Here is a 72089-nt window from a genome sequence, read left to right on the forward strand (position 1 = left end):
ATTAAAACCGGGTCAGGCTTTAGCGTCCGTTACTTACTCCGAAAATCAACCTGATTAGTCAAACTAGTTGCCAAACGTCAGCTAATGAAGTCCAGGACCCGGCTACCCTGTGCGCTCACCCCCGCCTCTCCTCGACAGCGCCAAATAAGTTTCTTGCAGAAACCGGTGTGAGTGGCCCCTTCCCGCCCCGCTGTGGCACTGCCACCCGGGGGACAGCCGTCCCACGGCCGTGCTTCTTTCGCTGAGTAGGTTCAGGTCTCACCCCCCACGCCCACCTCCATCCCGCGTGGGGGGGTGCTGCCCCGGCCGTGGGGCGGGCGGCCCCCAGCGGGCTGCAGGGGGGTGCAGGGGGGGGGGGCCGGGGGGAGAAGGGGAGGCCGGGCGGTGGCACCGTGCGTGCGGGCGGGCGAGGAGCTCCACGTCCCCGGGGAGCCGCTCCGGGGTCAGGCTATCGCGTCGCAGCGGAGATAACCGCCTCTTGCCCCGGGAGGGGGGACGCGGGACAAAGCCGTGCCCCGGGCCGAGGTCAGGGAACCGGCGGCAGCCAGCCTGCGAGGGCCCTCCGCGTTGCCCTTTCCCGAGTGGGAGAAGTGGGTCTAGCCCCGGGGGTTGGATCAGGCCCCCGGGGTTCCCCGGCCGGGGAGCGCGGAGGTGGCTCATCCGCAGGCACCGACTGAACCTGGCAGCCCTAGACCCGGCCCTAGACCCAGCCTTGCCCCAGAGGCTGTCGTGCTCCGCAGACTTTCTTCTCTCCTGATTCCCTTAATTTTTGCCCACTCGTGACCAAATGGCAACTTCCATGACCTAAGTTGCAGCCTGTCTGCTTGCCTACCTTCTTTCTCTAACGATGTGTTTTGGGTCGTTTTGAGGGAAGCCAGCTACTTAGGGGAATTGGAAAAAGCACGACTGCTTTTAGAAACCTTTTTAGGAAATCTGTGAAAATGTTAAGCTTGGGACTGCAGTATGTTTGCCCATGCACAATACACAAAATATGAACCAATTTAAAGGAAAACTTCAGAGAGGGAGAGAAAAAAATCCAGAATCATTCAGCAGTAAAAGAAAAGGCCAGAAAAATTTCTCATCTTAAACGAGTAGTCACTGAAGAAATATCTTTCCTTATATCAAATGAGACATACTTTGAAGAGTTTCCCTAAATGAAGCGCCTCTAAGACGTGTATTTTCTGCTTCAGCAGCAGGGTTCTGTGTTTTGCTGAGTATCGTCGTGCCACCAACACAGGAAAAATACAGCTAGAGAAGCAAGGAGTGTTGACATACAATTTAATAGTTAGTGACTTTCTCAAACAACAGGTTATCTCCACCTGACAGTAAGATGCTAATAGAAAATAAAAGTAAGAATTTTGCCACTGTACCGAATACTTTCTGAACGTGTAAATAAACATAAACTCAACAAATATTATTCTCATTTTGGAAACTTTACAATACAATTACTGCAGACTACTAAGATCGCTCCACTGACCCTCAACCATACTACACAGATACTGCCAGACTGAATTCCCTTATTATTTCGCAGAGCCAACACTTGTTAAAAGGAGAATGCAGCATCCCTAATTTAAATGTTAGTTTTCCCGGGGAAAAAAAAAAAAAAGAAAAAGGAAAAAAGGAAAAAGAGAAAGCAAGAAAAAATGGTGGTAAGCTGTCTTTTAAAGTGAAAGAAATTTGAGAAGTCTGTAGGAAAGTGGTCTAAAGGTGACTGGACTAGTGTTGTCTCTTGTCCAACCTACAAGTCTTCTGCAGGTTATTTTTCTCTAGTACAAATGTAATTTAATAGCCGAGATGGCTATTGTTTCACTTTCAACTATCTGCTCTATACTCCGGTCTCATTCCACACTAGATGATTACCTTACTGTCCTATATGCACAATTTAAAGGGAATTACCTATTACTTCAATTATTTGTTTCTTATCAACTGATGTTACACTACAAGGATTTGCATTGAAAGGACACAAAGAAAGAGCAAGTCATGGCACATTGCCAAATAAAAGAGTAATGTTCTGGTGAATTTAGCCCAAATAATTTACTGCTATATAAAAGTGGAAAAGTGGAAGGTGAACCCTTTGACCAATAAATCTCTTCTGCATGTGAAACCCTTATCTTGTCCCCTCCAATATATTCCACACTAGGAAGCCATCATCATTGGCTCTGGTTTGTTATTTGTAAACCTTGATCTTCTGCACTCGGTGTCCTAAATATGGATAATTAGCATCAGTTTATCACGCCTCTGCATATTTTCTCTTCTCTCCAAACATGCATGCTTCTATTGGCTGCCATTCTGTCACAGAAGATTATGGAGACAGATTGCAGAGAATGAATGTGCTAAACGAGATTAGGAAGGAATAGAAATAGCAACTTGGCCAATAAATTCCTCGTGAGAGCCTTATCATACAATTACACGTTGACTTGTTTCACACTCTCCCAGCCTCTTAATCCAACGCCCCCACCAAGAATAAAATTTCACTAATTTCTGAATTACTGCATATCCTCATGACTTGTCACTGAGAATGGCTGGAAGAAGCAACACGGTCGAAAATAGCACATGAAACTTCCAAAAAGAAAAGAAACTTTACAGACAGAAAGAGATGTGGCTTTAAACAATTTGTGGCCATATACAGATGTTTTTGGGCTGCCGCAGTTGGAAGGGTCAAGACTTCAACAGCAGACGTGTTCCTCTACGCTTTTACTCTTTAACTCTTTACATTGGGTGTTACGTTATCCTTTAGAGGGACTTGGGGATCAGAATACGGTGCACTGATGCTGCTAAACTATCTTACGTGATCGTCTGCTGTGCAATCAACTCTCACCGCTGAGTCCTTACAAACTCGCCAGACAGCAATGGCGAAAACACCTACCCCCGTCATCGATTTCTGGGACATTCCTGAAAATGCGGTAATTGAGAAGACGCCAAAAGCATGGCAGCAAAGTGAGAAAAAATCCTGCTGAACTTACAAGAAACATCTACCAACTCTGTGGAGTTAGTTTTGTCCCTTCTGCCGTGGTTATTTCAATGTGGACGTGAAGAAAACATGATTTCCAGGACGTAATTAAGAGGCATGGCAAAACCCTTCAGGAGACATCTTCTCTGGAAATGCTGGAAGTCTCCATTTTCCCCCTTATAGTAGCCCAAGAGGAGGACTTGCAAAAAAATATTAATGTTGTGGTAATGTTGTTTTCATTGTTTTAGATACGTGTAGAAGAAGGACATAAATGGAATAAAAAGTCCCAAGATCTGAAGATAAAGCCTTGCTCAGTTGATCTATACTCATAGATTTGATGCCACAGTGTACTTGTCTTACAATTTTAGCAGAATTAAGGATATTTTATAGTGTTTATTACCGTGAAAGGACTGCTTTAGAAAGCAAGGTGTTTGTATAACTCGAGTAATTGTTTCTTCTAATAGACGTGAATCTTCGACCACATGCAGGCTTTACGAACCCGGACGAAAAGTATGACGAATTCGCGCTACGTACTGCGGAGTTGCTTAGCGTCACTCCTGCCTGTGCAATCAGATGCTGGGGAAGTTTTACCCTAGCAGTGAGGCGGTACATGTCGCAAGTGTTAAGGATGCTCAAAATAAGGGGATTCCCTCGAGTGGGACCTTCCCTGCCCGCTTTTCCCCGGGGTGGAAGCGATCTAGGCGGCAGCGGAGCATCCCCGCTCCCCCCGACCTGGGGACCGCGGGGCGGGGGGCGGCCGCGACCCTCGGGTATGGCAAACCCATCCTGCGAGTACCATAGAGCACGAAGTGCCCTGTGAAAACTTCACGCCTGGGCCCTCTGAGTTATCTTATCATGAAGCGGGTTTATTGGTGGTGGTGATGTTATTGATTTTTTTTTTTTTTTACCTGCCCATTGCTTTTTTCTTACCCTCCCATGGAGTTTTTGCTTGGTACTCAATCACCTCGAGATGGAAAAACCCGACTGCAGTTGAGAGTCACCTTCATCCAGAGCCTGAAAACCATACCGTTGCAGAAAAGATTGAGATGATATAAACGTGACCTTGTGAGATATCAGGACAGCCCGCAACCTGTTTGCTGCCACAAGAGCCTTTGCGGTCACATAAAGTAAAAAATTAACAACGCTCTGTTATTTCCTTCTTCCTTTTCTTGTTATACACGTATGCATGCATACATATTCATATGCACGTATATCTCTATATGTATAACACACACACACACATATATATATATGTACACACACATCTCCCGAATGAATTGGTTAGCTGCATCAGGGAGAGAGGCGTTTGCCATTAATCTGGGAACAAACCGCTAACCTCGGTGACTGGTATTTTAGCTTTTCTTTTCTCGCTTCTCTCAGTGCGGGGAGAGCAGTAAAGCTTGTGTGGACTGATTGTGAGGGGCTCTGCTGGAATTTGGCAGGCCAGGGGCTTGGAGAGAAGCCCCATGCTGACTCCTATTCAGCGGGCCAGTTTTCTGCGAGCTTTGGAAGTTTCACTCAGCCGTGCACTCAATGGCTTCACAAAGCTGATTACAAGCTTCAGCGCATTCCTGAAGGAGCCAAAAGCGACGCAGGTGCAAACGAGCCGAGGGAGCCCCTTATCCCGGTGACAGAATGGGACAAGCTGGGAAAGGCTTGGACCACACAAATCCAAGGCTCACCAGGCAGCAGCAAGCCTGCCTTGGGAACCGGGGATCATTATCCGCTCCATTCAGCGGGGACCCAGCGGCGGCAGCGGCACGTCCCGGGGTTTGGGGACGGCTCCCGGGGCTCTCCGTCCCCCGTGGGAGCAGCGCCGCTTCACCTGACATCCCCTCCCCGCTCCCTTCGCGGCTGCCTCACGCATGGACCTGAGGTGCCCCCGCTCCCCCGAGCTGATTTCTACCCCAGCATCTGTTAGGCTTCAGCCCGACGCCTGAAGTACCTCGCCGTTTTTTTCCCTATTGCCCCATCACACACGAAAAGCCCTCCTCCCCCCCCCCCCCGCCCCCGACCCCCGCGTCCCTCTTCCCTTCCCCATATAAACGTGATGCTTAAGGGTCTGTCTGGAAATCCAGCACAGAAAACGCACTGATCCGAAATGGCAGGTTTCCTCCCGACTGAAGTTCTCTAACAAACACCCTATTTTGAAGACTGCCTTTAATTCCAGAGAGAAACCAGCCGAGAGTGCACCCGCCTCCCCCCACCCCCCCCAATTACTCGAGCCACCCGATTCCCACAGAAACCTCCCGCAACACAAACGCCTGGTGAATGCTTTCTGACTTCGTGAAAGCAGCCCACGGTCCCTGCCCTTCCTGCCTCCCCGGGGAGCGAGGGGGTGGCGAGGTGTCGAAGGGGGTCTAGGTGCCGGAGAGAGTGAGGTGTGATTTCCTTTAATTGGGGATCCTGGGGGGGGGAGTTCCTCTCGCCTCTGTTCCCTCGCCCCCTTTCCTCTCTCCTAGCCCTTCCCCTCCAGCGGGGAGAAGAAGCTGCACTTTACTTCGCTGCGAAATTAATTACGGCCCTTCCCCGCTATCAATTACGGAGGAATCAGCCTTTCCTAGGGAGAGGAGAAATAATCAAAAGGCTTTTCAGTCTGGGGGAGACCTCGGACCGCCGAGCACATAATGCGGCAAGGGGACTGCCGCGCTTCTGGCCGCGGGTTTCATATGCAAATGGCGAGCTGCCTCCAAGTTATCATTATGGTTTTATTTTTTTTAATGTTATTATTGTGTCGGGGTTTTAATAGCCACATGCTCTCGCCTTCCCTTTCAGCGAGGTTTCCTTGGCGATCAGCCACGCCGCTTCTTCCCCGGGCGCGCTGCCTCCCGCCCCAGCGCCTGCCCCACGTCCATGTTAATTTCGCCCTATGGAAATGAAAGCGGCCCGGCCGGGCAGCTGATATTAAAGCGATCCCCCGGTCCCGGGGCTCGCCCTCCCCGCTCCTCGCCGCGGCCGTGCCTCCGCATGAGCGTGGCGTGTCGCTGCCGTGAAGCCCCGGCCCCCCCCGGCCCCCCCGGAGCCCCCGAGCCCGCCGCCCCTTTCATGCTTGCGAGATGCTGGGGAGGCAGCGGTGCGTTTGCTTGTGCGGAGCACACCGCCTGCAAGCGGTTGCCTTGGCAGAAAGGTGCAGCTTTCTGATGTTCTTTTGTCTGATAACTAATTCAAGTTAATGCGATCTTTATGTAAAGCTAACAGCGGATAATTGTCTATTTTCTCGCCAACAATCTCCATCACAATCACTTATCTGGAAACCTGCGGTTGTATTAATCGTTATATTCCCCGAGATAAGCGTCTCTCGAATTATCAGTAAACACTGGAGGGAAATTAAACAAACTCCAGAGCCACTTAAGTTTCCTCGGCAGCTTATAACCCCCTTCTCGGGGGGGTGGGGGGGGAACCCCAAACCAACCTGGGACCGGAGCACAAGATGAAAGGGGGGTGTGTGTGTATGTGTGTAACAGTGGAGAAGGGCCTGAACTTTGGGATAATTTTGAAGAGCCGAGTCCTGTTCAACGCGCCTTCCCTTCGAGGTGCCTGTGTTGCAGAGACAGCCTCGCACCTTACGCCCTGCTCGCCGGGCGGGGGTCGGTCTTTAGCAGCCCCTGGGACCTTGTTGGCAATTCTTGTAAATCATGTAATTAAGTGTATTAGTCGCTGCAGGGGAAAGACGAGCAGCTAGGAGAGAATAACACCGAGAGATTAAGCAGAAGTCGCATGGCTTTAGGTTTGCTATACGAGGAGGAGAGAGTTCTGCTTCCTTCTGAGAATCACCATATTAGCACAATTATTGGCAATATTTATACCAGAGAGTGATCTGAACCCCAGGAGGCTAACAGAGAGTGCGAGAGAGCGAAACTACTGTGGGAATATGTTTTACTGCTCAGATCCCATCAGTTCCGTTAGGTGTAAAGAAATTATAGCAAATTGTGCTGGAAACCCCTCCAGGGAAAACATACTTGTATGACAAAGATTTTGTCTTTTTGAGATGAAGTCAAAACATCGGTGTCAAATGAAACTCATTTTCGGGGCGCTGCCGTGTGTGTGTTTACTCGAGTACCTGGGTGGGGAAGGAAGGGGCGGGGGGGGGGAGAGAAAAAAGCCCAAACCATGACATTTCAGTCGAGAATCTGGGCCAGCACAGAGTTTGCAACTTCTCCGGGGAAAACGAGGCGTTCTCCAGCCTCTCCTCGTTCCCCGCCGCTCCCAGCCCGGCGCCCAGGCTGGAAAACCCCGCCGTCCCGCCCGCCTTGTGCGGTGCTGGCTAACAGCTCTCTTCGCGCTTTGCATTTCTAGGAGAGTTATTCCACGTCGAAAGCGCTTTATGAACATTAACTAATTAACCCTGGCACTTAGTTACGGAGCAGGCACCAAGGAATTTCAAAACTAGCCTCTATGATGAGCTTTCTTTATTGTCGTCTTATGATTTCTAGTAAGCAAACTTTGCTTCACAAAGGTTTCCAATGGCACGGCTCCCATTTTAGCCGGGGGAAGGTGAGGTCTGGGATGGAAGAAAAAAAAACCAAAAAACCCCCAGACAAACAAAACCCAAACCCCACATCACAACTAAACACAAACCAAAAAAAAATACCACGACAAAACACACAAAACTCCTGTTATTAGTTTGTGTGTCAAGGCAGCGTATTTCCAAATACGATCGGTTTCTTAAAAAAAGAAATAATAAAAAAAATCCTTTAACGGCTTCAATTCTCGAACTATTTCTCTTGCGCTAAAAGTTCCCAGGGCAGCTTTTTCTTATGGCATTTGAGAATCATCCCACTTCATCTCTCACCTGAATCTTGTCATCTGTGCCATCTTGAAGTGATCTGTGAACAATGCTGGTCCCTTGGACAGCCCAAGCTGGTCAATCAGGCAGAACAGACTATGCAAATGGAATGGAAAGGCGAAGCGATGGAGAACAGTGGCCCCCATTGTCTTGGGCATTTCAAAGCGAAGCCCAGCTGCAGCAGGCGTTGCTGTCTCGGACCCTTGGTTGCTACTCTAATGTCATCATTGCAAAACATCACATTTTGAAAACTCTACAGTCTGAATGCATGAGCAGCCCTCCGCAAAGATTTCACTTTGCCGTGGCATCTTTCGAAGTCACAAAAAACAAAACAAAAAAACCCACCCCAAAAAAGGGAAAAAAAGGAAAAAACCCAACCCACTACAACTGGGGACTGGGATCCCAGCCACATTGCCCGCTCACGTCCCTCAGTCCCTTTCCCTGCGCTCCTAATAACTGCGGTGCAGCTGACACTAAACGCCTTTTGCAACCTTTTGGTGAACGCCTTGCCTTTCTTGTTGTTTTTAGAGTCGAATCGGTCGATGATTTAAGTTGCATTTAACTTATTTTCTGTCGAGTCTCTTTCAGGCACTCTAATGAACTAACGCCGAGGAAACGTAGCTGTGAGCAGGCAGTGAAGTATTTATTCACAATCGCTTCCAAAACTTCAGATACGCGGGGTTTTAAAAGAGTCAGGCAGCGTCTTTGCGAGTGATTAAACCGGCAGCTAAGCCGGGTATTTACGGGTCCGTTAGGAGTTTTTTTGAATACTCGGTTTCTTAATACACTCATGCAGTTGCCGCTCCTAAATATTGCTGCCAGCCCTGCTCCAGCTCTGCTTCTCAGCAGTGGTCCCAAAGTTAGCCCCGCCATGAGAAATGAACTTTCACTGCAGTAAAGCTGAGGGCTGTCGGATGATTAATGTGACTTTTCAAGGGACTAAATCATTGCCCATGTTTCACTTATCGTTCCTTTTCATTTTCGTTTGTCTGTAGGTGACATTTGTGATCACCATGTGGTGAGCAGAGGAAACTGCCCTCTCTTCCACCCTCATGTCAGGAGCCTGCGCTCAAGGAGCAAAGGTCTGTGCCACCGGTATCTTAAAATGTTGGGGGTTACCTTTCCCTCCTCCCCATCTCTTATCTCGCAGGAATTAGTGAATCCAAAGCTTCTTCTCCAACAACAGCCTTACTACAGCGAGCCTACAGAGATGGATAATGCCATAGCCAGCCTCAGACGCTGCCTATCTCATAGACGGAGGGGTCACACATTTTAGTGGTCACCCTTGACTGCGGACTATGTTTAGTGTTCACACAGGAACAGAGAAGAAAGTTTGATCGGACTAAGAGTGCTGAGCTAAGAAACTCTTAATTACATTCTTTGCTGAACCAAGAATAATTCAGTGCTTCTTTCCCACTCCTTAAACTGGATCTTTTCCTTGGGTAATGCACTCTGTAATAACGTCATGTAAATTACAAAGGAAGCAAAGGATGGAATTATTTAAAACTAAATAATTATCCACTGTGATTTGATTAGCTTCCTAAATTTAAGTTTGCCCCTCAGAATGCAGTGTGTGGGTAACAGGGAAAAGATGAGAGTGTCAAACAAAAGCAAAGAGAGGTTGAAGTGAATGGGGCAAATAAATTACTGCAAAGGTGCCATTTCATCTTCTGGCTGAAAGTTTCTTTCCCCTCGCCAAAGAGAGTTTTCCAAAAGACAAGTACTGGGTTAAAAGAAAACCAGTTTCCAACTACATCAGCCTTGTGGTCAAATGAGTAACAGCAGGAACTCAGATTGCTACCTGCTTCATACAAATGTTTCGAAAGAGATGATATGCACTGTAAGCACCCTTCCCTGCCAGGTATTTGTTAGCAGATGTCCCCAAGACTCTTTCCCCTGTCAGTTCACCACCTTAAAACTTTACCTACTAGACAAAAGAGTCCCTCAAAATCTATGTCCTATGAGGTCTTGGGCATGCTTCAGGTACCCCCCGGGCCCCTTACTTGCTAACTTGAATGCAGAAACCCAGAGGAAAAGCAAAGTTGTGCAGCCAATGCCTACACAGAGGACAACAGCAATGCACATGGCCAGGGGCCAAATGCCCTGTTGCCGTAGGTGGGTGCATCTCCATCTGGATCTCTGCTAAAGTACTTCCAGTAAGAGGCTGTGAAGGAGGAGGATGCAGGAGCTTTCAAAGAGGAGCAGCTGCTCCTCACACCTCCCATGGAGGTGTTGCCATGAGGCTACGCAGAGGCAGGGGTCCCCTCTGTGGACACCGCAGCTCCCACTTGATGGTGGGATGGATGACGTCCTCAGGGCCCAGACCTGGGATGGGGGGGGACAGGGGCCCACATGGTGATCCCACCGCCCTTGACCCAGACATGTCCCTCTCCCCCAGCAACCCTATTCCCAGCCCATGTTGCCAGCCGGACCTCACCCCTTCTCAGCAGCCTCTTGGCCTCACACCTCAGGAGTGAAAGCCCAGAGGTGGGTAAGCCACCCCGCGCTCAGGCCCGCTGTCCCTCCGCAGCACCAAACAAGGTCCCATCAGCCCACTTTAATGGGCTCGGCTCTGCCAGGAGGAAAACGACCCCAAATCTGTCCCTTGGGGAGGGTGCTGGGATAACCAGGGACAACCTCCTTTCCCAGCGGCCCCACGTCCTCTGCCATGGGAGCTAATTGGAAACAAGAGCAGCTCCTCTCTTGAGGAGCTGAACTTTGCTTTTCTCTCACAGCTGCAACTTCTGCCCCTTCCCCCTACCAGCCCCAGCCCTGGTACATTCAGCCACAGTTATCTCTGCTCGTGCACTGACTGTATTTTTCATGTTTATTATCATCCAACCCAGTGTAGTGCCATCTGGCACATGCACACACGGGGGGAAGAAAACCATATATTCAGCAAATGGAGCATACAGGGTTTAGGTTTTGTCTTGTCTTGTTTTTCTTATTCTTCCAGTTTCCATTTAAAATTATGCGGAAGGGATAGCTGAGCAATTCACCCTAATGAAAAATGATCAAAAGCCCTGGTTATGAAATTAAAAATTACAAGAGAGCAGTGATGCCAGGAAGGGACAAGAACACCCCTTCCGCTGAAATACAGTTTCTTCTTTTCCTCTGTCTGTGTTTCATTTCACCTTGTGCTCAGATAAGGAACAGAATTACTTTAAAATGTTTGTGCTAACTCTTTTTACCCAGGATTTGTCCTAGTCTTTCAAATAATTATTTTACTGTAAGAAAGACATGTATTTTAAGCAAGTGATACGTAACAAACCACACTCCTCCGAAGCACTAGAGCACTGCAAGCCACCCTGCAGTCCTCGAAACCTTTGCTCTTTTCACTGCTACAATAAAAATGGATGTAGAAATACATCTGCAGAGTAGATGTAAAAAACACATGTAGTATTTTCAGTGAAAGCTAGCACCTATCTCATTGCCACCTTAATTCAAAGATAGTTTTGTAACAGTTGTATAATCAAAGCATTTTTCTTCCCTGATAATTCATGCACTGTAAGATTATCAGTGGAGTTGCTCATGGAAAAAGTACTACACAACGTATTGTATTACTTGATTCATTTTCTTTCAATTTTTACTTTAATTTTGTCTAATTACTGTATTGTGATCTAAGTCAGCAATCTTAAATTAACTATCAACTTAACTTTTGAAGAAACCCTACAAATGCATAATGATGAAATTTAAATTACTGTTGGTTATTGTGTAATGTCTACACCATGGAAAAGCAAACCTTCAGGTATTTTAATTGCGTTTGCATATACAGCATTGTGTTTTTCCTGTTTCATTTTTCAGAGTAGAATTCTCTGCCATTTCCAAACTATAAAAATACTATCAAAAAAACCTGTTTGAGGTAGGGTTTTTTTTCTAAATTGAATGATAGCTTTGATGAAAATGTGAAAGAAAATAGTTCTTGGGACTAAATTGTCAGCTAATCAGATTTCTTCAGAAAAGCAACTTCTTGTTTTACAGATTCAGATGCAGTGGTAAAACTGTTCTCTGATCCTGCTAAAACAGAGAAAGACATTTCAGTGCAATTGATACAGTATCTGTATATTGAGCTAGATTCTGGTCTCATATCTGTTTAAAATTCAATATATCCTTTGCTCAAGCCCTGATTCAAGGCTAAGTGATGTCACTGTAATAACTTCAAGTGGCCTGTGGATCAAGGCCTTTTACACCACTATGCCTCACGCCACTAGGCTGAGAAAGGCTATTTTTACTACATCTTTCTTTTTCTGTGAAATCAGATTAATTTGGAATGAATTAGAAATGCTTGAACAGAGATGCTTGGGGTTACTTTTTATGACAATACTTTTCATTTTAAATATTTCTTACAAATACAATTTGATAGCAAAATAAAAATTTGTACTTTCCAGTATATTTCCACTCATCTTTGATTTTTGGGTGAATCGCACTTTACTTTTACATGCATGTGTTCATTGCCTTATTTCTGGCAACAGAGCATTGCAATTTTTATGTAAATAACAAGCGAAAAGAGAATCTATTGTGAAATACAATGTATGACAAATTCATTGAAACAAGCAAAATAATTTAAATAATGGTTATTCAATAAATGTCAGGAAAGCAATCCCACACCTTTGCTGATGGAGACTGCTATGTAACTTGGAAGAAAGTGATCAAGGGAGACTTTTAATGCGGTAATATATGGAGCCTGTTCCAGTTGTTAAGCACATAATTAGAAATTCAGCAAGTCTTACCAAAGAGGGTCATAAACAACCACAATTAAAAACTCAAATCTCTCTCTGCTTTGTACGGTAACGTGTACGGGGGGGAAAAAAAAGTGTTTGTTATTTTTGGTGGTGACTCAGATTAGCTCCAATTAAGCTTAGCTTTAACTCTGAGAGCTGCAAAGCGAAGCAAGCAGAACTTTGCTGCTTACTGTTAGAGGTGGTTTTACTTACAAACTGGCAGAATTGCTTTTAAGCATCTCCAACAAAAGAGGTATAAAAAAGAAATCAAAGTGGAAGAAACAGTCAAAATGCTACAAGTATAATGGAAAATCCTTATGTGCCGGTAAGCATTAATAGGTAACAAAGCAAACTTGAATATACCCATCGCTTTTCTTCATCCTGTATGCACTGAACAGGTTGAATTATGACAAAATCTTGTCATATATGACCTTAGTTTTCAGACTTTACAGTGTTTCCATAAATATTATTAATTCAAATATCCAGAATCAATGTAGTTTGGTTAAATGATCTATAATCAGTAAAATTTTAGCAGGGATCAGACAGTGGCAGAATGATATTTCCATATGTTGAAACTATCTTGTGCCACTTATGTGAACTGAAATGGCAGAACAGACTTGCTTCATTCAACCATGTCTGGGAAGACAATATGTGGGGAAAGAAACGCCATCATAATTAAGCGTCCCACCTAGATTTTCACATTAGTGTTAGGTCATTATAAATGGTGGGGAAGTGAAGCAATGTTTCTTTTCAGCGGTAAGTGCTTTGAAAGTTTTAAGGAATTTAAATGTTCGAAAACGTTTTCCAGCTCACCTTCTTTCAACATCAAGTTCAGCTCCTGATTTCCCTATTTATTCCTCTAACTCTCCTGAAGTGGCCTTCAAAATACATAAGCGTGGATTTATTGTAAACTTCGCTGTTGCAGCTTCACTGTGGTTGTTCTGATCATTTCAGGACAAATGTGACAGTTTAAACTAATGACTGAACATCTATTGTGTTAGTGCTGTTTCCTGGTTATCTAGTTATTATTTATTTCCTGCTTGTTCTATTGTTTCTTGCCTTACGAAGACTCCTGTTCGCTCTGATAAAATTCCTTATAACATGGCTGCAACACCAAGGGTTGGGTAAAAGGGGTCCTCTGAACGATAACACAAAGAGCATATAAAGAATCCATCACAGCAGTCAGTAGTATAATGCAATTTATTTTCACTAGACATCCTCTTCACTACTGGATTAGTCACTTCACTAATGAGCAAATGACCCATAACTCACAGGAGTGGGAACTTAATGTGCAGGTCTTGCCTTCACCAGTGCAGATGAACTGCAGTGTGCTCACCATTATACAATCATTTAATATTTATGGCTCCTTCCCATCTTTCTTGGGCATTCCATACGCTGTGGGAGTTTCAGGTGGGTGAAAAATGCAGGACCCAATAGCAAAACAGATACCGGGCTTTATATTTTTTATTGTTCCAGAAAACATTAATAAAAGATGCCTCTTGCATCTAGATTCCACGAGGAGCCCATAAGCAGACAATGAACTGGTTTTAAAAAGCAATCTTTGTACCTGCTAATACATTCAAGATGCTATTTTCTACCACTATATGCTAGGCATCTTTCGAATTTATTGTCCAGATCTCACTTTAGCATGACTTTAAGTTTAAAGAGAATTTATCAGGTCATTCAATGTATGAATGCAGCTTGTCTCCCTGTGCTAGGAAAAGTTGACACTGTGAAATCTAAAAAATTCTGAGTTTGTCAGTAAAAGGAGAGTTTACAGTTCCAGTGGAATCAAAGAACTTGTGAGATCTTACTTTTAAATGTGGGTTTTTTTCCCCTTTCTTTAATTTCACATATTGATTGTATGTATTTACAGAGCCCAGAAATTTGAGTCTATGATTACTAATTATTAATAACTCAGATTTCAGAACAAAATTCAATCAAAAGTATAAAATATTTAGAATTTTGAAGTTAGTGGATCACCCTATGTGACCAGGAAAGCAGAAATGGAAGCAGAAGTACATTCTGTACCTCATTTGGTAAGAATGATGACAAGATTTCCATTCCTGGCATTATTTTTATCATTTTAAAGCAAATTCTAGGACTCGGTTTGTACACATAGCCCAGAAATAGTTTCCTAGAGACAAAATGACTTTTAGCTTTGATGATAGGGCTGAATCTCTTCTGCTGAAATCCCCAAGATAAGTTTATCCCTAACTTTATACCTGGCAGATCACAGAAAATTTACCTGCCTGACACAATAAAACCTGTGGTAATTTGAAGGATTCTAAGCCTTTATAAATATTCTAAGCCTTTACCCACTTACACACAAGGCCAGAAAACAAAATTGTTTCTATTTTCTCAAATCCTAAATAAGACCCTGGACCAAATCCCACTGAAGTCAGCTGTACTCTTTCGTATTGACTACCATAGATCTGAAATCAGGGTGTACCTGCAATTCTCTTCTGTTGTTCTGCATCAGTGATGGTTTTGTGCAAAACCTTGGATAAAGTGTTGCCAACGACTCTCAGGATAGAATTAGCTGAGCAGTAAAATGGAACGGTTAGCCTGCTGCTGTGTTATGTATTACATTTTATTGATGTAGCAAGTACTATAGGTGTTAGGTCTATGAATACCTCTGATCTTTCGTGAATTAATTCCTCTTTCAAATCAAAAGCCTGTGGTTAAACTGGAGTATACTTTAGAAACATGTTTTATTTGGAGAATTTTCAGGGATGAAAAATCCACCACAGTCTTCAGTAGACAATTTCAGTGGTTAGTTGCCATCACCATTAACCATTTAGGTCTTTTTTTTTAGTCAAAATTTGTCTAGCTTGAACTTCCAGGTGTGGTGTAACATGTATTCCTTTGTCTGCTAGACTGAAGAGTCCTCTACAGCCATCCTTCTGCCCCCATATAGGTACTTACGTGACCAAGTCACCCCTTAACCCAGGCTTTCATATGATTTATCTAGACTGAGTACCTTCCCTTTCTTCTACATGCACTGTCAATAATGCTTTCCAGTCTTTTAACCATGCTACTTGCTCTCCTCTGAAATCTTTCCAACATCCTCTAGGTTTATAGCAAGGTGTTCTCAAGCAGCTACGCAGAATTCAGACTATTTTAAACCTGGAGTAGTGGCTGTGTTAAGTTCTTATTAGAATTATATTAGTCATAAAGGCATTAGAAATAAATAGCAACAGCTGTAAAAAAAGGTGACATTTCAGCTGGTACTTCAGGGTTAGAGCTTTAGGGATGGGCCTTAATGGGAAAATAAGAGGTATTTGTGCCTTCAGCACTTAGAAACGTCAGCCTCTTTGTTTGGGTTTCTAAATATAGGTGTAGGAGCCTAACAAGAGGCGTCATTTCATAACCTAGAAAACTCCTCCTTTTATTTATTTGTAAATGTGGTTTAACATCCTAAAATTTTCCGTGTTGCTTTGGGTGAGGGCACCGTTCTTCATCTTGTTCTTGGAAGGTTGCCTAATATTTGTGTCCAATGTTAAGGTCAGTGCAGAAACACGGTCGGAGGACTGATGCTGTGCAAAGCAACGATCCCAGTAAAGTTTATGAAGCACTTTCCTTCGGGGCAAAAGTAACACATTAAACTTTATTGTAATTGCTTTTTCTTTGGAAAATTATGTTGTTATAATTCATACCTGCTATAAGATCTCCAGTGCAACTGCTTCGTGAAAATGTTGCTATATCATGTGAAGAGCCTTATAAAACTTATTTAAGGTATTTCAGCCAGTAATTGACAGTTGGTAGACTGGTCTATGACACAACTATTTCATGCAATGAGCATCTGGTATTTCTCACCCAATCACGCTGGTATTTTATGAAGTTGCTCTAACAAAAAGAAATCCTGTCAAATTTGGAGGAGTGAAATATTCTGCTTTTCTCTGTTTTGCTGAAATATGTCCTACCAGTAAAGCAAGCAATACCCCTGTAAAACTGTATCTCTGTTAAAACAAACAAACAAACAAACAAACAAACAAACAAACAAACATACAAACAAATAGTTCAATGTGTTATTTAAGCAAAAATGCTCAGTTGCTTAGTATTCCCATGATAGAGTTTTTCTTCTAGCCTTTTCTGTCAGGCTTTTTACTTCTGCTTCTGTTGGTTTTGTTCATGCTTTCAATCTGTCACTGTATCTTACACTCCTCCTGTTTTTCTCTCTCCTCTATTTCCTTCTGCCTTACCAAGTCCATGCGGGATGAGCAGAAACAGAGACTCCTCTGACCACCTTGGTTTTCGAACATGGGGGTTTTGTGCTCTAAAGAGAGGTAAGCTGGGGAACGGCTGAGATCAGAGCTACATTGTTCAGAGAATTAAAAATGAGACTACAGGGAGAAAGAAGGCAGGACTGAAAAATAAATCCCGACAAGAGAGGGTTTAAGAAAACCCTCTCTGTTGTGCAACTCTACAGTCAGTTTCAGAGGGAGGACTATATATCTGTGCGGTCCCCCTAAGACCTGGTCCTGTCAGGGTAATTTCTCCCATTTTACAACTTCAACGCCGCACTAAAATTGTGACACGGTTTCATAAGTCAGTTCAGTGCACAGCCATTTCACCTTCCCTCATCCCCCCTCACTCCTGCAAGATGCGTCTAGGGTGCAGCGCCAGCCACGAGTCAATCAAGGATGGTTCTGATTGTAAATGCCTGCAATGGTATAAATGACAGTGCTGAAGGAGATTATATTCAGAGCCACATACATGCTGCAGAGGTCCCACCTCGAGATTAGCCTAAAATACCACCCAGATCTCTAGGTCCCTCCCAATTAGCACAGCCAGGCAATCTTCCTGGCACTACAGAGGCAAAGACATATTTTTAGCTCAGTGCTGTGCTCTCTCCCCTGAACTCTTGGAGCCCCGCTGAGCCAATGGAGTCCCAATCAATGGGCTAGCTCTGATGCTGCCCCTTCACAAAATTGCCTGTAAAGCCAGTTCAGCGAAGGGATCTGTAATGAGCTCGGCAGCTTGGGGCTCTCAGTAAACTGCAGTGGTGAAGTGAGTTCATGGCTGAAATACCAGCCCTTTTATTCATCAGTACCACATCAATTAGTAGTTTAACAGGCAGAGGAAAGATACAGTGAGTGTTCATTTAATATTAGGCTGATCATAGTCTGTATTTGTGCTAATTCTGGCAAGTTTTCCACATTTTGGTACTTGAGGAGATCTATTTTCTTAATTGTATTTCTCCATATCCCACGCTACAAAGAACCTGCCAGCTAAGTTCAGTTGCAATGTGTAGAATCAAAATGTAGATATTAGTAGATAAGAAGTTAAAACAATTCTTCTTAGAGATTGAACAATTCGTGAAGAAAGAAGAATGTCCTAGGATCCTGTAGGATTCATATATGATTCATGATATTGTTGTTATACTTACGGTTCTGGTTTATTACTCTCAGAGAGCATTAAGCATTAATGATTTGCATTATACAGGAAACACTTGTGAGTTAATCAGTGCCTCAAGTTCTTCAGTGGTTCCACTCTTTCTTTCTTCCTGTCTTACAAAGAGCTGATTTTATTACTTAATTAGTTCCTCTGGTCAAGGACTATGGACCCAAGTGTTGTCAAAGTTAGCAGAAAGAAACATCTGTCCACTCAGCCGGAGTTCTCTCCCATCAGCGGGAGGGACGGACAAACAGTTGATGGCAAACAGTATGTTCACCAAATGATGGGCTATTATGATTTAACAAACTGATTGCAACAGTTTAGGGTTTTTTTTGTATTTTGTTGTTATTTATAAGTATTCAAGAAATACTTGCCGGAAACATATTTCAGCCAATTTCAGCCTCTTGCACGTTGGATCTGTGCCTTCACTATTCATGCTTGCCGCTCTCCCAGAGTAACTAGTCCCCCAAGTCGTACAGGGTTGTTTCTTGTCCATTACTGGTAAGAGGAACTAATAAATAGAAGGGTGGAATTATGAATTAATTTCTGCTTTCTCACTGGGAAATAGAATCCCCTTTTCTTTGTAGGCAAGCACAAGTCTACCCAGGTCAAGCTTAATATGTGACATTGGAAGTTCAAGATTCCTGGGCCCTTGATTCCCTCAGAAAAAGAGAAGATTTCTTTGAAAGTCAGCAGCTATAATGAGTATTTCAGATTTTAAGGTTTTTTCTGATGTGCTGTTCCTAGGACTCTATGATGTGAAGTCACTAGCTTGGGACAAATTTAATATTCATTCTCATTCATTAGTATTGCAAAAAAGTCTTATTCTCAAATATTTCTTTACTCTGTTCTCATGTAGAAAAAGAACAAAACAGTTCAGAACTTTCTGCTATCCCTATTCTTTAACATACCTGCATAATCACTGCTTTTTCTGTTATCTTAAAATGTATTCTGGGGATCAACTTCAGTTTTCCTGACATCTGCTGCATGACAGAACGCTGACACCTTTTTCTGCTAAGTACCCCCCATCCCCCCAGCAGTCTCTGTTATAGCCCATCAGTCAGTTTTGCTGGGCTATACAAGCATCTCTGTGTCTCTGCCACGTGCTGGGGCTCCCCAGAAATGCAGCTTGGTCTCTCCACCTCACTCACCTTTTAATGGCTCAGATTTTCAACAAACACTACTGTATTTCTCATCGTTCCACTTGTCTATGTTTTCTGTGACTAAAATAGTCCTTTCCAACAAGGCGATATTATATTCCATGCTATGATGTTTTCTTTTCATTTATTACATGCCTATTACTCTGATAGTTACGTATTTTGTGTTTTCTGAAACTCCTCTCTCACAGTTTCTTCACCTGTCTGACCCATTCTTAAGTCCACATGTCTCGCCCCATGATGTGTCTGTCGCCTATGAAGTAAAAGCTTTTCTCTCTGTGCCTTCAAGGATCTGCATCGCTCGGCTCCTGCCTTTTCCCTAACCTCCCTGCTAAGGCTGGTCAGAATGACTGTCACGCAAGGGGTTTTTCGTCAAAATATGTTCTTTTTTGGTGAAGATGGCTGAGTTATTGCCAGTGAGAACGAAACTGAATGTTATAACCTTGGAAACTGTCAGAACATAAAACTGTTGCCAATGGCCATGTCTGCTTCCACCCATGGTCCCTGTTGTCTCCTTCCTTCTCTGCTCCCCAGCAGACATCAGATCCAATATCCATTTTATCTTCCTTCTTCATAAACACCTCTCCTCAGTCTCCCAGACCAGCCTTTATACCAGGAATATTATTTCCCAGATGCTCTAAGTACTTCACTCTGTTTTTTCCTAATTCTCCTCCATTTTAAGAGGAACAAGTAAGGAGGAACAGCTGAGAAAGCCGTCGATGTCTCATTGATAGGACTCATCATATGGCTTTCTTATTAGATCCACGGTCCCAATGATCCTTTTCCCCTCTGCTTCAGTCTTCATACTATCCTAGGGAAGGAGCACATTGTGACTTCTTTGGGCTTTTTCTGGCACATCTTTCACATTTTTGAGTCGTTAAAATATTAATAAATGTTAATATAAAGTATAAAATATAATAATATAAACACACGACAATGGCATCTACTAAGGCAAGTAACTGCATGAGACATGTACATGTAAGTCCTCCTTCTGAATGGCATGACTAGATGTTTGTTTGCTCTTCAGGCCTCTTGGGAGGGGTTCTGAGGGAATTCATGGTTATGAGAATGATGCCCACACAGTTTTGTCGGTTTTGCATAAATGCAGAGCTACCAAGGCTTTGCTTGGTGCTTGGTAGGATCTTTGCTCCATGGTGCTTTTCCTCACTGCACTCCTTCCCAAACTAAAACCATATACTAATATATTCACAAACTGAGTTACATTGGGTCCTGTTTATGGACAGGCAATAGGAACAACTGCATGGAATCCCAGGCCACAGAAGGAAGAAGATATTGAGGTGACCACAGCAAAATTCACCCTATTTTGGAAGGACCCATGCCTTGCAACCCTCAGAAGCCTGATGCTGGCTGCACTGTTGAGGTTGCCACAAACATTTGTCACCCACTGTGGGTCCCTCTACATTTTCTGATCTGGGAAAGACACAGCTAGGTCCCTGAAAGCGCCTTCCCTTCACAGTTCCAGCTGCAGCCACGAGGAGCAACTCCACAAGGCTCTTCTGCTGTGACATTGACAAGTCAGCAAGAAGCAGCAACAAATTCAGAAGGCCACAGGGACAGGCACACAGTCCTCTCGCGGGTACTGTCAGCACAGATTTCTCTTTCTCTGCTGTCCAGAAATGAAGGCAATAGGTGAGCTTGTCTGAGGGAGGCAATGGTCAGGGAGAGAGGGAAGTTTCTTTAAGTAGTCAAGATACTGTATGATCTGTTGAGCTATTACAGGATGCTAGTGGAGATGAATTCAACATAACTGGGGGAAAAGTGGTCATGTGTAGAAGACACCTGTAATGTGCCTTTTTCTGAGGGAGCAAGAATAATGTCTACTCCTTCTGTGGAGATGGGAAAGGGAGAGATTTTAGGTCACGGTCCTCAAAATCGGGGCATGCACAGAAACAACAGGATATGGGCTACTAATAGCTGTATATCCCCATATATGTCGAAGGAAGAAAATCTACAAGTAATGGCCTTCATTAAAAAGTAGACTTGTGGTTGTTTTACTGGTGATAACCCTGCATCAATAAGTCAAATGAGTGCAGGGATGAGGATCCTTTGCAGAGCCCTCAAGAATTGAAGTGTCGGTGCCAGCCTGATGCCAAAAAGGGTGCACATGGTACGACCTAAGCCTGGCAGTCAGCTCCTTGTGACTGTCGTCCTCAGGGGCTGCAATTGGTATTCAAAAGTTGCATTCATGCACAACCTGGTGAGCATCCAGCAGATTCTGGAAGGCAGATGAAACATGGCTTCATTTTATAGCTTATTCATGATTTTAGAGGGGTCTTTAAATAGCATATGATACAAGAGAAGAAAACCTGATGCTATTCCTGAGACTTCTGTGGTTTAAAGATGAACAGGAGACTTCTTTGGCCCAGCACACTGGGTCTTACTGTGAAACTGGTTCTGGGAAAAACTGAGAGGATAAGCAGTCTTGCCATCTGAGATATACTACATCCATGAGCCTGAATTATATACAGGAAAAATAGAGAGTATTTTGCTCTCCTGAGTGTTTGTGAAAAATCAGCAGAAAAGGAGAGTTTAGATTTAAAATTAATCTAAATATTTAAAATCTGAGTTTAGATAAAAATTCAGTTTCTGCTTTCCTCAGTTGTTGCTCCTGGAGTCTTCCCATTATGTTTTCAATTTCTACTCAGCAGTCTAGTTTTCAGAGTTGTATAACTTTAAAGTTTCAAGGAAATATGTTAGCCAGTAGCCTCACCTTAGCGACTGCTTGTAATTTTTCTGGTATGCTGTCATGTAAATACGACCAGGTCTAATAATCTTCTGCATTACAGCTTGCGAAACTCCATTAACATCCAAAGGTCTGCATAGGTAGAAAATTTGACTCATGGTTATTTAAGAAATTTGTATATTCTTTCTAGGCCTTTATAGGGTCTTTGACATTATTGTACATGAGTAGCATAGCACAATATTAGTAGGAGCTACATATTTAGGAAAACTTCTTAACAACATTATAAAACACATTTAAAATTGTCAACACTTTTGAAATTATGATACCACTTACTTTGACCTTGATACAGAGTGCATTTATCTTCCCTTCTTTATTTGTATAAATGTCAACACCTTATCCGGGATAGAAAAAACTGCAATGCATCTTTTTTAGTTCATAAGTAGGAAACCTCTCTCTTTATACAGCAGTGAAAATGGAAACTGTACAGTATAATACTAATACAAATGGTATCATAAAATCCCACTTCAAGAAGATTTCAGTGAAAAATAAAAAGTAAATCTGTCTTAAATATATTTGGTTAACAGAAGTAAATAATACTTGACATCAGATTGTTATATATTAAGATAAGCAGCTGCTACCTCATTTGGACATAACCAGTGTTTCTTTACTCATCAGAGATCTGTTGCCAGTTTTCGGAACATATATTACAATGGCAACTGTTCTGTAATGGCATCATAAATACTGTGTGAATACAGCACAAGTACTGGTATGAATGCAATACCTGATGAAGTTCTTGAAGCCACAAAGTAATGGCAAGGGATATCTTTGTTTTAGACTGAGAAACAATCAGAGTTTAAACAACTGAGCACAGCACTGCTCTCCAGTGACTGTCACCTAATGATTTAGACAACAACCTGGGGTGTCCAAGGCTATTTTTTTGCTACTCCTCAGTAACTGCCCAAAACACTGGATGCCTTACTGTTCAGCCTGAGTTTGTTAGGTGCCCAAAGTTAGCTTTCAAACACCTTTAGAAACACTGAGTCTGGAAATTTTGGTGCCTAATCTCTTGCCTGAGATACTTTATGACCTAAATGCATTCAAAGGGATCTAAATGCCACCTAAGTCCTGGAAGAGGAATTCTTTTTCTCTCTCAAAAATAAACAAAAACATTTTTGCCAGGACTGTCTACTCTTCAATGAGAGCCTAATCGTGAAGCTGAAGTCCTTCACCTTCTTGTCTACCCTCTTGCTGGGAATCATGTAGTAGTACTCCTCTTCCAGCGTCAGCAAGACGGATGAAGAAAGTGCCCACCGAGGTGACCCAAGGATCTAATATTAGGGGGCTACCTTGTGGGTGCTATAGGTTCAAACCTGGTCCCTGTGGGAGCACTGCAGAGAAGGGAGAGAGAGCGCTTTCACCTGTGCTTCAGACTGAATGCTGTTTGAATCTGTTGTTTCATTTTTTGTTCATGCGGTGTGAGCCAAAGGAGGCCTCCTCATTGTCTTTTGGATACCACTCCACCAAAATTGACTGGGCACTCCTGAACCGAGCAGACTGAGGTGGTTCATGTGCAGTGCAGAGCTGGGCCCTGCTGCCTACAGAAGTGTTGAGGAGCTCAGACAGACCTCTGCTTCTGCGGCAGCTCTGGGCAGTTGCCTTTGCAGCACGCAGTCTTTGGAGATCAGCTTTCTTCCCTCCGCTGAATTCACAGGGATCTCACACAGCACTTAACTGGGTGGGTTCATGTCTCTTTTTTCAATGCCGAGTGCCTGCAATGGCAGTGCTCTGCAGTAGGATCTTGCCCCTTGTGTACCCACGGGACAATGTGTGAGTTTTCTTTGGTGATGTTTTTGTTGTTGTTGTTCTTCTTACACTTGTATTTATTTTCAATTAGAAAAATAGCATAAAATAAAATGCACAGATACAGAGGCTATGTTTCACACTACATCCACACCTTCTGGGGAGTGCACTGGGGAGAGACCTTGGGGCCCTTGCATGATGTGGGGCTGGCTAGTGTCCCCCCTGCCCTGGGATAAAGCTGCCTGCAATAGCCTAATCCAGGTGTCTGCCAAGCCCCTGTGGCTCTGAGACATCACTCTTTACAGATGTTCTGGGAGTAAAACTAGACTACTAGGGTGGACACAGCCTTTGTTGCAGAGTTAAACCCAGCTCCTACACTCTTAACAACCTCCCATCTATCCCAACAAGCTGTCACCTGAGTTTGACGGTGCTTTCAACCCAGGCTGACAATCCTGCCACAGTGTTTGGGTAGCAGCACTAGCAGTCACTTTCCCTTCTGATGCTCAGCCTGTTCTGCAGTTAGAGAAGATGACAGGGAGTACCATCCCCTGCGCACTGATGTTCTTCTAACACTTCATCAGAATTATCCCATGTGCTGCAGAAATCCAATGTGTTTTCCCAGAATTCAGTGGAAAAGAGTCGCAGTCAAATTTACCAGAACTGAATGTGGTAAGGGATGTCAAAGACAACAGAAGGACTTCTATAAGCATATAGGTGACAAAAGGAAGGCTAAGGAAAATGTGGGCCCACTGCTGAAGGAGATGGGGGGCCTGGTTACGCAGGACATGAGGTACTGCATGCCTTCTTTGCCTCAGTCTTTACTAGCAAGACCAGCCTTCAGGAATCCCAGATCCCAGAGACCAGGGGGAAAGGCTTTTGATGCTGTTTCCCATTAAATCCACATAGAGAAGCTGTTGAATTATGGGCTGGATGAGTAGACAGTGAGGTGGATTGAAAACTGGCTGAATGGCTGGGCCCAGAGGGTGGTGGTCAGTCTCATGAAGTCTAGTTGGAGGCCAGTAACTAGCCGTGTACACCAGGAGTCCAATCCTGTTTAACATCTTCATTAATGATCTGGATGATGGGGCAGAGTGCACCCTCAGCAAATTTGCAGTTGATGCAAAACTGGGAAGAGTTGCTAATATGCCAGAGGGTCGTGCTGCCATCCAGAGGGACCTTGACAGGCTGGAGAAACGGGCTGACAGGAACCTCATGAAGTTCAACAAGGAGAAGCGCAAAGTTCTGCACCTGGGGAAGAACAACCCCAGGCACCAGTACATGCTGGGGGCTGCCCAGCTGGAAAACAGCTCCACAGAAAAGGACCTGTGGGTCCTGGTGGACACCAATTTGAACTTGAGCCAGCAGTGTGTCCTTGTCACAAAGAAGGTTAATGTTATCTTGGGCTGCATTAGCAAGTATTGCCAGCAGGTTGAGGGAGGTGATCCTTCTCCTCTACTCAGCATTGGTGAGGCTACAGCTGGAGTACTGTTTCCAGTTCTGGGCTCCCCAGTACAAGAGAGACATGGACATACTGCAGGAACTCCAATGAAGGGCCATGAAGATGATTAAGGGACTGAAGCACCTCCCATATGAGGACAGACTGAGAGAGCTGGGACTGTCCAGCCTGGAGTAGAGAAGGCTCAGGGGGGATCTTATCAATGTATATAACTACCTGAAGGGAGGGTGCAAAGAGGATGGAGCCTGGCTCTTTTCAGTGGTGCCCAGTGACAGGAGAAAGGGCAATGGGCACAAACTGAAACACAGGAGGCTCCTTTTAAATGTAAGAAAAGACTTTACTGTGAGGAGGATTGAGCACTGGCACAGGTTGCCCCGGGAGGTTCTGGAGTCTCCGTCCTTGGAGATATGCCAGTTGCCCAGGCATGGTCCTGGGCAGCTGGCTCTAGGTGTCCCTGCTTGAGCAGGAGGGTTGGACCAGATGACCTCCGGAGGTCCCTTACAATCTCAGCCATTCTGTGATTCTGCAAAGTTTATGCAGCTAAAAGAACCACGTTCCCCCAGGAGTCCTAACGGTATGAGGGGCCCCGAGCCAATGAAGATGACATGCCACAAGTACATCTGTGCAGCACAGTTACGTACACGTTAGATCAGCTAGTCAGCTACACTGGCCTGGCGAGAGGAAGCTTTAAGAGAGCCATGGACCATCAAGTGAGGGCAAATCTCACAGCCAAGGCAGGTTGATGTTTGTCACAACAATGACAAAGAGCAGTGTTTTTGAGGACTATTAGCCAGAGTTAATGTTTACAGTAACATGCTTTTTCATAAAGAAAGGGGTCAAATTAGGAGCATGGGCTACTGTATTTTCTTTCTTCCGCAGTTGGGGATCACAACACGCTCTTACCATGTAAATGAGGGGTGAAATAACAGATCCTTTTACACTGTTTTTCGAGCAGACAGGATTACAGCGCAGATTGTGTTGTGAAACAAAGAATAGCTCCACAGGAGCCATGACTCTTCCTATGAATCATTCTGTCCCCCCTCTCCCCTTCCCATACACCCTTTCTTTTTGTAATTTTTCTTAAAGGCAAATATCTTCTAGATGGGAATGCCATACTAACTGAACGGCTGGACTTAAAAATGGCTAAAGTTGGCTGTTTACTAGCTACAATTTTATTTAATAAGTAGTGACTGATAATGGTTATTTGCCTTCCTACTCGGAGACAGAAAATACACTTTAAACATAAGCATATGCATTGTCAAAATTATAAACATACCCTTCCCCTAAAGTGCCAAATAGAAATAAAAGTCATAATAAACCTCCAATATCAGGAGAGAAATTGGGGTGGAGGGCCTGGAGAGATGGGGTGTATGTTTTTCTGTGTAATGTTATGTTAACAACAGCTATGAGTGAAGAGAAATTACATATGGAGCCATGCTGACATTTACAGCAACTGTTGTGGAGAACCCGAAATATATAATAGAGGAAATAAGAGAGTTGGAGTTAAAAGGTTACATCACATTTAGAAATCGAAGGAAACAAGCGTTGCAGTTCATGATTATACAGGTGGAGAAAGGATTACAGGTGCGTCTAAGGACTGCTTGGAGAGCATTAATGGACATTGTTTCCCTGTAACTTTCAATGGGTGATTCGTCAAATACTCCCTGATGTGTGTTTCGAAGTAAGTGCTTCTTTTTGTGCATCCAAGGTGCTCTGTTCATATTCCCAAGGGCTGGTTTTGCTCCCTGGAGCAAAGCAGGAGAAGTCATGGGTCTGCCCTGACTTGCACTGACTCGCGCTGACTCGAGAAGCTTTTTTGGTCTGAATCTAACATCCAGTGACTTACAACATAAAGTAATGACAAAATCTCATTTTTCCTGACCCTCTATCCTGGGAACAGGGGCACAGCAGCCAGATCAGCAGTATAGCACAGAAACATAATTTTAAGCCAGAAAAATGCTATCTAGCTGCTGAAGCCTGCTCTCTTCTGCAATGCTCAGCGGCTGGCCACAATCTGGCCCGAAGTATATTCACTTGCAGTAACACTGACAGACATTATGTGTCACTTATCACTTCACAGTAATTTCCTGGATTCAGCAATTATTTCACTAATGTTTTGTTTCAAGTCTTCAAAAGTGTCTAAGTGTCCAAATTTGATTTTTCATGCATATAAGCAGTCTTAAGAAGCTGTGGCACTTTTGTACAAAAGATGATGTTTCAGGAGCTCACTGCAGGATGAATATCTGCTATAAATATTATTTCTGTGAAGCAGTAACATTTGAATGCACACATATATTCCAGGCATTTTTCTGGGAAAGTATTTTTTCAAATTATTCTTAGTGACTTATCGAGATGCTGTTGATGTACGAATCAGTAACAAACAAATGCAAATTCCTATGAAAAAGGAAAAGGAAAAAGGAAAAAGGGAAAGAAGGAAGGAGAGGTGAGGGAAAGAAAAGGAAAAGGAGAAGAAAAAGAAGAAAAAGAGTTCTAACACACAGAGGAGTGAATATGAGCCTTGAAACAGCCTAAGGACGGGTCACAGGAAAAACACAAAGTAGATACGGCTTTATGTAGGAGATACAGTCACAAACAAGACATTCAACTTGTTAAAAGACATTTCTAAGCGCTTATGCTTCTAAAGCACCATCTCCAAAAGGAAACAAGATTTTCATTTTAGTAAGTACATAGCACATCAAGGCTGATCAATTTGTTGATGTGAACATTCGAGAGGAAAGATTACAGCAATAAAGGTTCTGACATGTAAATGAAAGTAGTTGGGTTAGACTAAAAGAATATTGTAAAATGTCACGTGTGCCCAACTTTGTAGACAAAATCCATATGATTTTGGAGGGGGCTTCGTGATCACGTAATTAAGGACTGTGAGGGTGTCAGCACACCTGGATTAGAATGAGTTTCGTCACTGGTTTTGTGAACACAGGTTTAACTGCACGCACAGCCCCAGGAACCACGTGTTCCTGGGCAGACTGGGGATGGAAGCTTTGCCATTATATAAGTTTTAAGTATTTCATTAAGAAAATCCAATGAGGGCTTTTGGACAGGAAAATTACAGGATTTAGCCCAAATGTGAGGAATCTTTGGGTTCCTAGTTAATTATGATCCGCTTTGTTACAGTAGCAGAAATAGTGCTAGACAAAAAGAGACAGTTCTTGTCTTGAACAGTATGCACTTACTATTATTTTATTTGTATTCTTCCTCCTTAAAATTAGCCACGGCTTATAAAGTATCCACAATAAATCCAAACAGTGGGATGGAGACAGAGATTGACTAAGTGAAACTTGCCCTAAGTGTGCACCCAAGAGATCAACAGAAATCAATTTGTCTTGCAGAGGTAGGTGGTTATACATAAAAGCTGAGAAAAATCATACTGGAAGCCACAGGAACACTTTCAAGTGGGAAAATTGGGGGTTGCCTACTGCATATGCCCTTGCTGCTGGAGAATGTGTGTATGTGTGTGCGTGCGTGTGAGTCACGGAGAGACATACCGAGAGACAGAGAGTGGAAGAGAGAACAAGAGAAAGAGGGGAAGAGAAAAAGGGAGGAAAAAAGAAATCACTAGAGACATGCAGATGCAAAAGCGCAATGGTTGTATTAAATTATTTTGAGCTTTTCGTACAACTTACATAATTCTCAAGTAGAAGAAAATAAAGCCATAATTTATGCACAGTTCTCCCTAGCAAGTAAAAAAAAAAGAAGTTATTTTTACAACCCTCTATATTGATTGTATTTTTAGAACACTTTCTAAAATAAGTGGAGAATTCAATCCTACACTCTGAGGCATGTCAATTTGTGCCCACATAGTCGATGGAAAGATTGAACCCTAAGTGCAGATCATGACATTCTGCTGTGATAAAAGCTGTTTCTGTTTGCTTTAACACTCATGCATAGTGGTAAATGCCACCTGTGACACATTGGGATAAGTATAACTATCTCTATTGCATCCAGTGATTGCAATACACTGAAAGTTGTTTCTGAAAGTTACCTGACTCTCTCTACTTAGATAACTTAATTTTCTTTAAGTGTTTTAAGACAGGAGAAAGCAGTCAAGCTATAGATACAAATAAATTTCACTTGCCAGGAGTTTTTTCAGAACATGATACCAATTAACAAAAAATAATACATGTCTTAACAGAAAATCAGTCTGTGATCTACTTAAGCATATGCTTCCTTCTAACCCTGTTCAGGAAAAGCCTTGAACTCTTGCTTAGATCCTTCTTAATTGTGCCTGTAGGCATTGCTTAATCAACGTTATGGTAGATATCCATTCACCCAACTACTGCCCATCATATGTTTTTATGCATGTAAGGACATGTATATATTAATAATCAAGATCTGGGCAGAAAAGTGTCTTTCAGCCTACTCTTTTCATTGCCTCCCAGACACTGGCTTCTTCTTGTACCATCAAATGAACTTGTTTCCACTATTATTTAAGTCGCTGTGGTTATGAAGGCAGAACCAGAAACTGCCAGAACCATCTAAATCAATGAAAATCTATTGCTCAGGAAACCTGAACATGTCTCACAACATTATCTTCCTGGAGATAAGGGCTAGAAGATTGCTATGCTGCCAGTGGAGTATTTATTTTTGTATGGTGTGAAAGCTCAGAGAGGGCAGCAGGCTGGCAGACTGCCTTCCCATGAAAACTTGTGCAACTTTTCCAACTGTCTCTTCATCCTCCAGGTGCCTCCTGCTTCAGAAAGCTGTTTGCTACCGCGAACCTCCCAAGGAAGCCTGTGTACGTGTTTTTGATTGACTTTGATGGCGACTATAACTATTATCTGTTAATCAGCTTTTCGGGTGGGGAACCAGCTATCCTGTTTGTCTGGGAACTCATACGCCGAGGTTCTGGTCCACGCATGGAGCTCCTGGACACGGTGCCAGCCCATGTATTATGAATTACATGGCAGGAACAAATTCTCTTCTTCTCTAGCCGTGTTGGCTGTCCAGGTCCTTGTCCGCCATAAGGATGAAGAAATGTCATGTTCCAACTCCAAAAATCCTTCCTGCTCCCTCCTCTGTGCTGCAGCCCACGCTGGCCTAGTTTTGAAACATGCTGGATAACGGATGTGAGCAGCTAAAATTTCCTTCCTGTGTAAGATAATGTGCCCTTTCTAGTATTAATTTCTAGAGGACTCCAAGCTCTTTAGCAATTTAATAAATCCAGGTGGGCACTAAAAAAATAGTGACTGTTGAGAGGCCCTCTGATAATAATAAATAAGTGAAAATGGCAGTTTGTTAAAATTTTGCTGAGAAACTATTTTTGTCCTTTGGCAACATTTTGTTACTTTGCTTGCATGCCTCGGTGTGTTTCCTACCGAGCTGGCTATATAGTTTTATAGATATAACAATACATATGCACGCATGCATTATCTATATATCTCTTGTTTGCTAAACCTGAAGTAATTTATGTAATTATACACATAATGTATTTTATCCAAATACACAAAGAAGATTTTTTTTTAAATGCCACTTAGGATCTAGATTTAACTTAAACCACTACTTAGTCTATCTTCCTTAATAGGATACTAAAAAGGAATTTTATGACAACATTATCAGTAGCATTTTGCTGATAATTAGAATAACAATAATAATACTGAGATATTTTTTCAGTAATAATGGTGTTATTAATGAGATTTTTATGAAAGACAGACTTCTTCAGTATAATTATGAAAATTGATCTTTTGCATTTTACTTATTCACTGAAATCAGATAAGTGGCTTAACTACATGTATTATTTCTAATAAATATTCAAAAGAATGCATTTAAACAAGGCACCTCATTCTATTCTTGCTCATATTCCTTGCATTTAAATAAAAGTGTAATTGCTCTGCTTTTTTAAACTGCTAGTTTGGATTAGCTGTCTAACCTGTACAGTGTAGCTGTTTGCTGTTTGCATTTTTAATAGCTTTATTACCATTTGGTGAAGCCTTAATTTCTCACTCCCTTGAAGAGTCCTGCCTTTAAGTCAGCTCTACAATTTAACCAGCAATGATCTGTCAAGATAAGATAAAGACCTACACCAGATGAAATGCAGTATTTTTGTGTAGCATTCTGTCATTGTTAAAGGAAAGATCTGAGTATGTCAAAATGTAACACCTGAAAGTTTAATAAACTTTGTAGCATAATTTTACAGTTCACATTTTAAAATAAATTGTTCTAGAATACATTAGCTTGTTCACTAGTGAAATCAGTTAAATATCTATATAAATATGTTTGGGTGAAGGGAGCCAGCAGTTTTTCAACAAGGATAAAAGTTCTTTCAGTTTTCAAGCCTCAGATTAAGTCACTTCTGAAAATCCTTGTTTCAATTCAGTTCTATTAACTCTGCAGTTTCCTCGTAACTCCTTCATAATATTTGGCCATAACATCACTGCAGAGGTTCATTAAATATTGCAAACATTCTTTTTTTAGAGTTGTTAATACTGAGGTAATTGAAGTGAAGCGTACTTAACTCCTCACTTTCAGGACTCGGGCTGCTCTTCAAGCATTCCTATTTCTTTTCACTTTCCTGTTTCACTTATTCATGCAAGTAATGTTTTTTTTTAAAAAGAAATATATGAAGATTAAGTCCTAAATCCATGTTAGGGTAAAATAGTAGCTGAACTGTGTCAGCTATATATGAACTAGTACATTTATAGGACAGAAGAATGAAGAATGAGTTTCTCAGTTCTACCTTAGCAGAACCTGCTATTCCACATGCAAATGGACATTAATGTCTTTCATCTAACCAGGCATATTCAATGAAAATGGCAGAAGTGTAGGCTCTGTGAGCTACTCCTGAGTCCATGAGAGTAGATACAGAGTCAGATACACGATCAGGAAGGGAAGACCAGAGCACTATGCGTGGGAGTGTTTGGGCAGCCTTCTGTCCAAATGCTGCACCCCTATGCCCTCTGGACAGCTTGGGCTGTGCTGTGATCTTTCTCTGCACAACCCAGGAAGGGAAGAAGCTTTAGGATTTCACACCCAAGATTTTAGATTTTTTTTTTTTTTTTGAGTAACTGAGCTCTTATGGATATTGCTTTTTCCCTTTTTTAAAAAAAAAAAAAAAAAGAAAAAGGTGCAGTAAGATAAAAAGCCGGTGCTAGTAGCTGTTTGCAGGTATTCAGCTCAGCTCACTCCTTGGGCTCAAGCTGTTGTCTCTCTCCACAATGACCTGCCCGCCCCTCTTAGGTTGGTTAAACTTTCCCAGGGCAGCTTTGCTAAAACATACAATTCCATGAAATGGTTCCATGTTGATGAACCACCATTTTTCAGTGAAAAAGATCTGCTTTGCTGCCAAATTCCCCAGTCTATTTAACTTCAGTATTCCATCTTCCTGGGCTTGTTCTGCAATGACCTATATAAAGAAGCAGCCCGAAATGGTCTTTTGGAGGACTCTGAAGGTTTGGCACCACAGACTCTGTATTAATTACAAATACCATAGTACAGTGTATTTCCATTTCTCACAGTCAGTGATTTATGAACTGCAGAGCCATCATTGAATAGGCTTTGACTTATGAGAATCAGACCCTGCCCGAAACAGCAAAGGTAGTTAATAATTTAGCTCTGCTTTGACATAAACTTGGTAGTTCTGTGGGCCTTGGTTATTAGTTATGAGGAACAGAATCCAATTCTTAGAACAAACAGAAAAGATATATCTGTAATAAATACATCCACTGTGTGCTTCATCAAACACACTGCTGTCAGAAAATCTGTTCAATTTTAAGGTTAAGGCCATAGGATTATTTTATATAGCTCACATGAGAAAGGCCCATAGGATGTGGTCTTTCCAGGAAAAGCACTGAGATAGAAAACTCACATTTAAGAAATAGGTGCATTTAAAATTAGGCTCCTAAGTCCATTGTTAGGGACTTAAAAAATATTTAGGACTTAAAAATATTTAGTAGTAGTTGCTACTTCATGGCAACCATGGAAGGCAGCTCAGTGATAGTCATTATCCCTGTTCCATAAACAGTAGTACGTGATATGTCAATAGCAATTCTAGCACTGATGTGTGTTGGAGAATTTTCCCATGATAGTGATGCTGATTACTGGCCTGGCTTATAGCTGCTAAAATACATTTTAAAGGAAGATCAAAACATATAAAAATTTTCTAATTTGACTTTGCAGGGTGACCAGTGTTTCTTTTTCTACATGGATATTTGGGAGTTGAAAATGGGAATAAAGGCAGCTTACGAACAATGTCACAAGCCTGTAGTCTATGAAAAATCATGAGAAAGCCTGCAGTGGGTGCAGCCCTTAAGGAATGCTGAATGTCTGTGGGTCTGCTTGAAATATACTTGCTACAAGCACAGGTCTCCATTGAACAAAGCATTTAATCACATTCCTAAGTCTATACTTGTGCTTAGGGCCTGATCTGTGTCTCAAGGACTTTTTGGAATTGCAAACTGACATTCCTATGCTCTGGCTTCCTCTGAGAGATACAGTTTAGACCAGGGGAAAGGGTTCTTCGAAGGCTGAATTCAATCAGCTCACAAGACCACAAAATACATAGGGGCAAAAGAGCTCATCTGCCAGCATCAAGGGCCAGGAGATCAGCATCTCTTGCACGGAGACTTGAAGCTGTGTAAGACATCCCCTCTTCCAGCCATACTAAGTGAAAGCGGTACTGCGTTGAGATGCTGATCCCTGACCATCACGGGAGGTTACTACTTCAGCAGCTCTGGCTGTGTGAACAATCCTGTAAGGCACTTTGGCAGAAAGCAGCCGGGTTAATGCCAGCTGCCCAACTCATCCAGGCTAACCCAGGCAGCTTTGCCCGCAGAACAGCAGCAACGGTGACCTCCAGGAACAGGCTGGTGACACCCTTGTCTGACACAGCTCTTTGCACAGTAAATATTGACTTTTAACCTGATTATTTTCTCCACAGTCTGAAGTGAGGCATGGATACAAACATCTCTTCATACTAGCAGCCCAAGCCTACATCAACCTGAAAAAACATTTATACAAGCGTGAATCAAGACAGAAGGTAGAGCCTCCCACCGAACAGGAGGAACGATGCGCCCGACAGAGCTGAAGCCAGCTGGACTTCAAAGGCCTAAAAGCCTTCCTGAGCTGCAACCTTACAGCTGCTATCTCAAAACAGTCTCAAAACAGGATCTCACATCCCAGGTTTTAGACAATTCTCTCCACACCAAAACAACCTGAGTTTGAGACTAGTCTAGGCTGGAAACATACACATTTGAGGTTAATGTAACATAATGGACTCTGTATCTCATGACATTTTTTATTTTTTTAAAAAGTAGGAGCACTACCCCACATGTGTGTGATGTGAGGGCATATGTCAATTAAAGGTGTGAAAAATGATTACAGCAAAAAGCTCTGACTAGAATAACCACAGAGAAGCCAAGAGGCTCGTGGTTCAGTAACGAGTTCATTCAGAAAATCACAAGGCAGTCTGACAGCTGGAGCGAGGAAAGACTTGTGGCAATATTTTTTTAAGAATTGCATGATGAAAAAATAATAATAAACATTAACAATGTTTTTTGTTGTTTTTTTTTTTTTCTTTCCCATGACATAAACAATAGTACTCTGGTCATAAGCCAAAACCTGACAAAGGTCCAAGGTTGAAAAGGGTTTCTTTGAGCTTGTCTTCCTGGTATAATTATTGTAGGTTCAGAGGAACCAGATCTGGAGTGTTGTAAAACTCAACACAATGAACTTGACAGACAGCCAGATTTCTGTTTTCAGCCAGTTTAGGGTTACTATAATCTCATTATTATGCTTGAAAGACGACAAGTAATAGAATCTCAGGTAGCTGTTCTGTCTTTACTCAGCCGCATCTTCTCTTTTATGCCGATTTCCCTTGATTACCTGAACTAGTGAGGCTCGGTTTTCAACCACTTATCTTCCAGAAATAATCATCTGATCAGCCTTACAAGGTTCTCACTGCACTCAACGGTTTTAATGGGTCAAGCGTTAAATTAACCCTTTAACCATATCCCAGGAGAATACAAAACTTATTAAAAAACAATTTACTATTCAGTCATTGTGAACTTTGCAGAGAAGGAGGAGTTCCTTAGCCAGCTTTGCTTGTTGTTCCCTCCGCTCATGTCCTGTTTTACTGCATCTTTGCCCTTACTAACACACAAAATCTTTTTAAATCTTCTGCCTAAGGAAACATTCTTCTTGTTTCTTACTTCTACAAAAGCATAAAATGAAGCCACAGGAAAAGTGGCATGTCTCTTACGTTGTATTTTAAGGCAACTTTTTACAAAAGTTAAATGAATTTTTCCATGTATTGAAAAACACATCTGCAAAAACGTGACTCATGTCAGTCAATTTTGTATTACATGCAGAATCGTAAGGCTCATGAAACTCTTATGGACCCATCTATGCAATGGAAAGGGTTTGCAGCTCTCTCTGGCATGGGAGAGTATTTGCAGCAGCCTCAGCTACAGCAGGGAAGCAATCAAGCAAGAGGTCACTTACTCATGTAGATCTGTGTTGGTGTGCAGAGCAGCCGGTAGCCGTGCTGCTGCTTCCAGCCTCCCCAGAAAACTCCAGAGTCCCCTCTGGGGGAAGGCTGGAGGCAGGAGCCCAAGCAGTGCTCTCTGGCTTCATCATTCCCCAGAACAGTGCTCAGCTAGCAGAAATATGCCTTCTGCCCTGACTCGTCTCAAAGCCGAGTAATCAAGGGAGGTGTGAGAGGATGTGGCTCTGAAGGAGCAGCCTTGGCAAAGCTGCTCCTATGAGGAGGTCTGCACCGCCAGGGAACTGCACCATCAAGAAGGGCTTGAGCAAGAGGCAGATGGCACCAATGGCTGTACCAGACCTTAGTTGTTCTTGTGAAGCCGAGGCCCTCTGTACACGAGAACTGCCTTAGCAGAGCAGTCTATCCATTCCACAAAGGGGCAATTTCTCCCTTTCAGCAATACTCCAACAGCAAAAGGAGACCAAAGCAGAAATATTTCATGTAAATCAAGACCAGAAAGAGCCTCAATTTACTAGCTGTTACGAATGAAGGGTGTGATCCATCCCAGCGCTGCTTCTTACAACAATGGCATAGTAGAGATGCCCAGGGTGTAGATCTAGCCTTGCTATCTTCAACCAATTCTTGCTCACACAAAATTCTCACTGCCGTTCACAGGGGTATTGCCAGGAAATGACTTGAATGAAAGATGGGGTTTTTTACAGAGAAATCTCATACACCACTTTCATCACCTTTAGTTTGTACAACCCCAAATCTGATCTTTGATGACAACTGGAACTGCTTATGGGGCTTTACTAGCTCAGGTTAGTAATCAGCAAAGGAATGTTAGGACTATAAAATCTACTGTGTGTGTTTGTCATTACTGTGTATGTTAGTCATTACGTGTCCATAGAAAAATAATGTGGTGATTTCAGTCTGTTCATAATATATTGGTACTTTACAGTGGAGGAATGGAAAGAAAGAATAAACAGTGCCTAAAAGTTAGATGGTGTAGTGATTTCGGGTATATGGGCTTTTAAGAGGAATCTAGGATGAACACCCAGGCCCTTACACAGAAGAGGGAAGAGCCAGTGCCAAGGACATTGAGCACAGCCAGCCTGCTGGGCAGGGCACTGCTGATAGTTAGCCAAGAGAAACACTAAAAAGAGGAACACATCTTGGGGCTCAGCCTTCTGCAAATCTTTGGCATCCTACTGGGGTCTACAGTGAAGGTGCCTTGTTGTCTCCAGAGTCCTTCCATGGTGAGGCATGTTTTTTATAAAAGTATTATTATATTCTATTAAAGGTCATCACTACTTCTTTTCAAAATATAGCCATTAGAGAAGACAGGGTGGGCACCTTTCCATATCATTCCTTGTGGGCAGAATCTTCCCCCAGGACACCAAGTGTGGGGGTTCAGTGACTCCCTCAGCTTGCCAGTATATAGGCTCTGATCTCCTTCCTACCAGTTCTCTAATCATCAGTCCGCAAACAGGTGTCCTTCAAACGGAAGAAGTTATCTCAAGAAACATTTTTCCCCAGTAATTACTAAAAGAATGTATATGCCTGGAGCTTTACATGTGAGTGGTGTTTGTGAGTTACATCTTTTGCCAGTTTCTGTGCAAGCTCTACTGACAAATATCTGAGACAAAGCAATATTGTACATATATTGAACATGGGATTTCACTGAAGAAAACCAATAAAGAAAACATAAAATTAGACATTAAAAAGGCATGATGACAAATTTCCACAAATTAAACTAAAAAGAAAAGGCAAGATTCAGTTTCTAAACATAAGCACACAGTGTTGCTTCAAGATATTTCTCCTAGTCTTTGGTCAATCATTTTAGATGCCAGTGTCAGATGATGGCAGACATGTTAGGAAACCTCTTAGATATCTATACCCCTCTGTAGTGGCAGATGGAGGCAACTAAAGGGATACCCTACATGCCTAAAGTAGCTGTAAACATTTCCATTTAGGCAACTGAATCCCATGCCTTGATTTTTTCACCTTTGATGCCAGAGCCTTGATTTTTTTAAAATATTAAATTAATAACTGTTTAAAAACAATTTTTCCATCAGTTTCCATTTGAGAAAAAAACATTTTTATTGTTTCCTTTTCATCAGTAGTACTGCTGCAGATCCTCCCACAAAAAAATGAGCACAATCCTGTAAGATCAGCAGGGAGTAGATGTTTGTACAGTGTCCACATCAGTGTACAAGAAAAGAGGAAGAGAGTAATGTGAAATTTAAAGTAGTTCTGAAGGCAAATGAAAACCATCTAGATTTAAAAGGAAAACCAGATAATTTCCATTTATACTCTTGGATATATGAATGATTAATAAAGAGAAAGGGCAGATTCAGGACAAAAGAAAAAAAAAGAGGAAAAAACCTGCAGTTTACAGACCTTTATCAAAGCATGTTTCTGAACAGCCACACTTCAATATAACAGGGTGATACACAAAAATCATATCCAACTTCTCGTCAAGGAGCTAATGTCTTTCCAAGCTTTCTGGAAGATTCTTGGGAGCATCTTACCCTGTGTGTGTGGCCTGTATTCATCTGACCCAACCTGAACATCTGCAGCTCTTCACCCAAGGCTCCCTTTGTAGACAATGGAGAAAAATAGACACCTCTAGAGAGCAATTTCTCTGAATAATTTTAAAGATGTATTTTAAAGATGTACCTTAAGGATGACTTGTCCCCATGAAGAATGTGGAAAAGGGAGAAAGTCACAAAATATTTGTAGGGTCTTGGTCATGTTGGTCAAACTATGTAATTAGTAACATCTGAACTCTATTCAAGGAGCTCATGCGATGTCAGAGCCTGCTTTTCAGCAAAATTTCTAAGTAGACCTAATGCTCTGCTGGGAAACCATTGGGTATATCCAGCTCTCCCAAAGGCACAAAATGCCTTAAACTTGTCAAATATAAGATTCTTCCCTAAATATTATCACACTGTAGCTCTGAGCCACCTTTGGATTAAAGGCTAAGATCTTATTTGCTTTAGCTTGAACAAAGTTTCCTGTAATTTAAGGGAAATGGCTTATAGTTAAAGGATAAAAAATGGCAGTAAACAGTACCCAAAAACTGTATTAAAAAGTGCTCCTGAAGAAGGGGTGATTTTCTAGTAGATATGAAGTAGAAACAGTATAATACCTAACGTGAAATCAGTGCAAAGTCTTAGTGGTTTTTAAATAAAACCTGTTAGCAAAATAAAAGTATATTGCAGTAGAAAAGGTGCAACTCAGGCATGATATTTCTGTTTTCTAAAACTAATTTTCTGCTTTACACACACACAGAACTTTAACAAACTGAAAAGTCCTTCTGTAAGTTGACAGTGTTTTTTAGGTTTTCAAAAGGGGTACAAGCACTTACCTGCATAACTATATTGTAATTCACCTTGAAATCAAAAACAGGTTAAAGGAAGTTCTTACTAAATTTAATTAAATCCTTTCCACTGTTAAGACAAAGCTTTTAAGGATGAATAACCTGACAAATAATCAAAACATAACCAGGCAAATTGTTTTTTTATGAGTGGGGCTGATGGCAAATTCTACTTGAATTGCTGGGCTACTACAAAGATCAAGTCTGTGAAAAAAAATTGTGTGCAAGCTCTTTGAGTCAGAAGCCAGATTTTCATCTATTTGTACAGTATCTGTATGCTGAAGCTCAAGATGTCATATAAACAGGTAAAAACAAGGATTGAAACCTTGGCCCTACTGAAGTTACAGCATTATTTCCAATGCGTAATTTCTTATATCAGATTTAAGCTGTCTGAAAGTTGGCTATCCAGACTAAACTACTTGCCTAAGCTCTTTCTATAACCAATGGACCTTGGAGGGCAATTCACCTCATCCTCAGATCAGTGTCTAAAATAGATGGCCCTGTTTGTCTCCATTGACTATAGCAGAGGCATAGATATCTGGCTTACACTGGCCATCTAGATTGCTGAGGCCATCATCTAGATGGCTGAAGACAGATAAGAGGAAGTCTACTCCCCATGAGGGTACCATTTGCTACTAAGTTAATGTGAGTAGAGAACAATTTCAAAAACCTTCAGTGGAAGTCAGTCGTCCTTTGGATGCTGCTGGATGTATTATGCATTTGGCAGTTTCTTACAAACTTTAATGAATCAAAGAAAACTACACAACCTTCCCATGTTCTCCCAGACACAAATACCCAATGACTCTGCTCACAGAGGAGTGGCAGTGGAGGAAACAGATGGAGTTTTGCCTAGACTTTAAATCTGCTTGTCCTTAGTAAAGCCCTACCGGGCAGCAGGCTCAGGAGATGAATCATTGTTGTGGGACACAGGGGTGTCTGCTCCACTCCTGCTTCTCCTGCTGACCTCCTGTGTGGCCTTGGGCAAACTGCTCCACCATCTGTTTCTTCACCCTGCTTTTGTCTGTGCAGGGGATGGCTACAGGGCATTTTGCAGTCAGATGCAAGCAAGCTCTCTCCATGCCCTGACCCAAAATGGCATGACCAAGGTGGTGTGGTGCCAAGCCTGAGGTAACATACCCAGAGCTTTAGAAAGGCTCTTCAGCTCCATCTTTGTGCTTTGTTAGCCATAGTGACACTGCTTCTGCTCAGCTCATGGTATCAGCAGAGCAGAAGTCCAGGTAGACATATCCATAGAGTGTAAGCGCCTTCTCGCAGGAGTCTTGTGTCTTTTCTTCTGTGCATGTAGAGCAGGGAGCACAAAGGGATCTGTAAACTCTGCCCGAGAGATTAATAGCACTGACTGCACGTGTGATTCCCTTGGTCTGGCTAGCCACCCAGTTCATGCACCCACGGGGTAAGAGCAGATGTTCAGTTAGGATGGTGGCATTTCTAATTAATCCTTCACTTCCTATAAAGAGCATAAGCAGGCTTTAATTAACTATGGAGATCAAATTTAAATTAATAATATAAATGGAAAATTGTGCGTGTGTATACCTGTGTATGTATCTGTGCGTATTTACATAACATATTTAACCTTGTTTCCTGAAGTGACGAAACAAGAAACTTCCTTATTCCTCTCTTTCCTTCCCCCCCCTCCTGCTTTCACTTGGAAATTTTGGTTCAGTCAAGAAATACAACCATCTTGTCTTTGAAATTAGTGACTTCACTTACTACCCAGGATGAAAAAGTCACAGAGGTACTGGAATCTGAAGCACTGCCAGGAATAGATACTTAATACACAGGAATCCTGTGCTTCTCAGCTATTTATTCAGAAATGTTCTTAGAAATAAGGAACCAGCTTATCTTAAAATCCACTAACCATAGCAGGGTAGCAAACCGTTTTACAACAAAAATGACTGCGCATATTTGCATTGAAGGGCCTCCCCTGACACTTTACTCTCACACCACACTCCATGCTTGCAGTCTTCCAACAAAGTTTCAAAAGTTCAGAAGAGGGTCAAATGAATGCTGCTGGGGGGGATTCATGGGCATTACATAAACTGGGCATTGAAACGTAGTAGTTGCTAAAAAACAGGTCTCCCAAACTTCCTTTGGGGTAGATGCTGTGCATCTCTTTCCAGCAGACCATGATCCATTATCCCGTAACACCAAGTGGATGCCCGCAGATGTAAGCTCCCATCAATGAGTTTGTCTTTCACACGTGAGGGAGATCTTGTGTAGGAAAGCTGGTCCAGCTCTCTTCAGTGAGAAAAACTCCTAGTTCTCCTTACCAATCTGCCTTGAGCTCCTGCTTCTGGGCGTTCACACAGGGCGTGGCTGTTATAACAGCCAAACTGGGTTCCTGTTGTGTATGGTATGCCACAGTGTGGTTGTTGGTCTGGCAGACTTAGAACTGAACCAGGAGTTTGTGGAGAAAAGGACAAGAACCTCTTCAGTTTGAAATACAGAGTGAGGGTTTGGAAGTCCATCCTGTTCAGTTCTGGCCCAACCTCTCTATTGTGAATATTCAACCTTCCCGAAACCATGTTTGTTTAATAACTGGGCTTGAACTTTGGGCCTGTAAAAGTAAGTACAAGCCACAGCTTGATCTAAGACTCCATGCTGACAAGTGTAACAAGTGTATGTTATTAATGTTACTGTCATCTATTTAAATGCCAAAGTCTAAGCTTGCTTTTTCTTTCCCTTGAAAATATCTGCAGAGGAAGTATTGAAAACATAGAACCTGGGTATGAACAAAGCACTCTTTCCTGCAATATCCTTCCTGTTGCTTTTGTCCAAGATAATCCAGAAAAATGTGTGGAGTTTTGCTTCTCTTCCTTTCAAAGCCTCAGCCCTCTCCTCCTCCCCCCCACCACTGACAAGCTGTATCTATACATCAGCTGTGGGATCCAGGAATAATTGCTGGTCACACCTTCAGTATAGGCAGCCAGCAGAGCCTGCTATAAGGTCCTTTCTTTGGAGAGTGAGAAGTTTGCCCCCAGCACGGTGGTGGGTACCAGAGGGTATGTATGTGAATTTAGCACAGCCACAGATTCCCCGAGGCTTTGAGCTCTCACCTTGGCAGTGCGAGGCCATCTCCAGGGAGCCCTGGCCTTGGGCCTCCCACCAAGCATCCCATCATCTTCCCATGATGCAAACAGCTGAGGCTGTCCCAGCTTCATATATGCTCAGTATATGTGCTTCCCAGGAGGTTTCTCTGCAGAACAGGGGAGCAGTGTCTCCACCAACCCCAAAATCATAGATGTATGAATTGAAGACAAACAAGGAGCAGTAGAGCATCAGACCTGATTTTCTGTATCACACTTGCCTCTACATTTCATACCATGGACCCAGACAACCAGGTTAGTCAGGCAAGCATTTGACTAACTGTCATAGATGGAGGAGAGACAGTATAAGGGAAGTAAGGGAGAGAAACTGTACCTCTGTCTGCCCTAAGGTCTGGAGGGGTGGGAAAACACAGCCAAGCAAGCTGTAATCCAGCTACCCAACTACAAACAGCAGTGAAGGCTCAGCAGCATGAACCCAGTGATGCTCTGACTTCACCACTACCACGAGCTATAAGATTAAAGCAAAGTACATCAACGTAAGAAGCCTGGGCATGGTCCAGTCATTCCTCTGGCATGAGCCCCACATGGAGAAAGAGCCCTTTGCAGAGGCTAGGGATGCTGGCAGGGAAATATTCCTCTTGCCTACCCCCTGCACCACGTCTAGAGAGATTTGTCCCAGGCCTCACTCAGTGCTCCTAGTTAGTGAGCACGGCTACAACAAGTCCCACCCCATTTTGAAGCAGGTCATCCTTTCTATCCAAGGTGCTGCAAAGGCTTTGCAACAGGAAAAAGCCCCAGGGAACAGGTAAGTCCTCTGATCAAAATAGTCCTCTGATAAGCTGTCACCTGCCCATCAACTGGGCCCCGCATCTTTGCTTACGTCCAGCTGACTGGGTGGTGTTTTGTCTTTCTGTGTCGCTGATGGACTGCTCTGCGGGACTTTATACGGGGACTGTGATGAGACCTGAGGCTATCAAAAAGTTGAGGTGATAAATCATTCAGCTAGTCAACTTTCCCACCATAGGCAAGGTTCGTCTCCTTTTGCAGCTGGTCTTGCAAACTGTAGTTGTTAGGAAATGAAAGACATCAGGAAAGTCTGCTGAGCTAAATGGCTTTGTCATTGCCCCCCCCCCCAAAACTTAGGTTGCTGTGGTGACTGAAATAGTTGCCCTAGCTTGGATAGACTAGCACTACATAAAACCTACAAACTTGTAAAAGTTAAACCTAGGAGCTATAACCATACAACATAAAATCATGTATGTCACTTTTGTAGGGGTGCTCACACTTTCCCTATCAGGAAAAGAAAGGCTTTGCAAAGTTTACTTCCCACCCCCACCATTTCCTATCAAAACTTTGTTCTGGTAAAAATTTGGGTTATCATCCGTACAGGTTTACTCTTGCAAAATCTGCTCTTTAGCAATCAAATTTCATACAAAGAGAGAAGAATATTATTGAGCACTCCATTAGGGATTTGGGATTTTACAGTCTTCAGAGCAACATTTCCACGCAGTGTAAATTTGTTTGGAAAATAAGTCCATCTTTTGTTTGAAGTAGTTAATTACCTTGCTAGAGGAACCAAATGAAATAAAAGATTTATGGATCCCTCTTTCTCATAGCGAAGGAGAAAGTGATCTGTTTGTAGGAGTTATATTTTCAGGCACTTTGCTGAGACACCCCAACCCCCCTCGGTTGCTGACTGTAAAATAAGAAAACTATTACCCAGCTGGGGTAACAATAGGCTCCCACAGTGCTTTTCTGCTCAGCCTGCAGCTGCCAGTGAAAGTGGAAACTACAGCAGCAGGATAACATTCTTTTCTTACAGCCTGTTTCTATGGGCAAGGAGCCCTCCCACTGCTTCAATGTATTTTCTATGCAAAACTGTAGAAGAAGTGACATTTTAAAAGTTTTGACCTTTGTTTTTTTTTTTTTCCCCTCCTCCCCCCCCCCTTTTTTTTTTGCATGAACCAAGGCATAAATTTTTTAAACCCTCTGACAGAGTATGCGTTAGGAACGGCAATAACCATTACTATAATAATAAAATGTTTCAAAATTTGAAAGTTCTATATTGAGTACAGCGTACTGGTAACCTTTGTGCAGAAAAAGATAGTGATGAGAGATACAGAACTCTTCTGGTTATTGTCACAGGCAAACAGATGATTGTGGCAGATCTCACACACCTTTGCAAAATAGTGTCTTTGAATGCCACATTTTCATTTACTAATTTCATATTTTAAGGCTAAAATTTTAAAGGATTTTGCAGGCAAAGATTTTTTTTTCCCATCACTCTGCAAGAAAAAAATGAAATATTAGCCAATTTTATTAAAAGTGCCTTTAAAAAAAAGCATTTACAAAAGAAAAATCAGTGGACACAATAATGCTAGTGAACAATAGTAAATTAGCTACATATACATATATCCAAATTATATGGATCTAATTTGATAGGAAATTGGTGTAGTTCCCAATTAGATTACAAATACAACAAAAAAAGATTACCCTACTGGTTAACACATAAAATAACACACTAAATCTCAGGAAATGATAAAGGATGTTAGAAATGTAAAATACATTTTCCCAAACACAAGCAAAATAAATGAAAACTGTTCAAGCGAGATGGGGAGGGGGAAGGGATGCCCATGAGTCATTGAAGTGAATGCAGAGCAGATTCCAAAAACAAGCCTGTCAGGTTAATCCATGTGAGAGTCTTCCATTCACTACTGATTCCCTCTGCTACCACCACTAGCTATCACCAGCTCACCCTTATGTTCACCAGGGGCACTGGCCCTGCTATGGGCCCATCTATATATCTATCTTTCTGGGTCTGACCCCACATTCTTTTCATACCCAACCCTCTCTCCTCCACACATTGAAACCGATGGAAATTTGACCAATGCAAATGATGACAAATAGGCTGATAGTGTTTTGAAATAATCAGGCTTAAAAGCTGTTTTAAAATTCAGTAAGATTTAGAGGAGAAAGCAGAAAAATCCCATGTTTTAAACTTGTGGCTCCACTGGTGGATTGATAAAGAGCTATAAAGACTTCTTGGTAACCTGAGTCCTCCATCAGAACAAGATAAAATCATCTCTCACTCTACAACACACACACTGTAACCAAATCCATCATTAGCAAACTACATCATTCATCATTAGGCAACAATCTACTATAAATTACAATGGGTCCATTAAAAGATCATGAAACCTAACAAAAAAAAGCAAAAGCAAAAAAAAAAAAAAAAAAGCAGCTTTCCCGGGAGGGTCTGTGTCAAGACAGAAAATTCTTTCAAGTCCCCTCAGTCTGTGCCTGAGACACTATAAACTCCCAGGACACCCCTTGGATTTCACATCCCGTACATGACATGCCCAGGTAAAGAGGGCAAAGGAAGTCCTAGTTTCTACCCAAACTGTCTGTTTTTTTTGTTTCCCTGGGCAGAACATCTCCTGTTGATTTTCAAACCCAAAGTTGCTCTTTCTGGTCTGTGAATCAACAGCTTAAAAAAATATCCAGAAATGTTCTCATGGCAAGCCTGCCAGCGGGGAGCCAGGGACCAGCGATGGTTCTAGGGAAGCCACCAGGGTACCTGCACCTTTTCTGAGAGTTCCTCGAGGGTTGGGGCACGGGGCTCTGGAGGAGCTGCCAGCCAGACCCTGCACCCACGGAAGGTCTTCTCCTTGGCTTTGGTGCGGGTGCAACCAAGTTAAACCAAGTTATCATTTCGAAAGTGCATCTCTCGTCATCTGCTGTATTAATAGTTATTTGCATGTTATTTCCTGGTCTCTTTGCTGCGATATGTGGGTGCAGGCAGAAGAATTCTAAAGGATTTTTAGGCTGATAGTACTTCCATTATTCAGGACAATGTGCTATCCAAGGCAGGCAGCTATTTGGGATAAATAGCATATCCCCATTTGTCCAAAATAGCCAAATGTCTGGCATGAGTCATGCCAAACAGGCAGCTGCTCGGCAGGAGTGTAGTACTGGCATACTAAAAAGCAGAAGATATTGGAGGGGGCAGAGAGAGCTAAAGGTGGCACCAGGGTATAGTGACAGAGGGTTTGTGGGGTCAGTAATACACAGCTATCACACCCATTAAAACTGTCAGACGATGCCATCATAAATGGCAGTATTTGTCTGCAGTTTGCACACAACAGTTTCCAAGACACCACTTGTCTCCTTAGTACTTAAAACAGACAATAAATGAATATCTTAGAGGCCACTGTGTGGGAGGTGCTGGCAAGTATTACCTCTAGAGCACACATATTGCAAGTACGATATCACCGCCAGAGAAACACACTGGGCACGGACAGGAAAGTCTTCAGAAACAATTCCTTTAGCAAGGGTGCTGCTGTGTGATTGGCACAGCACAGGGTATTTCCTCAGCCATCTGAGATGGCTTCCTGAGAAGTAATGGCATTCACAAGGAGCAGGACGGATGTCGCGATGGATGTCGCAGGGAGGTACATGAATAAACTTCCAGGCAAGTAAAGGTATTTGTGTCCTTAGCTGGCCGCCAGGTAAAGCCATGTACATGCAGACTTGTGAGCACCATACATACCCATGCTGCGTGTGGGCACCCTCCTGTCCTTTCCAGGCTATAAAGTCCCTTCCTCCCTCAGCATTGTGCGAGTACTAATGATTTAAGCTGCAGATACTCCTGTGAAGTAGCTAATGAACTTCATTTCACAGAGAAAGAAATGAAAGCTGTAAAATTTGTGCCATACCCAACACTGCAAAGAAAGCATGGGGCAAAGTCTTGAATGAAACCAGCTACCGAGAAAGTCTTCTGTGACAAGAATATCCTTTGTCACAGTCACTGCAATGCAAGCTCAGCAGGTGCCATTTCAAATTCAGTATCTTGGCCATCTACTTTTCTTTTAAAATAAATGAAAACAGTCCCTGGCATGTAGTAAACCACTTGCCAGACTTAGGAATTATTTAGCTTACATTATCTTTAGCACATTTAGTGCCAAAAAAAAAAAGAAACTGGGTAAATGTGTAGTTAGTCATGCTTGTAAAAATGTCAATGCTGTCAAAAATATTTGTGTGAAAATCATAAACAAAATCTGCTGCCATGAGAAGTTATTTGGTTCTTAATTATGGGACAAAATGACTTCTTTTTTATGAAGACTTAAAAAAAAGAGAGCTAACACTGTGATGGAAATATTGGCACAATCTTGACTCAGCTGCTTCCCTGGGGTAATAAAGTTGCTCCCAGAAAGAAGAGGATTATAATCTTCACAGAGTACCTTAAAAATCTAGCTAGTATGCCAGGCTAGCTTAGCAGGTTCCTAATAGGATGTGCAATCCTGTACCTCTAAGTATGTTTGGAAGGATTCAGGTACTTAAAGGCAAGAGAGAGTTGGTTAGTAGTCCTTTAATTGGCATTTTTGAGAGGATTTCTTGAACTGCAACTCTCAGATTTGCACACTTGCTTACAGAGGCTGGATAAGCATATTTTATAACCTAAAAAAATAAACAAAAGCAGTAGGTCACCAGACCAAATCATGCAGGTCAGTGGAGAGGAATACCTATAGCTATCTTGAAGTTTGTGTTCACTGACCTGTGGGAACAGTTGGTGGTCCCACTCCATTTCTGAAGGACAGATGTCCTCACCCGCACGCTGCCACAGGTGGCAATGCTGTGGTCAGCACACCCCATGGGCACATCCCAGGAATGAACCCCCACAGAGGGGGTTCACTGGGGCCAGGTACACTGGCAGGGCCTTTGGAGAAGTTGTCCTCTTTTCCCCCTCTCTTCTTTGCAACTTTATAAAAGCAGACTCACCCTCTTACAACTTGTGGTTAATTGGGAAACTTTCACTGGTAGTAAAGTGACAGGGAGTGGAAGTGAGCATTCAATGGTATGGCCATTTGGGGACTTAATTTCCAAACCGTGCAGTGAGTGCAGGCACTGCCATCTTCTCAGAACAGAATCATATATGTTTGTGCATGGTTGTAAAGTATAAGACTCACCAAACCAATATCAAAACAGACAGCCAAGGTATTTAAGAAATTTTTTATGATGAGGGTGGTGAAACACTGGAACAGGTTGCCCAGAAAGGCAGTAGAGCTCTGAGCAACCTGATCGAGTTGAAGATGTCCCCGCTCATTGCAAGGGGGTTGGACTAGATGACCTTTAAAGGTCCTTCCCAACCCAAACCATTCTCTGATTCTATGATACTATGATTTCTCTTGCCCTGAACTGCAAACACAACTTGTTAAAATTAGCTTCCAACTGTACTGATATGGTCCTATTCAGCAGTGATCAGGTTTCTCAAGAGTCTGGAGAAATGGCACCGAAAGGTCTGTCACAAACATGGCACATAACAAGTTACTAGCAAGAAGCAAATTCCAAAAAGGGCCGTAGCAACTGAAGCAGCATTTCCTGCTGAGCTCTGCGGTTCCAAGGCCTCTTACAGAAATGGTTTCCCATCCTTTAATATCCCCAGGAGTTCAGTACCGATATGTTATATTGCAAACCTAAAAGATTTCTTGAAACAGAACAAAGATTCATAAAATTCATCTTTTATTACTCCATTTCATGTCTCTCTCTTGTTAACTTCTCTCCTCATAGAATTTCAGATGACTGCTTGAAAAGGTAAGGGAAAACAATCTTATATTAATACTCACCAGATTTATTCATGGGGGTTTACGTTATCCTATTTTATAATTGAAAATATCTGCGTGGAATCAAGACACAATCAAAACTCAAGAGAAAAGTAACATTTTTCGTATCACAAAAGGGATAAAACCTGAAGCAGAAAAATGTGACATTAAATGAACCAAGGCCATGTCATGTTGGCTCATTTCAATCATGTCTACCTTCATTGCTCCGAACAACTCTACTGAGAGAGTCCTGGTACCTCTTTCTTGCTATCACCATGAAAACAAGCTTTTGCTGGAAGAAAAAAAGGTGAGGCTCTCTTATGCACTTTCTTTAACATTTACTCTTAATCAGACAGAGGAATTTCTGAAATATTTCATGCTTCCTGAAAAAAAAAGAGGTAGAACAAGAGCTGGATAAATTTGTGCCACATGTTTCTGGTTTGTCTTGTGAAAAAATGACATTGTTTTAGCAATAAATAAGAGCAGATTTGTTACAGTGTTCAGGGGGTGTGTGAACTAGGGGAAAGGCAGATCAGGAATAAATGGATTAAAGAAAAGACAGTCTTCTAAGCAGGAGAAAAAAATATTGCCTGGAGATATTGAAATGTTAAGTAACACAAGCAGTAGTCTGTGGCCTGCCTTGCACAAAGGGCAGCAGGGAAATGAAAGGTGCTTTCTACCTCCGGTCATCCTTGGACAGGGAGAGGGAGGTGTTGAAAGCACTGCCTGCTGGTCAGGACATTCCTCCCACCAGTGACTCTGCCCATCCTCTGTTCCCCAGCGAGTCAGCAGGGGGACGCGTTGTCATCAGGCCAGCACAGGACGTGCCACTTCTGGAATAAGGTAGCAAGACTGTTACGCTCTGAAATAACATCTGCTTTCTGGCCTGTTCTTAGAACAGTACCAAAACACATTGCCCATGGCTCACTCAAGGGAGCCCCAAAAAGCATCAGAATATTTTGCTTCTCTTGGGAAATGGGCTCCTCCAAGGCCATCTATTTCCAAGGTCCCTAGAGCACAAAGACAAGCAAAGTAGGTTCTTTTACACAACAAGCAGTGAGAAGTTTGGCTCAGCCTTGTTGAGAGCATCATCAAAATTCAACCTAAGCATGGTAAACCGTTAAGGTTTGTTTTCTGCAGACAGACTCTCAGCTCAGTGTCCTCAGGCTGTTGAAAGACAGAAGAGGGAAGCAGATATCCTCAGCTCTCTGAGGCAACACTTAAATATTTCTACAAAACCTTGCCTCCTTCTGTTAGTTTTTCTGGGGTCCTGAAAACCTCAGATCTTCCTTTCTTTACTGCCAACATTTTAGGGTCCAGAAGTTGGGTCCTCTCTACTGGGCCTGATCACAGTACAGTATCACAAACATTACAACTAGTTCACACTGATGTAAAGGATGAGCAGAGAAGATGTGTGAGATAGGATAATGTGGGTATGTTTCCTGATAGGAAGGGTCACAGCCATCCCACTAGTCCGTCCAGTATCCTGGTGAACCCAGGAGTAAAGCTCTTGTCCTCATCTTGTCCATTCTTCCATTGCTATCCCACTTCCAGCCAGGATATCAGAATAGATGCCTGGAGATACATTCAGCCTCTTTGGTCGACCTGAGTCCTACTAATGCAGTTCTTCCAGAGCAATCATGTGCTACTCGTAAATGCAGTTGTCTGCCTCTTTCCTGATCCTGCCAGCAGCTCTGAGAAGCTGTTGGAGGAGTCTGTGAGACAACAGCTCGTAACTTCGCACTTGGCTGTGTAGCTGTCTAAGTAGATACAGAGATGACTATATCTAAGGCTAAGGTTGAATGAACTTTAAGCAGAGGAATTAAAATCTAAAATTAAAATGCCACTATTTTGTGACATTGTTACAATCTGCCTATTTGGTAATTCCTGAATCTCTGGTTTGCAGCATCTCTGCTCTATTCACCAGCTAGTTTACTACCTTTGGTTTATGTAAAGCAGCATAATGTTAGACATCTACAAAATGTAGACATCTGCATCAAAGCTGTTTGTCTTTTCTTAATTGCAAGTCATGTGACGTATGGTAGCTGTCTAATTCAGGACGAGCCAAATTATTGCTGGGAAGTGCTTACATCTTTCCATTGACTCTAACAGGGCAAAAAAAGAGGTAAACTAGTCTTCATTTCAGTCATTCATATATAAATTTGAGTTACTTAACCCCACCACAAGTGTCTCCATGCAGTTTAGGAGAACCTGTTAAAACTGTATTTTCACATACGGGGCAAACACCAAAGGTAAGGTGGGGAGTGAGAGGTGTGCAAATTTTCCACGAACAGGTTCAAGCTCACTTCTGTAACAGTTTAGGATGAAAATCAGCCTCGGAATAAAATGCAGAGATTGCTTATTTGGCGTAGCTTTCCCACAGTAAATAATAGATACAAAATTAGCTCGTGAGGGAGGAAGGGGAAAAAACATAGATCATTTGCTTTCACTTGCAAAGCTTTTAAAGAATTCAGAACAATATAAATCCTGAGACAGACAGAGACTGTCCTCTACAGATGGGCACTGGGCATCTGCAACAAAACACAGTCATGACCCTACATATAAGTTTCTGTGAAGGGCCATTAGACGGGAGACAGCTCATTGTGTGCACATGTGTTTGGATGAGAAAAATGAGTCACTCCCAACTCTGGATCAAGCAGGTGATGTAAAGGATTGGCAGGGAGAATGATGCAGACAAAGGCTCTGCTTTCTGAAAAGCACTGAGTCACATCCTAGGAAAAAGCATAAAAAAAGAAAGCCAAACTGGATGCAGTGATATCAGTTGAGAGTTGGGAGCAAGGATGAACACACCTGTACAGAGGATGCACACCTGTATAAACCAAGGAGCCTAGACTATGTTTTGCAGTGGCTTCTGTAAGGTCTTAGGATTGAAAGTTTCTGTCTTCAGCAGCAGTTTCGTTAGGAGCAGTCTTTTTTGTAGTTTCACATGTCAGCACAATGTACAACTTCTCTGGAATGACAAATTCTTCACTGCAGAAATCCGGTCGCAGGGCTAGTAAGAAGTGGTCTGCTGAAAAGGAGAATGAAGTTCACCATCTTCCCAAAGTTTTGCTGTCCTTCTTAGCAATACTTCTAACTTGGTCTCAGTGAAAGGGTAACCAGGAGATATGCCATTGCATTTGTAATATAAGAGATGGACTGAACAATGTTGTGAACCTTCTAGGACCAAAAAAGCTATTAATATACTGAACTCTGAATTCCCCTGCTATGTTTTACCTAGGTTTCAGAGCAGCAGGAAGGCAAGTAGAGTTTTTTAACTCTGGGCTGTGGGCCAGCCTTAGTGGATCTGGGCTGCTTTTGTGTTGAGCTGCCCGGATATCAGAGTATCACAGAATCATAGAATGGTTTGGGTTGGAAGGGACCTTAAAGATCACCTAGTTCCAATCCCCCTGCCATGGGCAGGGACACCTTCCACTAGATCAGGTTGCAAAAAGCCCCATCCAACCTGGCCTTGAACACTTCCAGGGAGGGGGCATCCACAACCTCTCTGGGCAACCTGTTCCAGTGCCTCACCACCCTCACAGTAAAGAACTTCTTCCTTACATCTAATCTAAATCTATCCTCTTTCAGTTTAAAGCCATTACCCCTTGTCCTATCACTACATGCCCTTGTAAAAAGTCCCTCTCCAGCTTTCTTGGAGGCCCCCTTTGGGTACTGGAAGGCTGCTATAAGGTCTCCGCGGAGCCTTCTCTTCTGCAGGCTGAACAACCCCAACTCTCTCAGCCTGTCCTCATAGGAGAGGTGCTCCAGCCCCCTGATCATCTTCGTGGCCCTCCTCTGGACTCGCTCCAACAGGTCCATGTCCTTCTTATGTTGAGGACCCCAGACCTGAACACAATACTCCAGGTGGGGTCTCACGAGAGCAGAGTAGAGGGGGAGAATTACGTCCCTTGACCTGCTGGCCACACTTCTTTTGATGCAGCCCAGGATACAGTTGGCTTTCTGGGCTGCAAATACACATTGCTGGGTCATGTTGAGCATCTCGTCAACTGACACCCCCAAGTCCTTCTCCTCAGTGTATCCTGCTCTCCTCCCCAGTACCTTTATTATCCTTACATCCCAGACCCCTTCTGCTTACTATGGATAGTGGAGATTAAGACTGTTCTGTTCACTGACTTAAAGGAATTCAGCTTACACTGTGACAGCTTTTTGCTGACTTTACTAACTACTGGCCATTCACAAGAAGGAAAAAAAGCTGGAGACATCTAAGCTAGAGCAGGGGGATAGCCACTAGCTCTATCATCACCTTCTTGGATGTGGCAAGGCAGTTTGCTCCAGTTAGCCCTTCATGGGATCAGATTCTGATATGAATAATAGATTCAGAAACCTGATTTCTGAGCTGGGGACCCCTCAAATGAGGCAGCACGTGTCCACCCTTTAAGGCACAGCCAGGATAATTCTGCAGGGCAGCTCCCCTATTGCTTTACAAGCCTCTTCCCCTATACACATGTAACAATTGATATGGCGGATGTGCTGAGAGGTAGAAGTCACCAGGAAGATAAATACAAATCAAGTTGAAGATTAAGCCGAGAAGTGATGTTTAAGCAGCATAAACTGACTTAGTTATATTTTAAATTTTTGAGCATCCAAGTCCTGTTTCCTCAAATCTCTACTCAGTTCTCATAAATGCTTCACAAGGCCCTCAGAAGACCTTGTTGCTTTCCTTCTGGCCTGGCTCTGCTTGTGTGAAAGCAATTTTTGTGTATTCTGGGAAACAGATGTGAGTAAGAGATAGATTTGAGTAGATTTGAGGATTGCCATTCTCTTGACACTTTTCTGGAAGTTCAAAGAGGTACTTGTCACTCAACCCCGGCTTTTGGGGAGAAGCATGGGCCAGTTTCGGGACACCACAGATTTTTGCTGGGCTCTCACAGCTGGCCTTTGAAACCTTCTGGAGGTTTCAGGCTAAAGCCCAAGACCAGAGCGACGCACAAAACAATTAACACGTTAGACCTCCCCATCCCCCAGTGAACTTTTGTCGGCCTCTCTTCTTCCTGAAAGAAAGGGGGAAAAACATCCTTTTTGTAGTGGCTGCTTATTATATAAAGCAAATCAAGAGTGAAGGGAGGGAGCAAAGAGATGGCACAGAGCCCGATAAGTGCACCCTTAAATCTATAATTAAAACCAAAGGCAAGTTCCCAATATAGCCAATTCAGTTATATAAGATCTTACAAAAGCTTCACACTGTTTGCTGGGTTTTGCTTTATTACTGTTCCCTCTCCTCGGAGTTCACTTCAGGTCAGTAGCAGATGAGGTATTGCAGTCAGAGTTTATGGCAGGGTAGAATTCTAACAGTGCCCTGTTTGTAAAGATATGCAAGTGTGCACCCAGAGGGAAAAAATAATCACTGGCTCTACTTGAAAGAGAAAAAGTTAATGGTCACTTTGGACCTCAGTTTAGGCCACCTCCAGCTCCGGAAAGGGATTGCTAGTTACTAAGAAATTACTTTAAATTATGTCCTGAGAGTCTGTAAAAGGCTCCTCCTTGCCCACCGGTCAGAGAAATATGGCAAAACTAAGACAAGAAATCAGTCTGGATATGGCCTTGCTAGCCAGCCAGACTAAGCCATGAGGATAGAGAAGTGTTCTCAGAAAGCCCATGACAAGTCTATATCACATTTCTTCAAGCCTACTAAAAGCAGCCTGCAGGAAAACATGAGTTCAGCTGGCATTTTTGTAAGTGTAGGCAGCTCACTGTTCTGTGCAACTGTACTGGGAGTAGCTGTCTCCACGTGGGAGTTGGAACATGTATCAGAACCACTACATTAAATAGTATGCAAGCTAGGTTTCAGAAATATAAATAAAAAGCAGTTATCATTAGTGATAAAACCCTTCACTGCTGCATCCAAAAGTGCTTGCACTCTTTACAGCAGGGGTAGGCAGTAGCATTCCTAGAAGCAATGGTTTCCTGGGGCCATGCTGAAACTAAGCTCTTCCTCCATATAAAAAAAACAAACACAAAACACCAAGAATACAGTGTTTAAACACAGTAGAACCACTCAGCAGTAATCAGCACTCCGCAGACATCCGTGTATTTCTGAGGTACCAGATTTCAAAGATAAGGAGAATGTGGGTGCCAGGGGAAGAAGACACAGTTGTCTTCTCCACTTTCTGGTTAAGTGACAAAGTGCAGGCCCATGCAACATGTGCAACCTCCAATTTCATCAGTTAATGCAATTTGCTGAAGTCCCATATCCCAGGATGGTAAATGTCCTCAAGAAGAACTTACCTGGAAGCTGACGATTGCTGAGTGTAACACCAACATTCACAGATCGAAATACCTTCACGTTCTAAACCCCAATTATGTTTAGATTAATTTGTCCCACAAGAGTAGAAGTAGGGGAAAATAAAACACTTTCAAAAAAATCCCTACTCTTTTTTTCCAGTGACAATCAGAAACGTTACCGTTTTTTACCAACATGATAGGTAGCAGAAAAACGGGAAAAATTATTTGCAGGAATGTGAAATCTATGACCATCTTTTCTTTGTAATGTGAAACCCCAATGAGATGTACCTTTCAAAAATTAGGAGGCCACCTTGATTTAAAGGATATGTTAATTGCTTGAACTCTGTTTTCTCTTTTCAGCCATGACAGTTCCCAGCTTGCAAATATCATATGCAAAAGCAGAGAGGAAATCACCATGGGCAAAACTGTATTGCTGATGCAGTATACTTAAAATATTATATCTGATTGGATTCAGTTCCAGTTCCTCCTGCATGTCTGTATCAGAGGATTTTTGTGATTAGTATCTGTCAATGATGTCAGGCACTAAAATGGTTATCCAAAGAGTATTGTTTAAATTGCACTGGTTTGAGGGTCGGGGCTCAGCTCTGCGAAGACCTGTGTAGGAGAGCTGTGGGAAGGAGAGGCTCAGGGATCCTGCTTTCCTCGTGCACTCGCTGGCCTTCATGGCAACGCGGGTGCTAGCAGAGCTCCAGCCTCACACTGACAGCAGCACAAGGCCCTTCAAAAGCAGGTTGGTCTTTCCAGTGCAATGGCTCCACAGCTGCCACGCAAACCAGCAGACCTGGTCGTACGCAGGAGTAACGTCTCCTTACCCTGTCAAAAGATTACACACAGTGCAGAGACACACTGGCTCCCAAAAGGCATCTGCACACAACGTAAATATGATGTTTTCACAAGGTTCTGTGAAGCCATGTTAGATATACAGGGCACAAATGAGAAATGGGCTCATTAACTTTCGTTGGGATGTAATATCAGCCCGGACTGTATCTGGTGACACCAATCGAACTGACAACCACCAACAAGTAACTATCTGCAAGAAGGTTGACATCTCTATATTAAAGGGGAGGACTGACTTTAAGAAGTAAGGCTCACATCAGTAATATTTTCATCATAAGAGTGTGTCATGAGCTGTTGTTTTCTGAGTGAAGACAATGATCAGACAAGCTTTTGTGATGCTATCACAGAATCACAGAGTGGTTGAGGTTGGAAGGGACCTGTGGGGGTTATCTTGTCCAACCCCCCTGCTCAAGCAGGGGCACCTAGAGCAGGACCATGTCCAGACAGCTTTTGAATATCTCATTACATATAAATAATTTTTGATATCTCCTTATCTATAAATCTAAATGTGGTCTTCCAGCTGTATATTCAATATGACAACTAGCAGCAGTAAGCAGGCATTATCCGTTTACCAGGTAATATTCTCAGACAAAACACAATTTTTACCTGGGGAAATAAGAGAAAGATGGATACAACACAGGCTCTTAACACTAGACTAACGCACTTCTTTCTCTCTTTGGAAGGGCACCACACATGGTCTAACAAGAACTTCTATAAGCTGTCTGAGTCTAAGTGAGAAGCACCACCAGCAGTTCCATGTACAAACTCTTTTGTCTATCTAGAACCTTTAAACCATTTCCATCAGTGTACTGTCATCTTTCACATGTTTTTATAGATAGAAGCTCAAGAAAAAAGTGCATCTGGCAACTTTTTCACAGGCAAAAGATGATCAACAAGTTTTGTGCAAATCTCATGAAGAAGAATCGATGTCTATACCAGTCTTACATTGCTTTCTCATGTGACATCCACTTTAACTGAGACCACTGGGAAAAAAAATCATTTAATAGCTCAAAGTGTCTGTTAGTTTTGTGGGTTTTTTTACCTAATCAAGTCAAGGTAATCAAGCTTGAGCTCTAAAAGCTAATCAGGTTCTGGATGGGATTGACTTGAATACAGGATTCCATTCCCTTGAATGCATTTGATAATCATTACAGTCTATCAACTTGGTAAAATAACCTCATTGTGTCAACGCTAGCACTAATCGACTCACTTTCCAGGGCTCAGATAGTCTAACAAGTATTTTATTCTTGATACTTGTTTCAAAACTAATTTGCACTGTCTCATAGACTTTCAGCTTCAGGTGCCCTGTCTTCTCCTCCCATAGTATGCTGAAAATTGAGTTTCAGTTCACAGTGCTACGCTGATGTCTCATTCCCTTTTATTTCCTTTTTTTATGTTTCACACCATGAAGCAGCACAAAAGATTTCAAGGGACCATTCAAATAAGGTACATAACACGTATATGACAGATCTTAGGTACTGTGTCAGAGGATAAATGTTATAAAACAGTCTCTGATTTCTTGGTATAGTAACAACCTCTTTCTCATTAGAGTCATCTGCTAACATACCTTGTTTTGTTTATCCTCTGTTTTGATTTCTCTAAGCCTTCCATTGTTTCTTTTATTTTCATCTCTGAGGTTTTCACATTAGATAGATGAATTGATAAAGGAAATCCTGAGTGGAGTTCAACTTTCCATTCATGCTATTTTCCTCCCTTAATGTTTTCAAGACACTTTTCAGTGTCACTTGTCATTAAAAAACCCTCCTGAGAATGTACACATTCAAACTTATGCTTAATAACAGTGAAACTAGAGATCATTACGGCAAAGCTAAAGTTCAAAGCCTTTCTCAGTTTCTTTGCTGTTCTTTTTCAGATGTGTAACTCGCACAAAAACTGTCCACGATTTTCAAGACTTTTCCTGTGCCACCATTGGGAGCTGTTACATCTAGCAGAGAACCTGCCTCCCAGTGCAGTTGCTGAGCATGTTTTGCTCTGAAGACTTCAAATTCTTCTTGGGTGACTTTTTTAAAAAATGCACTGTGATAAAGTGCCTGGATGCAAATAAATTGGTCACAAGATAAGGAGTAAGTAAACGGCTTCTCTTAAATAAGCCAATTAAAAATGTTTGTATCATAGACCCCTTTTTACTATCAGTGCTGTGCACTCTTTTAGAACTGATTTTTAATTTCTCTACACTTGTGAAGACAGCGATGAACAAATACTTCAGCAATGCTCCTGCACGTAACATACTTTTGGAAATAGGCTCGAGAGAAGAGCTACTCATGTTCTCCTGCCCCTCAGCTGTGACAAGAAAGAAAGAAAAAGAAAACTCAGTCCAGTCTTTGAAGCAAACAAAACCCACAGAAAAAAATAAAACCTGTGATCCCCTTCTTGTCTTCTTCCCAGGGAAACCATGGCAGATGAGACCCAGGGCGGTAGGAAAGATTTTTCTCAGTGCTTCAGAATTATTCACTCTTCTTGCTTGTGGAGATAAAACAGAAAATACAATGATGGGTCCTAGTCAGATCTGCACTTAGGCATGGAAATTGCTTCTCTGCAGTGACTGTACAAAGAACCAGGGTTTGTCAGTAGCAGTCTGAATCACTGAAGATTTTGGATGCGATAGTAGTCAGAAAGCCTAAATCAGGCACCCCAGGTAGTCAGCTGGAGTCTAAAAATGGGAAAAATAAGGGAGACAGAGCACCATAAATTCAGAGGGCAGATATTTTCTATTCTAAGAAGTCTTCAAATCTGCCTTAAATCTATGCTACGAACGTAGCACATCATTGGTTCCTTCTGCTGTGGGTAATGCAGCACCTTCTGAAACCACTTGCTAAATTACACATCTGAATGCAGGATGGGATTATGGCACCTCTCTGCTGTTTTTGCATTTCATTTGCAGGCAGCAAGTGCTCTTATCTACTCGCATGCTGTCAAAAATGTGTATGTCTTTTGTGTCCCATGGAAGTTGTGTGATGGGAGGAGGTTCCTCCCTAGAACCCATCCCTTACACTGCAGGTATTTGAGCTTTCCAGCTTGCTCGTAGCAGGCAGACATATATTATTGGTAGCGCCAGCAACTGTTCTCTTGTCTTAGCCCAGCATGGAAACAATTGCTCAGGGGTCCTGTAAATAATAGTTCTTTGGTATCATTTTCCAAAAAAAAAAAAGCCCCTTGGTACACAATAAGCTGGCAGTAATTTTCACATTACTCCAGACAGTACCCCATTCATTGCTTGACAGATCCGTTTTTAATTCAGATTTCTACCTCTCCTTTAGCTCTCCTGTTGCAGGTAGACAATAGAATTTAACTGTTTGTGTCCATCACCCATAGCTTTATTTGCTGCCAAACTGTTTCAGGAAGATATCTAGCAAAAAGCACAGACTAGTACTCAGGGCTGTCTGTCCTACAGAGAGCACAGAAATTTGGGGGAAAAAAAAAAGAAAGCTAAGAAGACCTGACAGTAGCTAGTGTGAAGCCCACCTCACGCACAGGAGGTTGATCTTTAAAAATACATCTGCCTGACTCAGCTCAGGGACACAGTACAGCAAATAATGAGATTGGAGAGGAAGAAATACAGTTCTGAGAAAAACTGCGTCCCAGCCTAGTGCATTTAAAAAACGTTCCCAAAGTGATTTTAAGTAATTAAAATTATGCCAGAGAATGGAAAGTACTCATACCTTAATCTGCAGTTCTGTTAGCTGCACAGAATCTATCACCTGAAACCTCTCTAGCAAGCCGTTGGTCCACTTGCACATGTAACAAGATGTTTCTTTTGTGGGAACGGAGAGGCAGAGGTGGAGCAAAAGCAAGTTTTGGAGAGTGGCACTACTAGTACTATGAGCTCTATGTGGCACAAAAGCAGTTTCTCTGAGGACCGATGGTTCGTCTGTACACAGGGAGGCTGCTAGGAAATCAAAAGCAATGTTAGGTCTCTGTCAATTAGAATGAACCCCTCTTTCCAGCTGTCACAAAATCAATGTATTCCCTCTATGCTTGCCCTGACAACTATGCCATTAATAAACTTCTAGGAGAAGCAATAACCAAGTGTTACATGAAGGTAGTGATTGTGCCTGGCTGAATTGTTCTCTCTGGATAGAAATGGCAGTCATAGGTTCCCGAGTTTTTTCTGCCTCCCACAGCAACTGAGATGCAGGTGTGCTTCTCAGAAAAATTCCTGCCTAGGATATCTGCAGCATGCAGTAGTGTCTGTGCAGAAACAGATGATCCTTGTGCTTGTGTCAGCAGACCTGCGTGGCCGGGCAAAATTAGTTTTCAGAGCAACAATTCTGAGGTGCCATCTGCAAAGCACAAGAATGCATCATACCATGAGAGTACAAAATATATGCATCTTCATCCAAGATGCCGGCCTATCTCCCCCTGCCATATGCTCCAACTGCTAAGCTAAGTTCCCATTCCTGAGTATGTGCCAAACAGCATAACCCCTTGAGTTATATCCAGTAACGCAGGGCTACCGGATCTTCAACTGATCATGATTCAGCAGCTGAAAATTCAAATGAAGATGTAATATTCATGGCTGATAGCGAAAAGTGAAGAGAATTAAAAAGTAGGAACCAGAAGAAAGTAACCTGAGATAGGCTTCATCTTTCATTTTTCTTTTCTTTTTTTTCTGTGTTAGACTCCTGTGTCTCACACAGGAGGAGGGAACTCACGAAGGGATTACAGAAAGAGCACAATCCAACATCAGGTAAGGGGTAAGTAACTGAAAGATTGTTAAATTGAAATATGATCCAATTCACTGTTGATTCCTTATTGAAAATTTCAGAATTTAAGAATGAAATTGATAGCAATTAACAGAAATTCAGATACTTGAGTAATCACCCAAAATTGTTATAGAATTCATTAGAGAAATAGATGTCCCGTGACATTTTTAAGCCAACATAAAGAATCTAAGGGAGACTCACAGCCCCACGAGCACACTGCACTACCTTTGAAATCTTTCACTCTATTCAGAATGGTCCGGTTTGAACTCCATGTTTTCAAACTAGAAAAGATAAAAGTAAGCCAAAGGTATCTACTCCAAAGACTGCTGGGGAATTAATGTTGATTCTCAATCACATTTTATCCAAATTCAATAGTGTGGGGTTACACTTTCACTGGAATGAAGGTTTAACAAGCACAAGAAAGAACCTTGGAGCAATAATTAGATAATTACAGAAATGCCATCCCTTTAAGTACCACTGAACTGCTCCCACAGGGGATTCACAGGAAAACCCTAGTACAAAATGAGTGGAAATCCAGCACCAGTGCTGAGAGATATCGGCCCCGATTCTACAAATGCTTACTGACATAAATAATCTCACAGAACGGAAGTCCAGGCTGTGCCGATTTTTACCTGTGCTCACCCCTGCACATAAGAAGTGCATATTCTTCTTTGCTGGAAAAATCCTGCCGTGGTTACTGTCCTTACAGATGCCTCATTTGCAAAGGAACAAAGGTTGCCTCACTTCACCAGAAAAGTGGGCAGCAGGATTCAGCAAGGGAAGGAATTTGGGGGGTTAGGACCACTGGCTGACATGAGTATCAGCTCCACTGAACCATCTTCCTCTTCACGGCAGGTACAAAGAGAGCTGTGAGGGCATGGGGAGGACAAAGTAGAGAAGGAACAAATTCAGAAATATGGCTGCAGTTTGAGCCTTCCTGCGCCTTCCTCTGCTGTTGCCTACAGCCATTGCCATAGAGCAGCTGCTGGCCACCACCAGCAGTTGAGCAGGCTTCCAGCCAGCCCAGTTTATTTGCCCAGTGTCCAACGCACGATTATTTTGTAGGATCTTGAGCAGGGTAATAGCTTGTCCCTTGTACATCTGTGATATCCAAATATAAAATAAAACATTGTGTATGAAGCAGTACAACTTCTGTAATCACTTAGCTTTGATGAAATCTTTAGGAAAGAATGTAAAGACCCAAGCAGGGAAAATCAGAAGCACACTTTTCAACACAAGTAAACGCACAAATTATATCACATGTTGCCAGCAGAAGTCATTTTTATTCTAGTCATTTGCTTTGTACTTCTTCAGTTTTTAATACGCATTTGCCATCTCAGCCACTGTACACGTCCCCCCTTTCACCATAAATCAAAAAATATGCTTCCGTTAGACTTGGCAAGCATTTAATTTTCTCTCAAAGTGTCCTGGGAGCACAAGCCGTCTTGGCTTTGCCATCCTTACCTTAGTGCATCTCTGATGTCTACGTACAGGCTTGCATAATTCCCTGAGTCACACATGTTCCTGGTGCTGCCTGGCAGGACTTACAGCAGCAAGACAAGGTGTTGCAATGTGTACATCAGCCCCATAGGGACTATTGTAAAACGGGGGAAATAGAGGTAAAAGCACTCACAGTAAAAATGCTCAATGAAGAGAAAAGCAAGCAAACAGGAATCAGTTACATGCATACAATACAAAGGATGTTATTAGAATCTGGGACATGTTTTATATAGATACACCTACTATTCTTAATCTTCTTTAGTTTAATTAAGGCAGTTATTCACTGGGCTCTAGATACTGTGCAGAAAATTCTATCTTTTTATCTGCAAAGAGTGCTAGTTGCACATTGCTGCTTTCAATGGCTGGGTGATAGGGAGTAGATGTTTCCCCCTATCTCCTAAGGAAAAAATGCTGTTTTGCACATGAGTTTAATGGTCACGGATGCTGTCATTCCTACCACTCCAGAAATGTATTTATACAGAACTGCTCCCTTTAGCACAAGCCCCCTCACAATGGTCTGCCTGGCACCTCATTCCTGGACTGGCGCGCCTGGAGGCAACCAGAGCTTTCACAGCATCTTCTTCAGTGGCAGAAAGTCAGGTTTTAGAAGGAGGCCATGACTCAGTGCACCACTCGAGCACCTGCTTGACTTTAAGCACGTGTGCCCTCCTGTGCTTATTCAGCAACTGCTTGAGGCCAGGCCTACATTACAGCTTGTGCTTAAATTACACGGAAGCCTGTTGGACTCAAGCACATGTTTCAGCGCTTTGTGAAATAGGATCCACAGTGATTAGGAACCCAGAAAACATCCTGAGTATAACCAGATTCTGACAATTATATTTTACTTGGACTTAATTTGCTTGGGCATAGGACTGCAGTAAGTGGATTTGAACAAAAACATATCCAAGACGCTTCTTTGTTCTGAATTTTCTGAGAAAAAGTACCCTGCATCTATGAATTTTTCCCTTGATATAAACTTTTCTAATGAGTGGTTAAGAGATACTAACCTTTGAATTTTAGGCATGAGATCACTGCTCCCAGAGATGTTCATTAACTTTAAAAAGTCTCTAAAGGGATTGTTGCACTGTTTTGGAAAGTGGCTGATCACTCTACTTTATCCAGCTATATGGCTTTCACAAGAGGGACCTGCCCCCAGGTTCCCCACCACCACAGGCACAGCATTTAAAGTCATTTAAGAGATCTAGGAAGAAGAAATTCAATTAAAGGCTGATTTCCCTTCCAGCACATTCAGATGGGCCAAGGGTTGAATGCATTTGGCTTTGTTGCACTATAGAATTTCCTAGGAAGAAATCACTGCTAATAAGCAGCTCAGCCAGAAGGCTTGTTCTCCAGACTGCTACTAAGATGCTTTAAAAGAGCTTACCATTTTACTCTCTTCTTACTTATTTTTAAAACAACCTAGCTTACTTGCCTTACAAAATACCTACATGAGAGCGTTCATGTTACTGTAGGAACTATTTACACAGACAAATGGCTTTCCTCAGAAGAATATATAAAACAAACTCATATAAAAGCAAATGATCCTATTTTATGTAAACATCTCATACATCCATGAGCATTTCCTGGGACACATTTGCACATGGCAGGGACTGGTCATAATAGATTGACTGGTCTGACTTTAAGCTGGTATCTTCAGTATGCACACAGGGCAGACCCACAGCTGGGAATAACTGTTCTTGCAAGGACACTATTGAAAATGCCTACTTGACTAGGCAAAAATGCCAGTATATGGAGCTAAAGTCTTTCTTCACCTCATCTTTGTGATTTTAAATCTGGCTTAAGAGATGGGTGAATGCTGAGGGAGAGCCAAAGGATCAGTCCTGTCCCAGGCAGACAGCAGGGGGTCCGGAGCTTTTCCTCGGGGTTTTGTTTCAGATTAGTGTTAGTTTTGAAGCAGAGGTTGTATCAGAACGTGTTCCCCCACAGGCATTTTTCACAGACACACACAGACACACAGACACACACACTGCCCTTCACAAAATGGTACACCTGCAGGACTCCATTCTGATGTGCAAGAGGTCAATTTTGTGCTATTTATTCAGGGCTATTACATACTGTAACAAAGCATCTTTCTTCTCTCCCACACCCACTCCTACTAATATGATTAGAAAGTGAGTATTTCCTATGGAAGGAATATCGATGATGGTGCACTTAGCTGCAGTTCCCGCACTATCACAGCATGTACGTGAGGGAGGAGGCTCCTTTAAAGGTCCTCTAATTCTTCAGTTCTCTAGGATTTCCAGCAACCGTAAGAAATAAATGAAGTGCAATATATTATTTTGGCCCATGAAGTGAATTAACCGTAACACGTTTGTAATTAAGAGATTAATCTACATTTTGTTGCGTGAAAAAAATATGCTGTGGCAATGATATAAAAAAGTCCAAAATCGAAAAAAACCAATTCAGATCTTAGACATGCAACAATTTCCCCAAGATTATTCGCAGTAAAGCTTCATAGTTACTGGCTCAATTTCTGTATTTCAAGATTGTCTCTCTTTTTCTGAAACACACACGCATCTCAGTTTTCCCTGGCATCTCTTAAATAACCGCTCCATATCCTTTCCTTCCCCCCTCCTCCCCCTTGCCTTTCTACTGGGTTCTCTTCTCTTTTTTCTTCCTTCCCTCTCTTGTTCTCCTGCCTCCAGGACCTCATAGTTACTACTTCATGCCCAATCGCTCCTATTCAGTCCTGTCTCCCTTTCTCTCTCTCCACTGGTAAGGAAAACTTACCAGAATGTGTATTCTCCAAGCACTCTTTTCATTTAAATGTGAAGAAGAGTCATCTGAGCCTCTCTCCTAGCGAAGAATTGGTCATTTGTCAGTTGAAGAAGTTTCTTATCTTTATGTACTTTTGAATAACTTCAGATTTTATTGTCTTATGTTTTGGTTGTAAAAATAAGCATTTTGTAGGAAACCAAAAGCAAAATGGTATTATTCAGTCTAACACAAGTCACAACCAAATGTTTGAGTGCTTAAACCCCCAGCTATGGTTTTCACCGTAAATTGCTTTCTAGTAACTAGTTTATCAGAAGAAACAGAAAGTTACGTTTCCCAAAATGTGCAGAAAGGCTGCCTTCAAACTCCGCACTGCTTAACTTTCAGACACGCTTTCCCCGGTGCCGCACACCAATTCCCTCCCGCCCCGCTTACATGCATATTCAATGGACCATATGCTTGATCTCAAATATCTCCAGGCATTATGGATCCTATTCATCAAGAAGTGGCTTGTACACTCATGAGCAAGGGAAAAAAAAAAAAAGAGACCTTTTCAAAGAGCATTCAAGAGTTTTCTGAGAAAGAAATCCCAGTACACAGTGACCTGTACGTACCAGGCCGCGGTCCACTTTAAACTAAACCCACATGTTTCTGCTGAAAACACACACACGGGCATTAAGAATTTCTCATTATTTCGCCATAAAGGAGGCCTGTATAGAGATCTCATGAGGGATTTAAGCAGGAGCTTATTGACAAACACAAACCTAGTGATTCCTTGGAATCCAAAGCGGTTTGTGGGGTGACAAGGCAGTCCCATCACCAACCCCCGGTACATGACAAAAGCAGAGGCAGCTCCAAAGCCGACACACCAACTGCCTCGGGATCTGCCATGCAGCCAGATGCTGTGTTGGGAATTTTTCCCTGACACTGTGGCATATGGGCTTTGCATTGCCATTTGAAGAGCACGAGATGGACAGAAACAATCTGGAGAGGGTGGGAAATGGATGACATGTCAGCCCGGTGCTTATGTTTGCTGTTTGGTTATTAGGTGATGCTTAAATGCATCTTTGGCCTTAAGGCGAAGAAATATCTTGACCCAAAGGAAGCCCTGATGTATCTGTATTAGTTGCAATGCAGTTAGTGTGGGGATTAATTTATCAACTTCTTTGCTTGGTTTTTGTTTTTTTTTTTTTTTAAACAAATTAAAATAATTTTTTTCCCCTGCATGTTGTCAGAGAAAGGCAGGAGCAATTCAGAATTATATTTAAATAGAAATTATGCCACTGTGTAATCAATCACACTTGTTCCTCAAAGCTACAGTACTCTGTTCACTGCCTTGTCAAACCTGGATAAACTAGTCTCCGCAGCCCTGTCACCTACTGCAACCAGTCCCAGAGAATTCCATGAGTGAGTGACTTACAGGTGCATGGAGGTGTCAGATCCATCCCTTGCTTCTTCATTAAGAGTTGTCTGACATTGCACCACTGCACTGTTTTTTCCAGAGCATGACAAAAGCACTACACAAGCAGCAGACAAACAGCAGGGGCTGGAACTGCCAGTGGGAGAAGGCGATGAGGCAGGAGGTCCAGAAGAGGAGGGGACCATGTGCCAAGGAAGCATGTACCAAGGAAAAAACACCAGAGAGCAGAGGAACATATGCACAGCAGGAAGAGGATAGAGAAGAACAGGAATGTAAAAATTAAAAAAAAAAAACAAAAGCTAAATCTCAGGAAAAGACTATACATTTTCCTGAGTAAGAAGCACTGATGGGGTACACCAGCGCTAAAGGGAATCCCTGAAGGTACCACATATGGGAGTTTCAACAGCAGCAAGGTGCCATATTGACTTTCTTTCATCCTTTTCAAGAGAACTTGGTCTGATGGTTGCTAAAAGTAGTTCAAGTAGTACTAGACTAACCAACCCCCCGATGCGACAACTTCCTTCTTCCATTCTCCTCACGGACCCTTCACCCACACACGGGCACACCTGCCTTCTGCACCCACACAGCCTCAGTACACGGCTCGGCACATGAGCCACCCATGAGCCACCCATGAGGCAGGAAACACTCTGCGCCTGCCGCTGCAGCTGCTCTGCAAACTCTGGAGCTTGGAGAATCATGATGACCATGTGTGTATTGCCCCAGCTCGCTTACACGGCAAGTAGGGGATTCCCCCATTCAGCTATTCCTGACTGAGCCAGCACTATGTGAAAGGAGGGGTGGAGGAAGGTCATGTTCCTGCACCAACTATTCCCAGCATCATTGGCACGAAATGTATCGCGCTCTGAATGCAGTGTGCTCTCCTAAAGCCGGTCAAGAAAATGGTTCTCCTTCCTGTCCTGCTGCCCCCCGTGTACCTTCACTATTTGCATCTCACATTTGTTTTTTTCCACAGCAAGCAAGATTTCTCTCGGTGGTATTGATGAGCTGGAAAAAAGGAATAAGGATTGAAAAATAAAAATAAGTGAAAAGAAGGAATTACATTTTTCATCTAGTGTATGCACTACTTGAACTACAACTTTTGTACTTATGAATCCTGAATAAGTGCTTGACCTTTTAATTGTTTCTTCATTTATTGTTCTCTCAGTTCCACTTCCCACTCTCTATGCTACTGCATCTATTTAGATAGTTGCTCTTCAGCCTGTTTCTTCTTGCTTTGTTGAATTCTGACTCTGCAATCAGATGTTTGTGCAAAAGCTCTTACTGCCAGCAGGACTCTGATACAGATTTGGGTGCATGAATGTCCCTGTCTTCAGTAGGGTCCTTGACTTTATTTTAAAAAACGAAAAAGCCCTAATATAACAAAACATTTTAATTAAACCATGCACAACTCCTGTGGCAAGCACAAGGAAAATCCTACCCTATCTCCACAGCAGTGCTGCATAAAACCAGAGAGCATCTTTTCATACCTGTGGCTTTAATGGCAAGAGTCATGAGTCATATACAATATCATTTAAAAACTGCACTGCTTATACTTTCATCCTGTGAGTGGCTCCTTGTTATGGGGCTTACAATGGATTAGTTTCATCTTAAAAAAGGAGATAGAAAGATAACTCCTTGAGTACACTGAATGAGGTACTGTGAGCTTGTGATAAGGACCTGGTATTAGTTGATTGGCATCAAACATCACAGATTTATTTATAGCATATCAAGCACGATGATGACATGGATGCAGATTGTCAAAAGAAGTCAGTTCCCAAAGAGACAGCTAAATGTTTAAGGGCCACATTTTCAGATATGCTTGAGACTCCAGCCCTCTCTCTCATGAAATCGTGGTCTCTGTTGCCTTTAGTCTAGGATATCTCACCTTTCAAAGGATGCATCATGCTACTTTTACAGCATCATTTCTCAGAGACCCTCAGGGAGACAGACCCACCCCTCAGGATTTTTCACAGTATACCTTTCTCTGTAAAAGTATAAATGACACCCAAGATGCTTGTACTTCCAGCTCCGGGTGCGAGTTCGAACTGTGAGCCCGCCCGTGGGCTTAGACCAGATCTAGAGCAGCCAGAGGTGGGAGCAGCCAGAGGCAGAGCCTTCAGGGTTATTTTCCCATGAACTGCAAGCACCCATCCTACTGAACAAAAGGGATGTGGTTACAGGGAGGACTCGTAATTAATCGGTAATCTGGATTGCCTGCCTTCCCCCTTCTTTGCTTTCACTTCCAGGCCAAGTTGTTGCCATCCAGTTCAGCAATTCAGCCCTAATTCAGTCAATACAGACAGAGGCTGCTTTCCTGGCTGCCTCTGAACATCTGCCTGCAGGTGCATTACAGAAGCTGTGTGGAACTTAGAAGAAAAAATGTTTTAGCTGAGAAGGATTTTATTCGTTGTATCATTTTCCGAGGAGTGTGGAGAAGGAGATGGTACTTTTTTGGCTCTAAAAGCTGCTTTTTACTTTATTATCTGGGCATCGCATTATAACATTCGCTCATGGGAAAAACTATTCAAAATTTCAGAAAGAACGAACACGGGTTCCTCACCTAAAACAAAGCATCCCCTGGCAAGATCCTTATGATTTTTATCATGTTAACTTAGTGTTTGATGACAGTTTGGAACCAAGGTAATAGTGAAGCTGCCATTCCAATCTATATTTCTAACACTCTCAGAAATGGGAAAAATAAATTCAGCTGATTGATCAGAAACCAGAAGGACTATGCTTACAAAGAGCTAATGAAATCCACTCTGCAAGATAACTCTAACTCATTGTTAAGATAGTTCCATTGATTGCAGTCGACTTACAAGAGGAGTTAATGTGTTCCACTAAATTAGAAGCAGTCAGAAGATTATCAGGTAAAAATACATATTTTCATAATATCCTCTGAAACCTTTTTTTAAAACTTCTGCTTTAATCCCTTTTTTTGTTTTCAAACGTACGCTTACAAACTAAAATAGGAGACTTGTATTTGGCAGTCCAGGTCCTCGCTGTTCCATGCCTCAGCTTCGCAGTTTGGTTTTGCCCAGCTAGCAGCGAATGAAGTCTATATACTGAACAACTCATGCTGAAGGAGAAGCAGCTGCTCACTGACACTGCTCTCTGCAGCACACAAATCTTGCACTTTTGCAGAAAGAGAACAAATACTTGCAGAAAATACACATGGAGTTTGGTGCTCAAGGGGTATAAGATTAGGTCCAGTGTATTGACTAGGGAAATAGCCTGCAGGCCTTAGGCCAGCGAGGCTGCTTGCCAGTGACTTCATTAGGGCTTTTGCCTATGAAAGGGCTGCCTGTTTGGATCCTGGAAACTTGCATCAATACGTCATTTTGTGTGACTAAAGTAAGCAGAATGTGTCCAAAGCGCTGGCCAGTTACGGACCTCAATCTGCCTCCATTTGCAGGCAATGTCATTCTTAGGAAATCAGGTTTTGATTTGATCCGAGGCTCTTTTCAATAGGACTTTCATCACTGACTTCAGCTGACAGAGACTCACGTGAAGGTCCCCGTTCTCTTTTATATCTGCCCACAAAAGACACCGGCAGCTGATGTCCTTCACAGACTGTCCAGGAATCCCAGAAACCCAAAAATCTTTGCAAATTTCAGGCAGTGCTTTGCATCCTTGCGATAACCCTCTCTGCTCTCCACCCTGCCCTCATGGCAGTGGGATGCCCACAAAACCACGATGCCAGTGACTCCCAGAGCTCCTCCGCAGGGAGGGGAGAAAGGAAGGAATAGGGGGTCGTAGCAGATGCAAAACCTGTGCATGTCTGGCAGTATAAATTTACACACTTACACTGCAAAATCTTATGAGATGCGATTCCAGCAGTTCAAGGGCAAAAGACAGGGAGAATCCAGCAAACAATCTCCTTCTTCGGCTTCAATGCTCTCTGATACCATCAGGGCAGTAGGAGGAGGGATAGACTAGTTTGGTGGACTAAATAAAATTGCTTCTGGAGTTACAATTTTTTGTCAAAGAGCAGACAGAGAAAGCAAAAAACCTAAGGACCAATACCCCAACTCCCTGAATTAGCACTGCACACAGATACCTACAGCATCCTCACTCATGTACAACAAAACCAGGAAACGCAAGAATGTTAAATTCTTTGCTATATGCTAAAAAAAAAAATTATAACAAGCATTTCACAGGTCTATGGCAAATTATCACCCCTCTGTTTTTTTCAGAGACTACACTTTTTTCTTTCCTATTTGGTTTTTTTCTTAAATTCACTAGAGAACACACATTTTAGTTGCCTCGAACTAACAGCATAAAAATCTTTGTTAAAGGACAAATTGAAAGTGATTACCCTACTAACGAAAATAAAAAGCAGAATTACTTCTGGAGACTTCATCTACAGCTCACAGCACAGTAGGTCTAATGATTTCCGAGAATTCATTAAGTATTTGTGTCATTATAAACATGCTGTACGTGCCACACACGTATATTTATTGCTCTGCTGAATCAATGTTGATTTGATCAGCTTACCTTTGACATCAGCATTTCATAAATTTCTTAGTCATTTCCCCATGATGACCTCACAAAACACACTCTAAAGCAGTGCTAAGCCATTTGAATGCTTCCCATCCTTTCCATTGTGCAGCCCTGCTCCTAAAATCTTTCTCTTTTTCCTTTTCTGGTCCCCCTTTCCTCCCCGTTCCTTTTTCCTCTGACCTCGTGTGCTAAAATTCTGAATTAGGTGCATTTATCAGCTTCCCTCTTAAAATACACATCCTCGTAGAAGGGAAAAGACAAGCAAAAAGCACAAAGTCTATTTTTAGCGGATGGGTCCTAACTGTACAAACTTTAGCGGGGGTTACTTCTCTCTCCTCCTCCCCTCCCTTATCCCCCCCCCCCCCCCCCAGTTCTTGGGTTGCGCTCCCTTCAATCTTGTCAGCTGTAAAATGGGTCTCTTTTTAACCTATAATGGATCAGTGAGATTAAAGGTGAAGTCATGAATTAGTAGCAGTGACAGCCCAGCACGATGGCCCCGGCAGCAGGGGGTCTCCCTTTGTGCTCGTCCACTCTGACCCCCTGTGCCACTCTCCGCCTGTGGGAACCGGACAAGAAGAATGTCGGGGTGGGGCCGGGGGCCGCCAGCCCCAGCCCCTGCGCCTGGCCAGCGCCCCCAACACATTCTTTCCCTGGAAATATTCTGACATCACCCTGTCATACCTCCTCGCTGGCTCCTTCGTTAACTCCTTTATGCCTTGCCGCCGACGGACAATGGGTCCTGCTGCAGGGTGGAGGAGGAGGAGGAGGAGGGGAGGGGGGCATCTTTCCCAAGACAACTTTTTCAGAGGCTGCGGACCTAAGGCAAGCGCGGTTTTTTAAGATCGGGAGGTGGATGAATTTTCTAGGAGTTGGACTGTGTGGCTTGGGGTGCTACTGCCAATGGCAAAAAAAGAGAAGTGCATCCAACGATGCAGAAAGATTTATTTGGGTTTTTAAACCCACATTGCTAAAACAAAAACAAAGACCATCCCTACCACAAAGACAGCTTGTTCAACGTCTACATTTTTCCCTGGGAAGTACGTCAAAACCGCCTGTTAGAACCATTGCAAATGTTTGATGCATTTTCAGTCTCCTCCATGAAAGACTGCAGTAAGGCAACATCAGAGAGAAACACAAATAACTGGAGCTTCCTCTTGAGAATTCCTCTTTTGGGAATACCCGATAGCAGAGGGAAAACAACAGAGCTACGTCTTTCTGCAAATATGAGACAGGCTGATCTTCTTGCTCCTGTTCTCTGGGATATATTTTGTCCTTACGGAAATGTAAATGCAGTGTTGGCTTCAGCCTATCTTCTAGGATAAGCGGCTAGACTTTTCATGGTCCTTCCCAATTAATGCACTAATTAATTAATTGATTATAACAAGATTCCTCATCCTGGCCAATTCACCTTTTTGGTGAAGGAAGTTTCATATTTCTGAACATACTTTTCTCACACTTTTAAAGCAACCGTATTGCACCTGCCACCAGAGCTATCCCAGCGCATAGTGCTTCTCTGGGGTATATAACATGTGTGCAAGATCTAGCCAGAAAGGACGGCCCCAGAAAACCTACAGAGGAACTTCCCTAGAAAACCACAAGAGGATCACTGAAAACAATTTCACTGGGTGAGGAGATGTTTCA

This window comes from Gymnogyps californianus, chromosome 1, assembly GCF_018139145.2.
Source record: "Gymnogyps californianus isolate 813 chromosome 1, ASM1813914v2, whole genome shotgun sequence".
In the NCBI taxonomy this organism is placed as follows: Eukaryota; Metazoa; Chordata; class Aves; order Accipitriformes; family Cathartidae; genus Gymnogyps; species Gymnogyps californianus.